Below are 57,578 nucleotides of genomic sequence, written 5' to 3' on the forward strand. Positions count from 1 at the left end.
ATTTGACTATTCACAACCTAAAACCTGCTGAATTACTGTATATTTTCAGAGAAAAAACTTGAATCGAGTTTGGTCGAATTTGAGTTTTCGAGTCAGTAAAATTTGCACGTCAGATTTTATTAATAACTAGTCGAATATTTGAATTTCAAGTCAAATTGGATTCATGTGAGTTATAAAAAAAATCACATGAATTCGTAATTCGACCTTTGATAAATGTACCTCCCCGTATTACACAAAACGGCTTGTGCACATACGAAAGTGCATTTTCAAGTGCAATTGCAATGGGGTTTTTTCCCACAATTCAGCGTTTTTTCCCAAGAAATCCAGTGTAATTGCGATCATGGGGGGGGCAATGTGCTTGCTGCAATTTGCATCCAATCTGCTACAATTAGCACATCTGAGCAGCAATTTTATTGCAATTGAAAACAATTTTGCAAAGGTCCAGCTGGCATCATTTCCAGTTTTTGGCAGGTGTCATTGATTCATTAGGTGCCTATTGATGCTGGACACAAAGGGAAACCCTGGAGCTACTGTCTGGGCAGTGGGAGGTGGTAGATCTAGAGTCCCCCATGCTTCACTTGGCACAGCAGCTCTCAATTTGGAAAAGAAGGACTGAGTGGCACCAAGTGCAACTATGGATAATTGCTAGGAACGAATTTTGACCAAACTACCTTTAATGAAAGTAGTTTTAAACACAACTAACAGTGGCGTTACTAACTAACTAACGTAACCACCAGAGGTGCGGCGGGTACAATCACACATGGATCTGCGCCCCCTTGGGGCAGTCGAAATAAGCTATATCTTGGTTGGCAGGGAAACACCAGGGAAACACCAGCAATGGTTTCCATGGGGGGGGCGTATCCTGCACCCATGTCCCGCCATAGTTAGTTACACCACTGGCAACTAGGGATGCACTGAATCCACTATGTGGGATTCTGCCGAATCCCCGAATCCTAGGTGAAAGATTCGGCCGAATACCGAACCAAATTAGGATTCGGATTCAGTTCGGCCAGGCACAAGGATTCAGTCGAATCCAAATCCTGCTGAAAAAAGCCGAGTCCTGGCCGAATCCTGAACCAAATCCTGGATTCAGTGCATCCTTGCTGGCAACTAACTGCAGGGAAATTGTGAGGAGTGCAACTGTAACTGCAGACGTACATGAGCCCTAAAGGCTCCACTTGAACATTCATAATTTAATATATGTATGTGTATATATATATATATATATATATATATATATATATATATATATATATATATATATATATATATATATATATATATATATATATACAGTAAATGATTATTCAAAATGGACCCGCACTCCAGTTTCTTCAAATGTGCAAAAAACTTTTATTGTTACAATATCACGGGTGCATCCAAATATATATATATATACGACATAATATAAGTTTTGGGCTTTTCCCCAAGGCAAATATCCCCATGGCAAATATCCATTTGCCTGGTGATCACAAGCTGCTGGTCCTGCCTCTAAGAATGGGAAATCTTAAATTAGGATTCTCTAAGCCTCAACATGTGTTCCCACAAGCCTGGTTTGTTCTCATTTACCAAGAATTAGATTCAGAGCCAAGGATTGTTTCTCAGGAGAGGAAATTAATTGCTGATAGATCACTTATTACCAGCCCCAAGGACATTCCATGCATCCAAATGACTGATGAATGTAAGGGGCAACCATGATACAGTAAATACAGTTGTGAAATACAGTAAATACAGTTGTGAAATGAATGTCCCATGAGTTCATAGCTGCACAATTTGGGATTTCCATTCAGTATCATTAGCATCATTATAGTCCCCAGCAGGTGATTTTTAGTGGGGACTGCTGAGAGTTTTAGTTGGGCAACAGGTTGTTGAGTGCCAGTTCTGGATGCAGATCTGCCCAGAGAGTGACTGGAAGGAGAGTGAACCATATATTTAGTAGGGATGCACCGAATCCAGGATTCGGTTCGGGATTCGGGCAGGATTCGGCCTTTTTCAGCAGGATTCAGCCTTCTGCCCGGCCGAATTGAAGCCGAATACTAATTAGCATATACAAATTAGGAACAGGGAGGGAAATCGCGTGACTTTTTGTCACAAAACAAGGAAGTAAAAAATGTTTTCCCCTTCCCACCCCTAATTTGTATATGCAAATTAGGATTCCGTTCGGTATTTGGCCGAATCTTTCGCGAAGGATTCGGGGGTTTGGTCAAATCCGAAATAGTGGATTTGGTGCATCCCTAATATGTAGGTCTGTGCAGTAATAGACTCAAATGCTTATTTGATAATTTGGTGGCAACTCAAGGCTCGAGTTATTCATTGGCCCAATTTACTATTCCTTTTCTACATAGAATGATATCAATATTCCCGTGCCCATAATGCAATTCCTCCCTTCGGGAGAAATAAATACTGTATATAAGGGATAAGTAACATGCACAGAATAGGAATTAGACATACCATGTATAGCGGCATGGTGCCCTGAGACACCTTTATCTGGGCCAGCAGCATCCTGGGATTATAATGATCAAATGTCACATCTCTGTTCCAGTCGAAATAATTCCCAAACGTTATCAAATCTTGGCCTAAACCTTTATATACATTTACTAACATACGTGGTAAATGGCACAAGGGCAGTTGCCAATAGCAACCAATCGGCAATTAGCTTGGGACAGTCTGCTACAAGTTAGAAAACGGAAGCAAAGATCTGAGTGATTGCTATGGGTAACTGCACTGATGCATATTCTGTAAAGCAAAAACAGGTGGTGCCTTGATGTTTTGCTAAAAATAAGCTATGGATGATTGTTATGTATTTCCCTTGAATCTATATATACAATTGCCAGACAAGCAATGCTAGAGCAAACCTCACATTCACACTACAATTGATTTTTGATTTGTTAAATGAGTAGTTTAACTTCAAATTGGATTATAATATGATGCAAATGCATTTTTTCTTTTTTGTAAAGCAGTTAGAATTTCAGCACCGATCTGGCTGCTAGAGTCCACTTTACTCTACCAACCAGGCATTGGTTTGAATAAGAGACTGAAAATAAATAGTAGAGGGCCAAAACAGAAATATAAATAAAAGAAAGAAACAATAAAACTACTATACCTGCTATCCTACACTCACACTCCCTTCCCAGAGACTATTATCCCACTGTTACTATAGACACCATCTCTCCCTACTATACCTGCTATCCCACAGCCACAGTCCCTTCCCAGAGACTATTATCCACTGTTACTATAGGCACCATCCCTCCCTACTATACCTGCTATCCACAGTCACACTCCCTTCCCAGAGACTATTATCCCACTGTTACTATAGGCACCATCCCTCCCTACTATACCTGCTATCCACAGTCACACTCCCTTCCCAGAGACTATTATCCCACTGTTACTATAGGCACCATCTCTCCCTACTATACCTGCTATCCCACAGTCCCTTCCCAGAGACTATTATCCCACTGTTACTATAGGCACCATCTCTCCCTACTATACCTGTTATCCCACAGTCACACTCCCTTCCCAGAGACTATTATCCCATTGTTACTATAGGCACCATCTCTCCCTACTATACCTGCTATCCCACAGTCACACTCCCTTCCCAGAGACTATTATCCCCACTGTTACTATAGGCACCATCTCTCCCTACTATACCTGCTATCCCACAGTCCCTTTCCAGAGACTATTATCCCACTGTTACTATAGGCACCATCTCTCCCTACTATACCTGCAATCCCACAGTCACAGTCCCTTCCCAGAGACTATTATCCCACTGTTACTATAGGCACCATCTCTCCCTACTATACCTGTTATCCCACAGTCACACTCCCTTCCCAGAGACTATTATCCCATTGTTACTATAGGCACCATCTCTCCCTACTATACCTGCTATCCCACAGTCACACTCCCTTCCCAGAGACTATTATCCCACTGTTACTATAGGCACCATCTCTCCCTACTATACCTGCTATCCCACAGTCCCTTCCCAGAGACTATTATCCCACTGTTACTATAGGCACCATCTCTCCCTACTATACCTGTTATCCCACAGTCACACTCCCTTCCCAGAGACTATTATCCCATTGTTACTATAGGCACCATCTCTCCCTACTATACCTGCTATCCCACAGTCACACTCCCTTCCCAGAGACTATTATCCCCACTGTTACTATAGGCACCATCTCTCCCTACTATACCTGCTATCCCACAGTCCCTTTCCAGAGACTATTATCCCACTGTTACTATAGGCACCATCTCTCCCTACTATACCTGCAATCCCACAGTCACAGTCCCTTCCCAGAGACTATTATCCCACTGTTACTATAGGCACCATCTCTCCCTGCTATACCTGCTATCCCACAGTCACACTCCCTTCCCAGAGACTATTATCCACTGTTACTATAGGCACCATCTCTCCCTACTATACCTGCTATCCCACAGTCATAGTCCCTTCCCAGAGACTATTATCCACTGTTACTATAGACATCATCTCTCCCTACTATACCTGCTATCCCACAGTCACACCCCCTTCCCAGAGACTATTATCCCACTGTTACTATAGGCACCATCTCTCCCTACTATACCTGCTATCCCACAGCCACAGTCCCTTCCCAGAGACTATTATCACACTGTTACTATAGGCACCATCTCTCCCTACTATACCTGCTATCCCACAGTCACAGTCCCTTCCCAGAGACTATTATCCCACTGTTACTATAGGCACCATCTCTCCCTACTATACCTGCTATCCCACAGTCACAGTCCTTTCCCAGAGACTATTATCCCATTGTTACTATAGGCACCATCTCTCCCTACTATACCTGCTATCCCACAGTCACACTCCCTTCCCAGAGACTATTATCCCACTGTTACTATAGGCACCATCTCTCCCTACTATACCTGCTATCCCACAGTCCCTTCCCAGAGACTATTATCCCACTGTTACTATAGGCACCATCTCTCCCTACTATACCTGTTATCCCACAGTCACACTCCCTTCCCAGAGACTATTATCCCATTGTTACTATAGGCACCATCTCTCCCTACTATACCTGCTATCCCACAGTCACACTCCCTTCCCAGAGACTATTATCCCCACTGTTACTATAGGCACCATCTCTCCCTACTATACCTGCTATCCCACAGTCCCTTTCCAGAGACTATTATCCCACTGTTACTATAGGCACCATCTCTCCCTACTATACCTGCAATCCCACAGTCACAGTCCCTTCCCAGAGACTATTATCCCACTGTTACTATAGGCACCATCTCTCCCTGCTATACCTGCTATCCCACAGTCACACTCCCTTCCCAGAGACTATTATCCACTGTTACTATAGGCACCATCTCTCCCTACTATACCTGCTATCCCACAGTCATAGTCCCTTCCCAGAGACTATTATCCACTGTTACTATAGACATCATCTCTCCCTACTATACCTGCTATCCCACAGTCACACCCCCTTCCCAGAGACTATTATCCCACTGTTACTATAGGCACCATCTCTCCCTACTATACCTGCTATCCCACAGCCACAGTCCCTTCCCAGAGACTATTATCACACTGTTACTATAGGCACCATCTCTCCCTACTATACCTGCTATCCCACAGTCACAGTCCCTTCCCAGAGACTATTATCCCACTGTTACTATAGGCACCATCTCTCCCTACTATACCTGCTATCCCACAGTCACAGTCCTGTCCAGTGGCTTTATGTTGTGTTACAGATAGCTCAGTAGATACAGGTGTTGCACACTCATATGTGCTTTAACCCAGCCAAACGTGTTCTGCCCTGTGCTGCTAAATGAGTATTTTCGGTTCCTTGTGAAAAAATAAAGTGCCATACTTTATCTTAAATGTTGCAGACGTTTCTTTATGCGTAATTTAATTAACAGGCAGTGAAAGTACTTCACTGGATAAAGGGCTTTTTTAATGGGTTTCCTTTAGATGTGCCATTATCTTATTGGCTATAAATACAATTTCTGCATATCTTAGTGCGGGAAAAGGCAACCTTTGGTGATACAGCTCTTATAAAACTGCAGTTCCCTGCATCTCATTACAAGCATGGAATGTTGGGAGTTATGGATATTTAGAGGTTGGCTTTCCCTTTCAAAGCGTATCTGTAAATTCTGCTCAAGTCGTTTGTTTTAATCATTCATTCTCTGCAGACATTCTATTAGAATATGTTACTGAGGGGAATATTCATCATTCAGTTTGTGTGTGAAAGCACTGGTGACATGCAATGTTTAACATTAGTATTCACCTCCTTGGATTTGTCTGCATTTTGTTGTCTTAATACCTGAAATTAAAATGTATTTAACTGAGAATTTACATTAACAATCCACACAATATAGCCATTAACATCAAAGTGTAAAACGAATCAATATAAATATCAAAATGATTTACAATTAAAAAAACAAACGTCATGTTGTAGTCACCCCTTTTGCTGTGAAACCCCTAAATAAGCTCTGGAGTAACCAACTTAGAAGCCTTCAGAAGGCACATTTGTAATTGAGAGTCCACCTGTCTGAAACCTTATGGGTCATATGAACTCAAAATAAATTCTGACTGGAAGCACTGGTCAGAGTTAGGTTAAAACCCCAATCCCCCAGAGCATTGTCAAAAATGGAAAGAATATGGCATAACCACCTAAAGAAGGCCACCCACCAAAAGTTGGTGACTGGGTAAGTAGGGTGTTAGAGACACCACTAAGAGGACAATTAATGGAGCTGATGAGATCCGCTGCTGAGAAGCCATTCATGGGACACCTATAACCTGGACGCTCAGGAAAGCTGTTCCATATTCCAAGTCTGTTGTTATTTTTTCTCTTTCTAATAGGGATAATATTTTGGTTTTGGATATCTTCTTTGAAGCCCTAAACTATGAAACCATCGAACAGAAGAAAGCATATGAGGTGGCTGGACTTCTGGGTGAGGCATCTTCCTAACCAAATATTGTAATTTCAGTTTTTCATGAATGACCTGGCACACTGTTGTCTTCACGTACCGTACCTCTACCTTGCCAAATCTCTCTGTTCTGCCAGAATAATATAAAGAGTATAGAGTGGATGCTAGGAGTTGTAGTTCCATATCTAGAGGGTAATAGGTTGGACTTCCCTGGCCTTATGATTCTTTACCTTTATTAATTCTTAACTGCACCTGACAGATTGGGAACGTTTCACCGCTGAGCATATTTGTAAAGGTGTTAATCTACAAGCGGCTGAAAAGGCACAAGTCAAAAAACAAGTTAAAACCCAAGCACTTCTACTACACTGGTTTGTATACAAGTTTATTAGCCATGTGTGGCTTGCTTCTCATACACATCAATGGACTACACCACGTTTACTCAAGTGCAGTGTTATTTTGGCATATAATTCTAGTGTAACCGCTATATTTAAAAACGGCATCCAGAGCTTTTACCTATGGAATTTGCACCAAAAAAAAGGAAATCTTGCCATTTGTTTGAAAAAAAGTTTTTTAATTAAATTTTACACATTTTTCACAAAATGACATAGACAGCTTTATTAATGTGCCCCTGTGTGTTTGTCTCATACATTTATATTATGCTTTGTTTTCCCCCACGTTTGCCGATCCATCAAAAACTGAACATTGTCCTTCTCTTCATGTGTTTCCACCTCCCTCCCCCCTGCTGTGCTGTCCCTCCCATGCTGCGCTTCAACATTCAATATTATCCATTTCCCCCCTGAGACATACTAGCAATGTTGCTATCTTTCTCCCCAACACGGGGGCTCTCATTTCTATTTCTTATTCCACCTGTACTCTACATATATATTCTGCGCTGATCCGATCTGTGCTCCTTACTCTGCATTTTTGCACTTTCCTCCCTCTGATCTTTTTTATATTACCGCTGTATTATCTCCAAAAAACACTTGCTCTGCCCTTTCTGCCTTTTCATTCTAGCTGCTTTTTCCTCTGATAGGTGACATTGGAGGACAGATGGGCCTGTTTATTGGAGCAAGTATTCTGACTGTTCTCGAACTCTTTGATTATGCCTACGAGGTAAGAATGCTGAGTTGTGCAGAAACTCTAATGAAAGATAACTAGCCACCTACTGACCTGAAAAAAAGGAAGCAGCTTCTACCAGTCCTTTTGATTTTACTTTGATGTTTCACAAGTTTGAGTCAAGGGCTTTCTTTTCTTTTAAGAAGAACATTAGACTATAATGTTGTTATATAATGTACAAGAACAGAATTGGAAATCGTGACACAGTTGTGATTTTACTTACATTCATCTGGGCTGGTTTTAAGGTGAGGCAGACAGGGCCTTTACCCATGCCCCAAGTATAAGAGTGGCCCCTTCAAGTAAAACAATGTTGAGACAAGCACAAAAGACATTATATTTATAACAACTGCATCAGTGCATTTGACCTGTGACTTTCCAGCTTTTATTGGACTACAGCTCACAACACCCCTTTAACAGCCGAGGGTTGGACAACCCTGTGTTAGTTTATTTTTAAGATTGGGGTCCAAATCTTCAGCCATGTGCACAATGCAAAGTCAAAATTCAAGTTATGGTGAGTTGAATAAAACTTTGATGCAACTTAAAAGTGTTAGTGCCTTCAAAGGGAGTTCATGAGTGAGTGTCTCTCTTGATTCTTACTTATATGGTGTAGGAACTATCTCAGGTTGAACATTTATAAGTTATGGGTTTTTTGTTTTTTTTTTACTAAGGTTGAGATCCAAGTGTGTAGCCATGAGCACACTGCAAGGTCAAAGATTCAAGTTATGTTAAGATGGATACATTTTTGAAGTAACACAAAAGTGTTGGTGAGATCCAAGCGAGCTCATGAGTGAATGACTCTCTTGATTCTTACTTATGCAGTGTAAGGACAGACAAAGATCTCAAGATGAGCTTGTATGAGTTATTTTTTTCTTTTTTACTAAGATTGAGGTACAAGCGTGTAGCCATGAGCACAAGGTCAAAGATTCAACCCAAGGCACATACTTTGATCTTATAAAACCATCTGCCTTTAGGTGTGGGTCCATGAGTTCCAAAACAAAATATGAAAACCCCCAAAAACTGAACAAGTTACTATAAAATAATATTTTTTTTTGACTATTGTCCATTCATACAGACTTTTTTTTTTAAGGTGCTGAGATACAAACTCTGCGGAGGAGCAAAATGCGGGAAGGACTCAAAACGCAACAATAACGATAAAGGAGTAACGCTGAGTTTGGATGATGTAAAGCGCCATGTAAGAAATAAACCCTCTTTATAATTACCCATAAGGGCCCCATGACCGACATTTTATTTGTCATTCTAATGCCATAAAACTACTTGCCAAAGCAGATAAAATTAGTAGCCTTTTGGGCAGAATTGCAACATATGTGTAGATATATTTTTTTCAATATTGTTGGTTTATCAAGTAGGAGAAATATTTACTATCTTGTCGCAATACTATAAGACTCTCATCTAATTTCAGGCTCCAATTGAAGGTGTAAGAGGTCACCCAGCAGGAATGAGTTACACAGCCAACATTCTGCCTCACCATGCAGTGCGTGGTGCCTTTGAGGACTTTACATGCTGAGATCACATCTGAGGACAGACGAGAGAGCAAAGTCTTCTTCTAAAATTGACCAAGAACATGAATCACAGATGAAAGAGAGAGAGAGAGAGCCCAAGAGTCTTTCTCACAGCTTACACAACACATATTGTCCATTGTAGAACAAAAAGAAGGAAACTGATCAGCCTGGAGAGTGTGAGACAACTTGACTCAAAGTAATACCTAACTGAACAAGATGCTTTCATGGGTGCTCATGATTACAACTTGAAAAAGAGTACCCTAAAGCAAGCCTTTTGGAATAACAGAGATCATGGTTTCAAAAAAATGCACAATTAAGCATACATACCTAAAGACAGCCCAAACTTCCAACAAATGTTGAGCTCAGAACATGATTGAAACCTAACTTCCGGCACAATAATAACCATACATTTATGGCATGGCTTACCAAACCCATTAATAAATTATTGCCAAAACCAAAATATCTATGTATTTAGTGAGGCATGATGATACAAAGGAAGATAATATGGGATGCCTTAGGCAAGCATAACCAAAAGCTGTAAAAGCACAAATGTAGTTGTGCCAAATCCACAAGGAATACTTAAAATTGTGTAGCTCAGTGAGGCTTGGGTAGTAGCTCTTGGGGAGTAAGAGTGTGCTCCATGAAACAGAAAAGAAGATTCAAGTAGGACTATGACTGTGCAAATAAGGAGATTAGGAAGGTCCATGTTAGGAGGTACATGATATGGGACGGATATAACATCATCTAGATAAACAATGTCTCTTTTACGAGGGAGGATATCCCACAACAGAACCTCAGAACATTTGGTATATTCACAAGTACAGCAAAATAAATTTTGAGGACTGCTTATACAGTACAAAGAAGCCAATGTTATTATGTACCAAGTTGATGATCCAACAGAAGGTAGCTAAAGAAGCTGATTTAGTAAGTTTACAAGGATCCTAACCCAAAAAAACATCCAAGGATTCTGCACTTTACATTGTGTTTAACCATGAACTTCAGATGGACGTCTGAGAAAGAGTAATGAAAATACAGCAAACAAAGGCATGAGAAAATTTGGGCAGTAAGTGTTAAGAGCTAACTCTGATGTTCAGGCTGCACATGGTATAAAACTGCACCATCTACTGCAACTAATTCCAAAATGAATGGTTTCCTCCCTCCTGAAATCTAAATTCCTTTAACCTATTCTTTCCCAACAATTTATTGGCCGTGGCTATGTTTGTCTCCTAGAAGCCTATAGTCTTCACTCTGATAGATTAAGAGCATTTCCTTCTGTCGTATCTGTGATCTCTAGTCAGATATACCTGGATGTGTGGCATGAGCTGTTCAGATTGAAACAATTTCCATATATTTCCAAGGATATGGCCAATGTCTTATTATGGAAATCCCTTTACTAATTAGGATGACTGTACTCTTTCTACTGAGTGCATGACAAGTTCGCTCTCTCTTCTTTTGACCTCAGAGTTGACCTCATTTTCTCAAATTCCTGGTATTTACCCTTCTGATCTTCTGGAACTGGAAACCTATTTCTCTTCAAGTCGTATCTTTGTGGCATTTTCAAATCCTATATCGACGTGAACCTAACACGTGAGCTTTCTGAGCTTGAGGGTTATTTGAATATTCCACACAAGTCCAACGCCTTTAATTGTCCAGTTCGAGAGCAAATGATTGTCCACAAAGTGGCCTTTGAGCCTGAAACGGGGTGCTAAAGAATTACCACTTAGTTGTTCAAATGAATGGAACTTAAAAGAGTTTTGTGGAACTTTATAAGAGTTTACAATCCATGGCCGCTTTGGTTATACTATTGAGAAGTCAGGGTGTGCCCGTTTGGGAGTTGGGGACTTCATGAACCAGGAACTCTTGTCTCTGATCCCAGGAGGTTTGATCACTGTGACCATAATGTGAAGAGACACTGAACTAACTGGTAACAGCCGCACACACACACATACTTGTGGCTGCAGCCTATGACTTCATTACACTCAGTGGACTCAAAAATACATTTATATTCCTGGGCTTAATTTAATCTCACCAGGAATTTACTTTGCCTTTCTTTTTACCATTATCATATCTGACATCTAATCACCCCACAACAAAAACTAAACCAAACATGCTGATATATATATATATATATAGATATTCAATACGGGTCTAATGTTTTCGTTCTTGTTGTTTTGGGTTATTTTATTGCTTAGTAGATATGTATCAGGACCATAAACACAATGTGCAATGACGTGTTTCTCTAAAAAAAAGTTATTTTTATAAAGTGCCAAACATTAATTTCAGTGCTGTTCATCTGATTATATACTCTCTTCTTTTAGGCCATGTGTCACAATCTGCAGGTCTTAATAGCAATGAACAAATTTGATATTGAAGGGCAAGTAAGTCATGCAAACCACTGGATTATTTGCCTACTTCTTCCACATGTGTAAGTAAAGCAGCCTCTGGCAGCAGCTTGCAGCCAAAACGATAATATAATTCCAATTAAATCACTGTCCCCTGGAGCAGTACTCAGTTCACAGTAGCAAAGATGAGTAAATGACACTGAGTAAAGTAGGAAGCAAGTCACCCATGTGCAGAAAGCAGAGCCTAACCCAGAAAGTACACCTCCTATCAGATGAGGCAAGAATGTTAAAACAAAAGGCACTATGACATTGGCACAGCCATGGAATACAACAAAGGTTTAAAAGAAATCTCGACCCTCAAAACAAATTGTTGTAAAATGTGTGCTCTTCTGAGCGTTATTATTTTTATTTAGTAATCAAGATATTAAAGGGGACCCGTCACCCAAACAAAATTATCCAAATCCTATTTTATCATGTTAGTCAAGCAAAATGAACTTTAATTATACTGTATAAATTATTTGAATATTGTTTCCATCAGTCTGGGAACTCATAATTATAGCAACCAGGAAGGAGCCATTTTGTGGACACTGTTATTAAGGCAAGCCTTGTATCATCTCAGAATCTTGTTTGTGTACCAGGGGACAGGGACCCAATGTCCATCCCCATGCACTGGTTACACAATTAAATCGTTAAGAGAGCTGGGGGAATGTGGGGAGAGCAGTGACATCTAGGAAGTGCTGAATGGAAAGTGATAGTAATTGCTTGCCCCACCTCTATGCCTAGGCATAGAGGCGGGGTAGGCAATACTTGATTGACAGCTGATATTTTTAAATGAGTTTACAACAGCTATGAATGCTTTAATAAAAAAAGAAATTAGATTTCATATTTAATTTAAGAAGAACTTTTATTATACAGATTTTTATGTCTGGGTGACGGGTCCACTTTAAAAAGGACCAGAGAAATGTCTGCGCAAGCAAAATCGCTAAATTAATTTTCAGCTGACTGTTGCTTTATTCATATATACTGTATATATATATATATACTGTATATATATATACACAGAGTAAAATTGCTAATAGCATGAAGACTAGCAAAACAAAAAATGTGTAAAAGTGCTAAGAACAGTGATCAATGTTACATTCATTTGTTTCGAGGTGTTGCGTTATATTGAAATAATAACTCAGTGGCGTAACTATCTATACAGCAGGCCCTGTAGTCACAGAGGGGCCCAGTCGACAGGCCTGGACTATGGGATCTGCTACACTGTAGTCCCCAGTCCTCCCCAAATCCCTCTCAAATATCAGCAAGTTGAAAGCTGGGGGGTGCAGAACGAGTGGGGCCTGGGGAGGAGGGACTGTTTGTTCATACCAGGCCCCCTCTGTAGATTTTTTTCACAGGGGGCCCCGAGGAGCCCAAGTTACATCACTGCACATTATATTATATAGTCTATGTAGCCTTCTAACACAAGAAAAACCTATAGGAACATGTCTATCCTATTGATAGTGTTTGCCACTGGAAAGTCCATGCGTTATTAGACTGATAGCAGAATTGATGGAGGAAGGTTCCACGCCGCTGGAATTGTGGGCTGCCCATCTCTATCATCAACCCCTTTCAATTAAAGGAACACTTTTAATTTTGATTTTTTTCTCCAACAGAATATTTGTCTTTATACTTATATACTTATATATACATTACTGTTTACTTACTGCCTAGTTATTTTAAATCAAACTGCAACGTACAATTATTAAGAGGGATGTTAAAACAAAACGTAAATCGAAGCAACTTTCCAAAATGGATTCAATAGAAATGTGCACCAGTATTGGTAAATATAAACTGTCTGTGTTTTTTCTCTGCACTGGTGGTTCTGACTTTTCAAACAATGTAGCAGAAGCCAGCCATTATCAGTACCGTGAAGAATTCTGATTTCTGCTACATTTATTTTACAAGGGGCAGAACCATGGAGTGCAGAAGGGGACAGATACTGCTTTCAATAGCAAGTACATTTATAACTTATCCAGTGGTGGGGGAGCCCAAACAGCTGAGAGTCTGTTGAATCAGTCGCCCTGAGCAGCCTCTTTTGCTGCTCTAATTTTATTCCTTTGCGGCAGGAAGGGGAACTGGGGGACCAAGGTTTTTGTATACAGGGGGCTCTTTAAAATAAAACTGCTAATAGCAGAATTGTTGTAATGCCAAATTTTGCCTTTAAAACTCTAAAAGGCCCAGACAGGACTGTTAAGGCAGATTCAGTTTAAACATTGTGCATTGATGGGAATTCATTGCAAAACCCAAGGCATCACCCACTATCATCGCACCTGAATTGCTGTAAAAAATCCGCCATGGCTTTCCTATATTATCCCTTTAACCCCTGTGTGCTGGAGCAAAATGTGTTCATGCATGTGAGAGAGTCTGTTTATAATCCATTATTTTATAATTCTTTTTATATTTGTTCCGTCACCTATAAATATATGAATAGATAAACCTCGCTGTATATACCTCTATATATAAATGTACTAATGTATAATATTTAGTGTATATATGCGTGGGATGGATATTACTCAAACAGGTTAATGTACATTTCATACAGAGCACAAAATGGCATTGACAATGTATACTCATAAGAAATGATATAAAGGAAGATATTACTATGGAAAGTGTGTTTTTATTTTTTTGTCTCAACTGTTTGGTAATAAAAGATCCCCTTGGCTGATCTCTGGATGGGAACATACACAGGCCCGGGCTGGCAATCTGTGGATTTTGAGGGGCTGCTGTAAGATGCCCCCCTTTTTTTTGATTGGCACTACTTGTAGCAAACAAAATGCACTGTGTGCCAGGAATTTATAGGTCATGGAGTGACTTTAGTATTGCCCAAAGTAGGGATGCACCGAGTTCCACTATTTGGATTCGGCTGAACCCCCGAATCCTTTGCAAGAGATTCGGCTGAATACCGAATCTGAATTTGCATATGCAAATTAGGGGTGGGAAGGGGAAAACATTTTTTACTTCCTTGTTTTGTGACAAAAAGTCAGACGATTTCCCTCTCCACGTCTTATTTGCATATGCAGATTAGGATTCGGATTCGGTTCAGCCAGGCGAATCCTGCTGAAAAAGCCCGAATCCCGAACCAAATCTTGGATTCAGTGCATCCCTAGCCCATAGTGAACATAAGTGACACATTACCCTTAAAAGAGTGGGTTTCCCTTAAGTTAACTTTTAATATGTTCTAGAATGGCTAATTCTAAGCAACTTTTCAATTGGCCTTCATTTTTTTCTTTTTTATAGTTTTTTTAATGCTTTGCCTTCTTTTTCTGACTCTTTGACTCTGTGATGTCGCTTAGTGATGTCATTTGTCACATGACTCACTGAAACTTGTGTCTTATAATAAATAAAGTACCCCCTGTTCTAAAATATGAGGATATTTGAAGTCACCTTGGAGTCCCATGACTTCCTTTGGCCTCGTGTTTTTATATGGTCATGGAACTCCTCTGTAAATGATAATAATACTATTAACATATTATATGTTAATTACTTTAAAGTTCTGTTTTGGTGTTGCTGTTCCTTTGAGAACAAGATGGGCTAATTTGTGTTATACCTTGATGTGTGGGAGAATGGGCAGCTATTTCCTGCACACTGAGAAGCTAATCACGACAATGAGCAACAAGGTTGCCAACAAGCTTGTGATTGTGCACAACAGGGGTCATTTACAATGACCAGGAGGAGAAGTGCACCCTTGGGAGCTCATTCAGGCAGCACCTCATTTTCCAGTCTTGTTGCATCCTGCACCTCTCGCTGGATAAAGAACACAAAGAATCCTCTCTTCTGCTGATCTTATTCTGCTGCTTTGCTGCACCCAGAAGCAAAAGAGCAAAATCCAGCTCTGGGTGAAGACCACAGTGTCAGGGGGCAGAAGTCAGCCGAGCAACGACCACCTTACATAGGGCAGGCAGTAAGGACAGGTTCCTCCTCCCCCCTCCCCCGGTGCTGTGACACTCCTACATGCCTCCCGCCCCTCATGAATACAACAATGCCCAATGGAGGGGCCCCAAAATGAATAAAGATTCTGCAAAAGGAAAATGCAGCTGTACCAATCAGTTTGCAAACATGTATGCAGCCAGTTCCATGTTACGCAGTGAAGAGGTTAAGGCTCTTACACCCAGTCAGCATAGTAAGCTGCATGGAGTAACTATTCATTACATAGAATTGGTCTCTTGGGGACACAAGTCAATGAGCATTCCATTAGGATGATGCAGAAGTGATAAGGTCTTGCAGAGCAAAAACGCAAAGCTTCTTTGTCAGTATATTAAGCTTTACATGTTGTGTAGCATCTCGGCTATTTAAGGAGAGAAAGCCTTAAGATGCACTCTGTAATGGATAAAAGGCAAATTAAATGCAAATGTAATTAATGGGGAAAGGGGTTATTAATGGAAATCTAATACCCAACTGGAATTTTGAAATTCTCTTAATTCTGTTGAAGGAAAGGTATCGATTAGGGTTTAAAAAAAACATGAATAAAAAAGGCCTGATATTTATTTATTGTTCTTGTTAAAAAATGTGCACATATGAAATTATTACACAACAGTTTCTCTGTTATTTTATACACACAGGGTTTTTTTTTTGTGCTTCTAAAAATGCACAGCGAGCTTGTCAAACATATATTGTATTTTTTAATGCAACTACTGTAAGTATATTTTGTGTGAGTTCAGCACATATCTCTATACGTTATTGTATTATGAAACCCCAAAAAAAAAACTGAAATGCAGATGCATACAAGCATGCAGAATATAATGGATTCAATTAGTGAATGGGTTTATGTGCACTTAAACCTGCATCTTACATTAGAACCCAAACACACAAGAAAGACCATGTTTTTTTTTTTTAGTTCAGGTAAGATTTATTTGAACAACAATAGCAGGTACAACAATGGAATCACAAACATACAGTTCAGCAGGACACAAGCTTGGTAATACAAACCAAGAAGATACATAAAGGAGATCAAGTACAGTGAAAAAACATATCATGTTATACACATGCTGAAGACTAGGCATTCTCAATAATCCACAATTGCCAGACAGAAAGATGTTGCTTGACTGTACCATTTTTCCTAGCAATCAAATGTTCTACGGCCTGAGTTTCTTGAATAGATTTTTCCCATTCAGGGTAGGTGGGAGGGCTCCTATCTTTCCAGTGTTGTGCAATAAGCCTACGGGCCTGGAACAATAACTTGAGTACAATTTTTTTGACTGGGCGGGTTAGCTGGACGGGAGGATCCATCCCCATAAGGTACCATTTCGGATCCAGCGGAACCTCAAACCCTAACAGTTTAGTAATTCTCTCTTGTATCGCTAGCCAGTACGGTTTTATTACCTGACATGACCAGAAGGTGTGTATGAACGTCCCCTCCTCCTGATTACACCTCAAACACATAGGGGAAATCTCTGGATTCAATTTGTGTAGAAGAGTTCTTGTATAGTAAGCCCTATGAATAAAATACAATTGAAGCAGTCTGTACTTATATATGGGAGAGATTAATAGAGGGGTCAGAAGCACCTGATCCCATTGATCATCAGTTATCTGCTCAACATCCAGTTCCTATCTATCTCTGACCTTCAAGGGCGACCTCTTAACTATGGGCGACAGGAGGGCTTTATAAAACCATGTTATTTTGTGACCAGGCTGTTCCTGCTGGAACACCTCAGCGACTGGAGACACAGACAACTGAGTGGACCTAAAGTTAAGGGAATGTTGAACTGCTCTCCGGATTTTATAATAGGTAAACCATTGCGAGTCAGGCAGTGAGAAGACCTCTTTTAGGTGGGCAAAGGAAGCTATACCCTGTTCAGTCCAGACCTGCCCCAAGGCATAAATGCCAGCTTCCAACCAGGATTTAGGTGGGGTTAGCATATCAAGAGGGGCAAGTTTTTTGTTATCATAGCGGTGACAGTGGGCCCAAAGAGTCTGCTTTAATAGTTTGATTCGCTAAGGTAAGAATATACCTCTGGGATATTAATATTGGGTTGATAATGGGCCTAAGGCCCCCCAGGCCCGTGGCTTCCAAAGCATGTATTGGGGGTAGTTCCGTTTGCAACACTTCTTGCCATAGCTGATACAGCGCCTCATTATTGCCTGAGTATCTAAGGGTCCAAACCTGAGACAATTGAGATGCCAGATAGTAAAGTTGCATGTCTGGTAGAGCCATTCCCCCCAAGTCTTTCGGCCTATGGAGGATTGCAGTGGAGAGTCTACTTCTAGAGTTACCCCAAATAAACAGCCTAAAAGTCTGGGCCAGTTCGTTAAAAAAGGCCTTGCGTATTTTAATTGGCGCCTGCCACAACACATACAATATTTTGGGTGCTATTACCATTTTAATGATTTGTATACGGCCTGTCGGTCCCAGTGGGAGTTGCTTCCAGACCTGAAATTTATCACGAGCCCACTGTAGCAGAGGGGCAATGTTGTACTCATAATAAGTCGATAATGGTAGGGCCACCTTGACACCGAGATACGTAAATTGAGAGGCTAGTTGTAGTGGTAATGGTGTAGGAAACGTATAGGCCTCCTCAGGATCAAAAAAGACCATGTTTTACAGCCCACGTGTTGTCATGTCCAACAAGGAAAATATAGAACTGTTGGGATGAAGGTCCCACTATCAGTTGAACATTGGTTCTAGATCCATGAAGCTTGTTAATAACAGATATAAATAGGGAAAGATACAGAAGATACTCCCATATTTACCAAACTTTAACTGAAAGTACTATAAGTTAAGATGACTGTGAACTTCCTTTTCATGTTTTTTCTAAGGGTTTCTATTTTACTTGACTTGTTAGGGGGAGAAAGTGGTTTCACCTAAGATTATTTTGGGGTAATTACCATTACCTGCCACTAGATGGTACAGCAGAGTTATGTTAAAAATATTTTAGTAGTAACTATAGTGTTTGGCCACTAGAAGGGAGTAGAGAAACACCTAGAACACAGGTCCCCAGGGGGATTTGCTCCTGGGGCCAGTGCCCGTGGAGGTATCGGAAAGGGCGGAGGCCTAGGGGGGGGTGCAGTCTGATACTGGTCCCCAATTTTTTCAACCAATGAGCCACATTAAAATTTAAAGGAAGTTGGAGAGCAACACAAGCATGAAAAAAGTTCCTGGCGTTGCCAAATATGGCCTGTGATTGGCTATTGGTAACTCCTATGTGGACTGGCAGCCCATAGGAGGTTTTGTTTGGCAGTACACCTGGTTTTTATGCAAGGAAAGCTTCCATTTAAACCAGGAATTCAAAAATAAGCATCTGCTTTGAGGCCACTGGGAGCAACATCTAATAGGTTGGTGACTAACATGAGCCATTGGGTGGGAATCATTGACCTAGAAAGTCAGGATATAAAATAAGTCAGGGTTGGGTGTCCATCAGGGCAGAAACATCTACCTGGAGAAGCCACCCGATAGAAGAGCTACAGCCAGTAAGACGTGAGAGGTATAGGTAGTATAGTATAGGATTAGCTTTGAGTCAGGTCATAATAGTGAGTATGGGCAGCCCAAACCAGGAGTATGTGGGGACAGCTTCCCGGCAGGTAACACGCCAGTTGAGTTCTAGTGAGTAGGACAGGGTAGTGGTTCTGGGGTGCTTCAGGCATGAGATCAGGGAAATTCTGGAGACCCATCAGAGAGTACCTGGCAAGACTTGTGTAGTGGGTTCAGCCCTGTAGATGGGAATGTGAAGACAAGTCCCCTGGAATGACACTGGAGGCTGATGGCAAATATGGGATAGAACGCTCATGAGTATGTGCTTAAATTGTGGAGAGTAGTGAAAGTCCTCAATGCATCTGTTGAGAATTGTTACTCCCAGCACCCTTGTACTCATTTCATTTGGTTTAGTGTGGGCCTGGTCATTGAGATTACTTATTGAGTTTCTTATATTTGCTATACGTATAGGGCTACGCAGTTGAGCTGAGGGGGCCCCACTTTTTTATTTTTTGGCTGGGTATGCAGAAAAGGTACAGTGTGCTAGTGGGACGTAATACTCATTTTCTAGGAACACCTGCAATAAAAAATGGCATTACATTAAAAGGGAGACAAGAGAATTCAGAAGAGAAGCAGTTTTCAGAAGGCAAGTGTCACAACTGAAAGATATTGTGCAGAACCAAAATAGGACCCTCCCTATATTTAAGGGGTGGCTCACCTTCAAGTTAACTTTTAGTGTGTTATAGAATGGTCAATTCTAAACATCTTTTCAATTGGTCTTCATTATTTATTTTTTATAGTTTTTGAATTATTTGCCTTCTTCTTCCAGATCTTTCCAGCTTTCAGATGTGGGTCACTGACCCCATCTAAGAACAAATGCTCTGTAAGGCTACACATTTATTGTTATTGGTACTTTTTACTACTCATCTTTCTATCTAGGCCCTCTCCTATTCATATTCCAGTCTCTTATTTAAATTAATGCATGGTTGCTAGGGTAATTTGAACCCCAGCAACCAGATTGCTGACATTGCAAACTGGAGAGCTGCTGAATAAAAAGCTAAATATCTCAAAAAACATAAATAATAAAAAATGAAAACCAGTGGCAAATTGTCTCAGAATATTATTCTCTACATCATACTAAAAGGTGACCAACCCCTTTAATGGTTTTCAGATAACTTTGAGGGCCCCCTTTAAGTTCATAACAAGGATACAAGGATACAACAATATTGCTTCATCAGTCATTCAGCAACAGTTCCAAGAATATCTAGTCCCGTGCATAAGTGTTATCCCCAAATCTGACTCTACCTGACCTTCAAACTGGCTTTCCAGGTCTAGAAAATGAGCATTCTTCCAAAATATCACCCTAACCAGCAGTCAGTATAGGCCCATAAGGCCCACAGTTTGGTTAATGCTGTATAATTCTAGTGAAAACAACCAGAGAGGTTCAGATTAGGAGGGATAAAAGAAGCAAAAAAGCTCCATGAACCTACCAATATCAGCTGGGTTCAATGGGTCCAGAAACGCACAGATAATCTTCTTTATCTTCATTCCATAAACTGTTACCATTTGTTGCACAGAGGGGTTTTTGGGCCATAATTCTCCCATGGGCTCAGTGACAGCTGAATTGAATTCCTGTCTCCAAGTCCGGGGAAACTATTCTGTGCGACAGCCTTAAACTCTGTCTCTGATTCACTATAAATGTTTATGGCCACCTTTAGGCCAGTTTATCAAAGGTCTCAAAAGAGTTTTTTAGACTATAAACATCTTCTGTTGATTCAGGTGAGGACACAACCAAGGACATTGTAAAGCCAAAGGGCATATTTATCATTAGGTGAAAACAGGATTAATTTGCAAGTTCATTCAAAAACTTTATTCATAACCCATGGCAAGCTACCTGAAACATCGACCAGTCACATCCCCATCTGCAATGGTACCAGGCAGGGATGCCTTTTACCAACTCTGTTATACACATTAAAGGGCACCTATCACAGCCAAAATCAAACACATATTAACAATCTGACCAGTACAAGCTAAACACGTTTAATCAAACTACATATATAGTTTTTCGAAAAAACTGCAGGTTTTAAAAAAATCCCTTACTTTGTCAAATGGGTTCTTTCACTGAGGGAGGCCATATTGAGACTCTAACAGAGACTCTAATGTGCAAATTTCAGGAGCATGCTCAGATTGTAACACTGCTTTGAGTATTCTACCCAGAATGCCTTGTTTTAGTAAACTCCTCCACTAGAAGTATCCACTAGAAGTGCTGCCACCTGCTAACTTCCAGGAGGTAGCAGCACTACTGTACAGCAGCTAACACACAGGTTTGGCTGATTTGAAAATAGCTTAGAAGGGTTGATAAGCAAGCAAGGAATTTGAACTGAGCATGTGCGAGATTTCAGAGCTACAGTTGGCTGGGAAGATATAGGTAGGAGGAGCCAGTGAAATCCAAGATGCCTGCCTCAGCTAGAACTGCAGGGGAGATAGGGGAGATCTTGCAGAAGGAATAGTGAGCTGATCATTTACATTATACAAAAAATTCTAACTGCTTTAAAAATCAGATTTCTTGAACTTTCACATAGTGTATTTACTTAGTAAATGATTTTGGTCATGATTGGTGCCCTTTAAGGGGCAGATTTATCAAGGGTCAAAGTGAATTTGAGGGAATGTTCAAAGTAAAAAAATTCAAAATATTTTTTTGGATACTTCGACCATCGAATAGGATACTAAGACTTCTAATTTACTTTGACTTCGATTTCAAGTAAAAATCGTTCAAATATTCGACCATTCGATAATCGAAGTACTGTCTCTTTAAAAAAAACTTCGACTTCAATACTACGCCAAATTAAACCTGGCGAAGTGCTATGTTAGCCGATGGGGACCTTCTACAACCATTTTCTAAGTCTTTAGAGGTCGAATAAAAATCAGTTGAACAATTTTTATTCGACCGCAGGATTGCCAAATTTGTTGAAAAAACGTTGAATTCGATATTCGAAGTTTTTTAATTCGATGGTCAAATTTCGAAGTTTTTTGTACTTCGAAATTCGACCCTTGATAAATCTGCCCCTGAGTATAAAGCCCTTAGCCTCAGTCATAAGAAAACATAAGGATATAATAAGCCATAAAATCAGAAATCAAGAATTTGTTGTTTCACTCTTTGCAGATGACATTCTCCTGACATTAAGAAACATAAAGAAAGTGGAAAACAATACCCCAAAATATCTTGAGATCAACTTAACCAAAAAGATATGACTTACTATTCCAACACAAATATCTTCAGCTATATTTTTGTCTATGTGGATAGAAATGACAATCCTTCCTAAACTGCTTTATATAGCTGAAACCCTCCCAACAGCAGTGCTTAAAGTCATTCTGAAAGACTTACAAGCAACTTTTGCTCAGTTATATTGGGGAGAACTTTAAATACAGAATCTCCAAAAACAGCTATGCTAGCTAGCAAAGCACAAGGATGTTCAGCTACATTCTTGATTATTTTAAGGCAGCCCAGTTACGCCAGATATTAGGATGCTACCTTTCAACCCAACACCAAATGGTGGTGGGTCGAAATAATTCACTCAACCATATAAAATTTTGTTCCTGAACCAATAAGTGTATTTTTTTATTTGTAATATTGATGTGAAGGCAGTTATCTTGGCTCATTGTGCCTGATCATGTGCTTTCAGAAGAATCCAGCATTTCACATGGAACTGCTTTCAGATAAGCTATTGTTTATCTGACTCAGTGTAAAGGAAGAAGTCGCAGTGGTACTTGGATTTTTACTACTGAGTGTCGTTCTCATATCTACCAGTGAGATGTTATTTTGTACCAGGGAGCTGTTATCTGGTTACATTCCCATAGTTCTGCTGATCGGCTGCTGGGGGTGGAGGATAATATCATTCCAACTTGCAGTGCCGCAGTAAGAATGACTGAGCACAAGTCACATGACTGGGGGCACCTGGGAAACTAACAACATGTCTAGCCCCATGTAAGATAAAAAAAATCTTTTTGCTCTTTTGAAGTGCAGAAAAGGTGCTAGTGGGACATAATAAACAATCACATTACATTAAGGGAGACAAGAGAATTCAGAAGAGAAGCAGTTTTCTAGTCTAGTAAAGTTGGAGTGAAATTTGAAAGGAAACATATGGCTATTGTGCGAAACCAAAACAGGACCCTCCCTAAATTCAAGGGGTGGCTCACCTTCAAGTTAACTTTTACTATGTTATAGAATGGCCAGTTCTAAGCTTCATTCAATTGGTCTTCATTATTTATTTATTTATTTATTTATAGTTTTTGAATTATTTGCATTCTTCTTCCATTTAAATCCCCTGCAAGCTGTCCGTAGGAGTGCACATGTGCAAACTAGCGGGGGAGGGAGCAGAGCTGTGAGCTGTGCAAGAGCGTGGGGGCAGACGGACCATTCAGGGGGACTTGGGGCCCCTGGCTTCCAAATCCAGGCCTGGTTATCTCTAAAATGAAGAACACAAGAAGAAAAATGGAATGTATGACAGTGAGGCTCCATGGCTTGATCCCACAATTTGAGAAAGTATAGCCTGGATGGAATTTATATAATTAAACCAGGGGTTGTGAACATTTATTTGCACAGACAGCCATTAGCCCCATCATTTCTTAAGATTTACGGGTATTTACTACCTGCCTGAATGCAATGAAGTTATATGTTTCCTTTATTTATATGGCTGACAGATTGTTGTTAAAGGAGCAGTAACACCAAAAAATGAAAGTGTTTTACAGTAATGAAAATATCATGTCTGAAAACTGACACTACTATAGTTCATATAAACAAGCTGCTGTGTAGCAATGGTGGAAATTGAAAAAGACTATATGGTACAGGTTAAATAGTGGATAACAGATAACACCATTATGTTCTACAGAGCTTATCTGCTGTGTAACCTGAGCCTTTTCTCCTTTGAATGGCTGCCCCCATTGCTACACAGCAGCTTATTTATATAAACAATAGTAGTGTTTCTGAAGCAAACACATCAGTTTTACCAGTGCAGGGTAACACTGCATTATATTTTTATTACTTTAAAGCACTTTCATTTTTGATGTTACTGTTCCTTTAATGGCATATCAGATGTGTGTATCTTCAGCCAAAGACTCTGTATACTTATTAATAATGTGTATATCATTGTACCTTGTATTGTATTTCAATGCCTTTTAACTTGAAAACCTAATAACGATTAAGTTCCAAAATAAAATTGTATTAACAACACTTTTCTCAAAGGGAACTCTCTCCACTTTATATTTACTGGCATATGATTTTTTGGGACCTATATACTGCATATATCAAATGGTGGAGCAATTGAAATATTTGTCTCTAAAAATCCCATGCAGGTACACAGAGAGCTGTGGGAGTTCTACGCTGGAGAACTTTGGCAAATGTAATTTGTTTATCTTGATAAATAAGCCACCTTAGGGGTTCACTGGTTCTTTTTCTGCTGCCAGAATCTATGTTCAATCACCATCCTTCACGTTTTTAATTGAAAGTGGCAATGCTTGCATGCTAATACATTTGCCTTCTTTCTTTGTTTAGAGAGGTTCCTCTCTCCGAACAATCCAATGATTACATTTATTATAGGCCGTTCTTCTTAAGCACTGTGCTAGCTTGAAAAACAAGAACCAACATTCCCCTGGGGGAAATGGATTCAAAGATGGATGGGAATTAGAAAGGAGTGCTCTGATACTGTGCAGAAAAGAACATGACCTTGCATTGTCTTAAGGATAATTTAAACACGGTTTAAGATAATTGAGGTCTGACTTCAATTCAATCCCCTTTTGGTCCAGTCTTTGGTAAGGGCCCCCTTACCGCATAACAAGGTTATCCCAGATCTCACTTGAATTAACCATAAAATTAGCATTTATGTGTATGTAAAAAAAATAAATAAATAAATATATCATTGTTTCCAAACCATCACCCCTCCTTCCTACTTCCCCCCCCCCCTCGGAGAAATACTGGTTTAAGGACTCCTGATCCAATTCCGAATGCTGTTGTTCACATTTATAGACTTCTCACATGTCCATCTCAGGAGGCAAATAGAAAGGTCCCTCAAACATTGACCCAATACACAGCACTATATCCATATGAATATTGCTTTCCCTTATGCTCAGTATATTGGAATATATTTTGGTTAATACAAAGACAATATGTGATTCCTCTGTGGGCTACATGATTATGAAGGGTGTAAAAGGTTTATATTTTCCAATGCTTTAAAAAAGAAAAAAAAAAAGGAAATACTGTATCTGGGAAGAAGCCTCGTCTGATAGAAAATTGCATATTTTCCCAACCCTTGATTGATTTCCCTAACCGTGTGAACCGAACAACCTCGCAGACACACAATTGTGTTCTCTTCTCTGCGGCTAATGATGGCTGCATCTCTGCCAAACACGTCTTGCCACTCTGCGACCTTGACGTTACCCTTAGTTGTATCTGAAAAAAATATCCTGGACATGTGGAATTCACTCAGATCTACTTTTTAGAAATAAACTCTATCCACTGTGTGTGCTTTACCTCTGCACCTTTCCTTCCATAAAAATGCTTTTATGGCTTTGGCTGCTTTTACTCTACACATTGCCTTTCATTAAAAGTCTCTAGCTGAACAAAAATACATCATCATTGATCCATTGTTGAACCCCCCAGATGCTGATTGGACAGATTGATCTGTGGTTTGATGATTGATTGGCAAAAAAATAATGTAACCGAATTGCAGTGTAAGTTCTATGGGGCCTTCCTCTTGGCTCATAATCCTTAAAGGCGAACTATCGAAGAAATGAAAATTTAATATAAGCTTCATTATACTGAAATAAGAAACTTTCTAAATATAATCAATTAAAAATTCTGTACCGTTTCTGAAATAATCAAGTTTATCTTCACTATCCCTCTCTCAGCATCCTCCTCTTTTCTCCTCATCTGTCTTCATTCAGGAGTTTGGTGTCAGATGAATGATCCAATATTTCTTATAGGGGGGCTCCTTTTGCCTAGAAGATGTATTAGAGCTCACTCTATTAAAATCACCAGAAATCATGTCTCTCTACATGTGGAATTTGTGCAAAAAGGCAGTTATTTTGTTAGATTTTGTTTGTACTGGAATCAGCTATTTGGGTGAGCTCTAATACATCTGCTAGTAAAAGAAGCCCCTCTATAAGATATATTGGATCTAACTGTCAATGATTATCTGACACCCAACTGCTGCATGGAGACAGAAGGAAGAGAAACAGATACTACGAGAGGAATATATTTCAGAAACAATGCAGAATTTTTAATTGACTGTATTTAGAAAGTTTCTAACTTCAGTATGAGGAATAGGGATGGCGAATTTGTCCCGTTTTGTTTCGCCAAAAATTTGCCGCCGGCAAATGTGGCCGATGCCCATTAAAGTCAATGGGGCAAATTTACTAAAGGGCAAAGTGACTAACGCTGGCGAAAATTAGCCAGTGTGAAGTCATTTTGCAAGTTCGCAAATTTACTATCAGTCACCCTGGCAAAAATTCGTCAGCGATGCTGATAGCCTAGCACAACTTCGCACCCTAACGCTGGCGGAATTACACTCTGGCGAATGGGGTGAAAATACGCAAATTGATTGATCTTTTTCTGAACGTGACCTCCTTCGCCAGAGTTTACTTCGCCAGGTTAGAGCAGGCGAAGTTCAATAGAGTAGATAGGAGTTTTAAAAAAAAAAGTTGAAAAATTTTCTAAGTCCCAAAATAGTTGAAATTTTTTCTAAGTCCGAAAAAACGCTGGCGTTTTTTGGGTGGTAGGCTGAAAAAGATCGAATTTTTTTTAGGGTGCCCACCTTCCCCCGTACATTTGTGGCACCTTAACTATACTGTGGGCACATGTGTAGGGCATTAGAACACCTAAATAAACTTTTGTTAAGTTTCCCTGGGCTTGTGTAGTGTTCTGTATGAGCTGCTGCATACACATCCATTGAAATTCAAATTTGGCGCCGTACGTAAATTAGCCTTCACTAGCGCAACTTCGGACCGCTTATCGTAACTTCGCTAGCGCAACTTCGGAAACGATCGGTAACTTGTGCGGAACTTTGGATCTTCGTGAATTTGCGATGTCCTGACGAATCTACGCCTGGCGAAGTTCGGCAAAGTGTGGCGAAGACAACGCTGGCGGATCTACGGAGGTAAGTAAATTTGCCCCTATGGGGGTCAAAAAAATTGTTGCGCGGCTAAACTCCAGAGGGTGCAAGTGCAAGAGCACTAAGGCATGCTCGTTTGCTAAGCACTTGCACCCCCTGCCTGCTGCACCTGCTTACTCGTATTTTTTTTCCCATCCTTGAACACCTGCCCCGCCTCCCTCGTACGCGTCAGGTAAGCTGAACGTGGCATCACGCAAACTGGAGTGACATCATATGACGACTGGTTTTACAGATGAAACTGTATATATATATATATATATATATATATATATATATATATATATATATATATATATATATATATATATATATATATATATAGTGAATAAAGTACCCCCTCTTGTAAAATATAAGGATATTATAAGTTACCGAGGAGTTTCATGACCATATAAAAACACGAGGCCGAAGGCCGAGTGTTTTTATACAGGTCATGGAACTCCGAGGTAACTTCTAATATCCTCATATTTTACAACTGGGGGTACTTTATTTATTATAATACACAAATTTTAGTAAGTCATGTGACAGAAATAACATCATTACTCACCGTTTATAACTGATGACATCACTACTCACCGTTTATAAGGATATAATTTACAGGATATTCATGGCTTTTGTGTATTATATATATATATATTCAGTTTTGTACCTGCCAAAATCTGCAGCTAAAGGGTGCCCATGGAATGCCCACAGACCACCTGCATGGTAGGGACATAAGGAATATTCAGTACTGACCGCTTTGCAGATATTCCTTGGGTACCCTACCAGCTGCAGGACTCTAGCACCAGTTCAGCCCTGTCCTTACCAACTGCCTTTTTATGATGCGCAAGATAGGGGTGAGTGGGGGACACCTCCTCCCTGTGCTGAGTAACAGTCAGTGCTATAGGTCGTGCCGTCAGTCAAAGCAGAGCACAGAGCCCTGCTGCCATTTGGAGACAGAGGAACGCAGGTTGCATAGTGCAAAAAATGCACACGACATGTTGCATTCTGCTTTTTAAATGAGCTCTTTAGTATAAAATGTAATTGTGTTTTTGTATTATATTATTGTAATGTTCCCCCTCTCTTCCATTAATCTATTCTTAAAATGTACAACATATACTTTGAGCTGTAGGAAGGGAAGAATAGATGCATACATATGCTACATCTGAATAAGCAATAAAGTTCATATATAAAACTTGCTTTTTGGAATTCAGCAGGATGTATAGAAGTGGTTGGACAGTTCTGATACAGATGCTTTAGTGCAGCTAAGAAGAAATGCATGCAGTCACAGCATCAGAAATCACTTAACAACAGAGATGCAACTGCTGCATGCAGAAAATGCAGAGGTGATCAAGGCCTATTGGATTGAAACTGTGACAGGCAATATCTGAAAAAGCAAGATTCTCTGATCCCATGCTCAGAGAATTTATTCCGGGTCGGAGATGTAAGCAGACATGGCCTCAGCGGGAAGTGATGTCACGTGCATGCCCACAAACCCCTCCTGAAGCCACAAAAACCACAACTTCCTGTTCAGATCATTATCATTGTATTCTTATTATGTCCACACTCCACATATACAGTATTAATGTACATACCACTAAGCATTTATTCCAGTTGCACTGCAATATGCTGCATTACCAATATGCTGCCGTGTATTAGTACTACAAAACAAGACAATTGAGCTGATTTTGTAAGACATGCTAAATTGCACCAGTACAGTTACCCATAGCAACCAATTGGATCGTTGCTGTTATTTTTCTAATTTGCAAAAGGTTGGTAAAAAAAGAAAACTGCAGTTTGCATGCTCTCGGTAGAAATTTAGCATTGAAGCCAATAAAATAAACCCGTAATTGTACAGATATCATACATTAAAATCGCAGAATTAGCACATTCATTCTGAATCAGGTGATTAAATGGGAGGTTCACCTTTAAGTTAACTTGTAGTATGTTACAGAATGGTCAATTCTAAACAACTCTTCAATATTTTTTAAAGACTATTCTACACACACATACAGTACATACACACACACACACACACACACACACACACACACAAAGCTTTACTAAATGCAATGATTAAATGTATGCAATGCATTGTTCTCATTTAATCTTTCTCTGTTTTGTATTTTGTCACTTCACACTTAATACCATTCTTTCCTGCACCCATCATCATACATTTGTAACATGTATTTAGAAAATGCCTAACTGGATTTTTTCTTTCATTATGTTACCTGGAAATGGCATGCTCTGTTGTTGACTCCATGTGTAAATATTGTGATAGAGGCAGACTGAAGGCAGATCTGAAACAGGGACACTAAATTGCAGTTTAAAGCTGTTTTCTGCCTGTACTTTGTTATCAGTAAAGACTTAAAAAGATAAATAACATTCACGTGGAAAAAAGCATGGGGTTTTTAAGCAAAATGGGCCAAAATTATGGCATAAAATGCAGCCAAACTGACTTACAATTCAGGAAATGTTCCCATTAAAATGCATTAGAACATGAAGAAAAGGTAAAAAAGAAAAACAGTAAATCTGGGAAAAACTTAAATAAAAGAAGTCTGCAGCAGAGAAGAAGTGAAGGTTGCAAGAACAGGTGTATGACAAAATGGATGAGCCAAATAATAGACAAGGCATTTTGTTAACTTCTAGAATGAATTCCTGACTAATGATATGCATCAGCATTGGCTTCCGTCCTTTAGATTGATCAGTTCTACACACAATTCCTCATCCTCTCTAGAGCCAAAGTGACTGTTTCCTCTCTCTCTCTCTCTCTCTCTCTCTCTCTGAGTCACTAATCTGTGTTCTCATCAGCCCACTGCTGAATTTAATGGATCTGGGACTGTACAAAGCATTTATTTTAAACACAGCAAGACTATTTCATAAATGTACTTACAATTTCGTACTTTATTTTAAGATATTCTGTAATCCTCTTTAGTGTGGTTCTATTATGTTGCTCAGCAAGTCTACATTCATTTATGAGGAATTAGTGTAGTATTTCCAGCGTGCCTGGTTAAAAACAATTCTAAGTGAACAGTGGGACGCAGGATGAACAATATGGTGTGTACTTATCTTCCCTCCTGTTGGTGCCACAATGTGCTCTAATGAACGGGGAATCCTTCAATCTCTTGCTCTTTGCTTTGGGTTGAGTTGTCAAGGCCATGAGCTTGTTGTTGTTTTTTGTGACATTGTTATTTTTCTGTGGTAGAAAGGTCTTGTTTAGAACAAAGTCTAACACCAACAGTCATATAAGTGAACAATTAGTGAAAATAACAAGGTATTGCCTGAGACTATAAGTACAAAGCCTCACAGCACTTTAAAAAGGGCAATTGTAAAAAACTGTAAAAAAAATATCTATCCATATTCTGTGTGTAGATAACATTATATATCTACAAATCTGACAAATGAAAGAGGTGGTTCACCTTTAAGTTTACGTTTAGTATGTTATAAAATGGACAATTCTAAGCAAATTTTCAATTGGTCTTCAGTTTGGTTTTTTTTACAGTTTTTTTTAATTATTTCACTCTTTGCAGCTTTCAAATGGGGGTCACTGGCCCCATCTAAAAAAAAAAACAAATGCTCTGTAAGGGCAGAGACAGACGAGAAGGTTCGTGGAGATTTAGTCGCCTGGCGACAAAACGCCTCTTCGTCCGGCGACTAATCTCCCCAAATTGCCTCCCCGCCAGCTACAATTTAAATCGCTGGCGGAATAGCACAAAATCAGACAATGTTCTGTTAATTGACATAAAGCAATCGTAGGAAAGTTATGTCTGACAAATAGTAGTGACAGTCTCCCACTGATATCATCAGATAGGCAATACATGTAGAAATCTTCTAACCTGTCTGATCGACTAAACGACTGATTGGCATAGTATGATTAATCTCAGGAAGAATATTCTGACTCTCCACACAGTCCGTAAATCTTACAAAACATTTTGTAACAATAGATCTTTGCGTCTATGGCCAGCTTAACACAAGGCTCCTCTCTGCATTTTGAATCTGGCTGATAATAATAAAGCCAATTTGCTGGTTTTGCCTCCAATAAGGATTAATTATATTTATAAGTGCAAGGTACTGTTTTATTATTACATATAAAGCGTCATTCTTTCTAAAAATTTTAATTATTTGCTTAGAATGGAGTCTATTGGAAATGACCTTCCTGTAATTCGGAGCTTTCTGGATAAGGGATAAAGGATCCCGTGGTACTGTTTTATTATTATAAATAATATATTAAATAAATATTGAAATGGATGGGAGATGGCCTTCCCTTAATTTGGAGCTTTCTGGATAATGAGTTTCCAGATAAGGGATCCCATATCTGTAATTCCTTGGTTCTGCTACGGACCCTTCCATATGTTGAAATATATGTAAATCTGCAGACAACTTGACTGAAAAAGACAAAAAGCAGGGTAGCATCACATTCAGGGGCACATTTACAAAGGGTCGAATTTCGAAGTGAAAAAAACTTCGAAATCCGACCATCTAATTGCAATAGTTCAATATTCAAAGTCGAAGTCAAACTTTTTTTTGATCCAATATGGCCATATTCGATCGAAGTATAATCGTTTGATCGATCGATTAAATCCTTCGATTCGAACGATTTAATCGATCGATCAAACTATTTTTTTTAGAAAAACTTTGACTTCTAAAAACTTAGCCAAATGTTGGCTATAGGTTAACATAGCAATTCGGCAGGTTTAAGGTGGTGAAGTGTCGAAGTTTTTTAAAGTGACAGTACATCGATTTTCGAATGGTCAAATATTCAAAGTTTTTCCAATTCGATTTGAAGTCGAATTTGGCCTATTCGATGGTCGAAGTACCAAAAAATTCGAAGTTTTTGAATTCGAAAAAACAGTTCGAATTCACTTCGAGCCTTAGTAAATGTGCGGGGAGATTGTAGCCCCGAGGAAGAGGTGATTTGTCGCCTGGGCCACTAATCTCGCGAATCTGCCCATGTGACCTTACCCTTAAGGTGAACTCTTTTGATATTTTAATTACCAACCACATAACATATTGGCCAAACGGACCATGCGCTGAATGAATAGGAGCTACACTCAGTATGGCTATCCTATTGTTCAGATCATTCATGTAGAGCAGCAACTGCAGGAGAAGAGCTGTGGCTCCTCTTTACTACATCATCTGCATCAGCAGATCAAATGTTCAAACCTGCCCAAATTCGGAGCCTATCAATGTACAGTATGGTCAGTTGTCAATGTATGATCCATTGCTGCAATTAATTCTAAATTGTCAGTATCTATTAAGCACAGATGTCCTCCTCTGTTTATTAGTGGGTTAAATAATGTCACTTTTGTGTGCATGTATAGATGGAGCACCTATGTTTGAAAGTGTTTTCATACTTTATGGTTTTTGTCTAATCAATAATAATTCATAGCTCAGCACAGCCATACTGAGTATTGTTTTACTGTTCATAGACATTTTTGGATTTCCTTAATCATGGATCTTAATGAGATATGGGACTTATGAGTCTATTTTAAACTCTGTCAATCATTTCATGTTTTCTTGTGAAGTCAATTCCATTGAATCAAATGCAAGGAATTACTAGCACCATGGAAATTCAAATAATATTATACCGTTGCCTGCAGGTTAGAAATGGAAGGTGAACATACCTCCCTCTACTGGCAAGCTTTGGGTTTTGGGACTTTTAACCAGTTTCTCACACTGCATTACTACTATTGATATGCTTACTTTGTATAGTGAGAAAATGTTCTGCAGCACTTTACTGAGATTATACTATTATGAATCACTTGCTGCCCCAGAGGTCTCTATTACATTGTAATCAGTTATTTCGAGCCAATTAAACAGCAGTATTATTGTTTCCTAGCCCATTAGTTTAGAGGAGAAGAGTCACTGGAGGGGTAGAACTATGTTTGACAAACCTTAGCAATTCCAGTTGCTTAGGTTTTTTTTCCCCCTGGGCCAGTACTACTTTTATGGTGGAAAAATGACTAGCGAGTCAGGACATGCCGCCATTTTACTTACCTTTCCCAGCTAGCAGAGCAGGACCAAGCCAGTCAGGCACCCAGTTGACCACCTCACGCCTCCCTTGTCCATAGGGTTGCCACTCGGCCGCTATTTTACCGGCCTAAACAGCAAAACACCTGCCGGGCTGGTATTACAAAGTTACAGGCAATGTAGTTGCTGTTATATTTGTAATACCCCAAAGTGCAGCCCATGGCCTGCCCCCGACCCATCCCCTTTAGCCACTTATCCAGTAAAAACATACCAATCTCTTACTCTTCATCCTTCCCAAAGACTCTCTCGGATGTCTGGTGATGTCATCACCCCGCCCCTTGCCATCATCATCCCGCAACTTTACACCATTGCCCCACCTCTTGGTTTGTCACCGCCACCACTGGCCAGTAAGAATATTTTAAAGAGGTGGCAACCCTACTTGTATATGCTCAGCGCCCCTTCAACTCTGCGCCCTAGGCATGTGCCTCTTCTGCCTACCTCTAGTTCTGGTCCTGCCAGCTAGTGTAAACTCTAAAAACATTCCTCTACTGAGCATGCACGAGTCTATGTTTGTTGAGAGACGACTGGGAACTTTGAGTAATATGGCTCTGTTAACCATAAGTTGTTTGTAAGGATGTCCGTTAATCAGAGATGTTAAGCAAACAATATTATTTTGTGGGTGCATTTTGGTCAATTCTGGTATGCCTTGCTAATGATCACAGTCACTACCCACCAGCACCTGGAAGTAACGCATGCCAACCAGGCCTGGATTTGGGGCGCCCTATGTATAAATCCGGCCCTGATGGAAACAAATCAAATTTGCTTTCATTTTCCAGAGATGTCACTGTCAACTTACCAATGGTGGGGGGACATATAAGTACAGAGCCTATTGGGAGCCCCAAATGTCACAGGCCCTTAATAGTAACTTAATACTCACTCCACATGCAGGCACAGGGAAATTGAAAAAAATCCTGGGAAACACCTTAGCATGACAGGAGTCCAGGTGAAGGGGGACGAAACCAGGGAACCCCCAGGAAAAATAGGACAAGATCACAGGTATGATGTTCAGAAAAAAAGCCAATTGCTAATTGGTTGTTATAGGTAATGCCCATGTCAAATTTGCCCAGTATTTATAAATAAGCCCCAGTGGCACATCTCTAATAATGACTTTATACATACAATGAATGAATTGATAGTTCTTACATAGAACTCATTAGGTTGGTGGCAAACCCGAAGATTCAGGGGAGATTAGTCACCCAGCGTCAAATGTCCTCTACTTCGCGCGACTAATCTCCCTAAAATGTTTTCCCACCGGCAAGAATGTTAATCGTCGACAGGGTGGCACTCGGATCGCTTTGTTTTCAGAAGTTGCCTCACGAGGAAATTTCAGAAAACCGAAGTGATCCGTATGCCATCTCGCTGGTGATTCACATTCTTGCCGGCGGGAAGGCATTTCGCCCGAAGAGGTGAAGGGGATTCTGTCATGATTTTTATGGTGTAGTTATGGTGTAGTTTTTATTTCTAAATTATCAGAGCACAAGTTACATGACTGGTTGCTCCTTGGAAACTGACAATATGTCTAGCCCCATGTCAGGTTTCAAAATTAAATATAAAAAAATCAGTTTGCTCTTTTGAAAAACAGATTTCAGCGCAGAAGTCTGCTGGAACAGCACTATTAGCTGATGCGTTTTGAAAAAAAATATGCTTTCCCATGACAGTATCCCTTTAATGTTGTCTTTTGCCATGGTCTCAAAAACAGAAAATTCTGGTGTATAGCAGACTACGAAGTTGACATAAACGGCTACTTTTTGGGCCTTTGACTGGATTGTACTTTGGAAACCAGCCAAAGTTTTTTCTTGCCCTAATGTGCCAAGCCTGTGTCTCCCAATACAGGTTGGGTAATGTAGTTTTTGTTTCACAATTCAAGTTTAATGTAAGACTACAAAACCCAGCATGCAATGGGACTGACTTTTTTAGAAGCCAGGAGTTTCCAGATTTCGTGCTCTGTACCCCAGTCTCCTGTCCCGTCACTCATAAGCATTCTCGCCCCTATACCCCTGAGCCTGGTGACAGGCGACTGTGTCCCATTTTGCTTCGTGGAAAATATGCGAAACAGTGAAAATGTTCACATATTTCGTTTATTTTTTAGCCTTTATTTCACTGTGCGTATTGTGCTATTTTTGGGCTACTTTTGAAGTGCTTCTGGGCTTGTTTTGGGCTTGTTTTGTAGCTGGTTTTGAAATTTAGACCTGGCAACCCTGATTACAAGGCAGATTTGGCGCTTTATTAAACATGGGAGTTTGAATACATTTTGTTACAAGTAGCTTGCAGTGTGATATGGAGGATGATGTTACAATGTTTAGAGCAGGGGTAGGCAACACGCAGCTCCAGAGCCTCATGTGGCTCTTCATCCTGCGGCTTGGTCATGCAGCTTTGCCTATCACATCGTCTATACAGCCCTCGCACCTGCTGGTGGCTTCTTGAGTCTGCGACCGCGATAAGCTAACGGTTAGCTTACCGTGGTTGCACACTCAGGAAGCCGCCAGCAGGTGCGAGGGCTGTATAGACGTCCCACGAGTGACAGGCAAGACCGAGCCACAGCAAGATGATTCATCATGGTCGTTAACGCGGTCACACACTCAAGACAAGAGAGGGAAGATCAACATGGAGCTTCAGAAACAGAAGTCACATTAAACAGATGAGAACACTAGCATTTAAAAGGGCTATTCAGTGTTTAATTTATTTCAAAGTAGGCCTACACATACACACGTATGTGTATAGGAAACGGATCCGGAATGTTTGGTGGCTAAATAAAAGGGGATAATCCCCGACTGCATTAACCAGCATGTGTGCGGATCCGTTTTCTATACACATACGTTGCTAAGGGACCCGGCCGGGTGAACGGAAGAAACGCACCACCAGTTGCAGGATTGGTGAACTACAGGTGTGCGGTAGGAGAAATGACATTGCTACACATACACACTGCACCTCTCTTTGTTGTTGTAACAGTTAAAATTAAAGAGAGGTTAAAACATTTTATATAAGCTGTGTTATGTTTTGCGGCTCCAGACTATTTTTATTCAGTGGAAGAGGGGGCAAAATGGCTTTTTTGTTAGTAAAGGTCGCTGACCCCTGCAGCTGCCCTGGTTTAGAGCCTCAGTAATGAAATAGCTATATCACAATACTTAAAGAAAGCAATTGTCCCACGCATTTCAATATATGTTTATGAAAAGGGTCTTTTATTCAGGGGTCTTGGATACACCACTGCCAACAACTACTGGAAGTTGCTCTGAAATGCAAATGGCAGCCACTAATTAGACTGCGCAGCTATAGCCTCAAAGCGTGTAAACTGTTCGGTTACAACATGAACCTCGCTCAAACGTATAGCAGCCTTGTATTTATTCTTCTTGTTTCATGCATATTAACCACGTCACGCCATTATAAAGCACCGCGAAACCTTATGATTTTTGTAAATATACGAGGCATCCCCATTGCCCGCCTTTTTTGTTAATTCAAAGCAAAACGACGCCATATTTGAGTGTGGAAAACTAATAGTTGACAGCTTCAGATGCCCATCAAGAATACGGCACGTGCATACCAAAGTATGTCCTGTCATATTGCTATGTACCATAATCTAAAATGGCCGCTTCAGGCACAGTGACCTTCCACCACCTCAAACACTATAGGAACAGAGTTGTTGCCACATCTAAAATGGCGGATAAGAGTTTCCGCTTTTTCACTGTTGCCGGCTTACCAATTCCACACTAGGCGCCTCTACCACCTTCTGTGACACGGTACTTCCGGTTCCGGCCCCATTGTTGCAAAGCGATGGCGGCGCGGGCTGGATTCCAATCATTGACCCCGGGGGGGTCCGGTTCAACGGCGGCTGCACTGGGTCCCGGGACCCCTGGCCCAGCAGTGAGAATGGGTCCCGCCCCCGGGCAGGGGATTTACCGTTCTCCAATGCCTGGAGCTGCTTACCCGGTAAGAGAAAGCGATGGGGGATGTAGCGTCTATGAAGGCCACCATAAAGGGGAGGGGAGATAACGGAGTGGGAACTAACTAGGGATGCGAGCGGCCGCCTTCCAGCTGTTGGATGTTCCCTGGCAGCATCTTATACCCATGTCTGTAGTTTATGGGCAGCCGGGGCCGCACGCTGGATGGACATCACTGGCTCATGTTCCCTGAAAGGATGGAATGGGGGAGGGGTGCGGATACTAACTGGCCGCTCACATTCACTTTATCATGTTCACTTCTATATCTCCCCTTCCTCCCCCCAAATACTGGGTTTTACTTATTAAAAAGAAACTTTAATGTTTAAAAAAAACTCCGTATGAAATGTATTTCCAGTTATTTGTTTGTCCGTATCTGATTACTTTCTCTGCACTCTGGGTTCTGACTCCTGAAACAATGGACTAGGAGCCGGCCCATTAGCAGCCCCCATCTTTGTGACATTGGTTCAAGAATCGGAACCTGAGAACAGAAAGGCAGAAATATTATTTTTTGTTAATCTTTTAAATATTCTCTCAATTCTGTGGACTACTGATGTTTTGTAGCCAAAGTGTCACTTATTTATTCTACTTAAAACAGTGAGAAAGCTACTCAGGTTATGTATAAAAGAGGTTTTGCTGTATCTTTTTATTTATTTATTTTTTTGTGCATGATGTCCACTTTGTATAAACCTGTATTTGAGAAGTGTTGAAATTTGGCCTACACTCTCTTATCCCTCTTTTAGGGCTTTAGCACACGGGCAGATTTGGGGAGATTGTCGCCTGATGACTAATTGCCTCTTCTGCGGTGCGTCAATCTCCTGAGCTGCCTTCCGCCTGCTATAATGAGAAAACGCCAGCGCCAATGCACTCGTAGCGCTTCGATTTCCGAAGTTTCCTAAAGTTTCCTCGTGAGGCAACTTCGGAAATCGAAGCGCCGCGGGTGCATTGGCGATGGAGTTTTCTCATTATAGCAGGCGGAAGGCAGTTTGGGGGGGGGGGGTTGACGCCCCTCAGAAGAGGAGAATAGTCTCCAGACGACTAAATCTGCCCATGTGCTATCTCTTTTATCCCTCCCGTGGCTGTCTCTTTTATCCCTCCCGTGGCTGTCTCTTTTATCCCTCCCGTGGCTGTCTCTTTTATCCCTCCCGTGGCTGTCTCTTTTATCCCTCCCGTGGCTGTCTCTTTTATCCCTCCCGTGGCTGTCTCTTTTATCCCTCCGTGCCGTGGCTGTCTCTTTTATCCCTCCCGTGGCTGTCTCTTTTATCCCTCCCGTGGCTGTCTCTTTTATCCCTCCCGTGGCTGTCTCTTATAGCTAAGATTTGGGAAAATTAAGTCTTGAGGCGACTTCGGGAAATTTAGATTCTAGCCAGCAGGATGGCTTTTCAGGGAGATAAGTCGCCCAAAGGAGAGATGATATCCATCCCCCCCAGGCTATCACTTTTATCTCTCCCACCCCAAACCCCCCCCCCCTGGTTATCCCTTTTATCCCACCCGTGAATGGAACTGCTTTCTTGGAGGCTGTTGTTTCTCCCACTCAATGTAACTGAATGTGTCGCAGTGGGACCTGGATTTTTACTATTGAGTGTTGTTCTTAGATCTACCAGGCAGCTGTCATCTTGTGTTAGGGAGCTGTTATCTGGTTACCTTCCCATTGTTCTGTTAGGCTGCTGGGGGGAGGGGTTACTTGCAGTACAGCAGTAAAAAGTGACTGAACTTTATCAGCTCAAGTCACATGACTGGGGCAGCTGGGAAATTGACAATATGTCTAGCCCCATGTCAGATTTCAAAATTAAATATAAAAAAATCTGAGAAATGGATTTCAGTGCAGAATTCTGCTGGATCAGCACTATTAACCGACGCATGTTTAAATTAACATTTTTCCCCATGACCGTATCCCTCTAATGATGTCAGTTGAACCTGATTTTATATGTCTTTTTTTAATTCTGTGCAGAGACCCGGTATGCTGCCTGGCAGTCGAATGACTCCTCAGGGACCAGCGATGGGCCCCCCTGGTTATGGTGGAAGTCCAGCTGCTCGGCCAGGCATAGCCCAGTCAGGCATGGACCAGTCTCGGAAACGTCCTGCGCCTCAGCAAATACAGCAGGTGCAACAGGCTGCTCAGAATAGGAACCATAGGTAATGTCTTGACTTAATTCATCTGCATGTTTGCACACTCAAAACAAAAACAATTTGGCAAAAAGGGTGGTTTAAAAATCAATTTTTACTCTTTGTTCAAGAAAAACATTTTACACAGATAACGCCTTACAAAACATGGCATAATTTTGACAATGTTAAAAAGTAGCATAGAATATCAACCACCCATTAGTTATATGCAGCAAGCAAGAAATCAGCAAGGGAGCGGATACACCTACCAGAAAAATGAGAGTGGCCCCAACGTTTCGGCACCAAGGCCTTTGTGTAATGTCTTGACTTAAACCATTTTTACCTCTGCAGTTCCTGTTTTAGAAGAACCTATAGTGTATACCACTGGTTTTAGAAAATACATGCTTCACCATTTTTCTTCATGTGAAATATTTAGTTTGAGGATACCTGGCTACTGTTTAGTGCAGGATTCTTTTTTTTTTTCCTGTCAGATGTGGGTTGTTTCTGGGAGTATAGAAGGTTCTAACAGGCCAATCTGTCATCTGTCAGTAACATTTTACAGTTTTGGATTATTAATCCCCACATGCGATTTGCGTCAGTGATTATTCCAGTGGGCATTAGTGCTCAGCACTGTTACTCCAGACTGAGTTTAATAGCCTGAAAATCAGGCATGTTCAAAAATCACAACATTTGTGCTTTTTTCCCTAGAGCAGTGATCCCCAACCAGTAGCTTTTGAGCAACATGTTGCTCTCCAACCCCCTTGCATGTTGCTCTCAGTGTCCTCAACACAGGTGCTTATTTTTGAATTCCAGGCTTGAAAGCAAGTTTTAATTGCATAAAAACTAAGTATATTGCCAAGTAGAGCCTCTTGTAGGCTGCCAGACCACATCGAGGCTACCAAATAGCCAATCACAGCCCTTTTTTGGCACCCAAGGGACTTTTTCATGCTTGTGTTGCTCCCCAACTCTTTTTACATTTGAATGTGGCTCACAGGTAAAAAAGGTTGGGGACCCCTGGTCTAAAGTTTTCCTTTGTGTATTCCATTTGTTGTTCCATTGACCAAACTTTCAGACCAGCTCATCGCCAAACAAGTGGATCTTCCCTGTGTAGTTGATCAAATGTGTGTATGCAATAGGCTTGGCTAGAATACTTCCAAGAAATCTTATTGGTTTGGAAAAGTAAATATGATCTTTCTCCCCTGTTTCTCAACTGTCCGTTTAGTTCAGCTTGAATTTAGCTTTTTATTCCAGAGTTTAGCAAAGGCTAAAGTGGTATAAGTGAATATTTTCTTTTTTTTGTACAGTGCTAAGAAGAAGAAAATGGCTGATAAGATACTACCTCAGAGGGTAAGTATGAGAAGTTGCCGTATTCTATTTTGCTAATAAGTGGAAAGCAAATTAATTGATATTGTAGAAATGATAGAAGTCTTTAGAATTCTTTTTATCCCCGCAGATTAGGGAACTGGTACCCGAATCCCAGGCTTACATGGATCTGCTAGCGTTTGAGAGAAAGCTGGATCAGACAATTATGAGGAAACGGCTTGATATTCAGGAAGCTTTGAAGAGACCAATAAAGGTATTCCTAACAAATGCTCTGTGTGTATAGGGGGTGTTTTATCATGCTTTTTTTTTCTTGACATCTGTTCTTATACAAATATCTGCATTTTTAGCAAAAGAGAAAACTTCGCATATTCATTTCCAATACTTTCAACCCTGCAAAATCAGACGCAGAAGATGGAGAGGGAACTGTTGCTTCATGGGAGCTGCGGGTGGAGGGCCGTCTCCTTGAGGACGTGAGTACTGAGCAACTATAATGTTTCCATTTGTGTAAAGCCGTCACAGGTGACTGTGTGTGATCTGTATCTGTGTATCGTTTCAGTGGTACAAGCACTTTTTTGTTTTAATTGTTTAAAGGAGAATCAAATGTGAGTTTGGGGGTGCCCACACCTTATCTACAAATTTCCATATCTTTGGTTATCATGTTTACAGGCAGTAACAGCTCCTCCTCATTATAGAGCAGCTGCTTTACTATTGGTCAGGATGGTGGTTCTGCTGCTATTTTCTAGCTAGGTAAATTAAATGTATTTCGACAAATCAGAAGAGTTGGTAATATTCCACAGATGCTGCTTAGAAATGTATCACTATGTAGCAAATTGTAACAGTTCAGAATCTGTACTTGGATCAATGAGCTGCCAGACTGAAAAACCAGACACACGAACTTTAAACTTAAATTTTGAAAACATTTTTTTTAAAAAAAAATAAATTTAATTGAGGCATGGACCAGTCTCAGAAACGTCCTGCGCCTCAGCAAATAGAGCAGGTGCAATAACATGCTGCTTCATCCGCAGCTACAAGGAAATCATATTCTTCCACTTCTTGGCTCTATAGGACCTTGACAACTTTTACCTGGTGAATTTTAGTATGAGTTTTTTTGTGTTTTTTACACTTAATGGGGTTGTTCACCTTCCAAATACCTGCCTTAAATGAAACTCATTGATTCTGCTCAGCAGGGACAAAGATAAGAAATGTATCAATTTAGAACAGTTTACTGAGTCGGCGAGCCCCCCTTCCAGAGCTGCTTTAGAAGGTGAAAAATTCGACTTTACACTTAAATATTAGAAAAATGGAGACAAATAGAAAGTATTGGAAAAAGTTATTTATGCTGATTTATCCGAAAAAAACTAGTTGTTTGAAGGTGAACAACCCCTTTAATGAAACTCAGGGATTTTGCTCAGCAGGGACAGATATGAAATGTATCGATTTAGAACAATTTACAGATTCAGTGACCCCCCTCCCAGAGCTGCTTTAGAAAGACATAAGGTGAAAAATGAAACTTTACACTTCAATATTCAAAAAAACAGTCACGAATAGAAAGTACTGGAAAAAGTCTTTATTTCTGGTGAACTATTTGAAAACAACTGAACTGAAAAGTGTTTGAAGGTGAACAGCCCCTCTAAGGCAACAACCTAAAATGACTGAATGGGGTTGGCAAATTGTTAGTTACTAGAACCAATCCCTTTTTCCCACTGGATGGTGCCCATCTGCTTTGAGGGGTTCTTGATGGTTGAATATGTTTTGGAACTTGCTAAAAAGACAACTGATATGGACTCTTAGCACAGATTTGTCCCAGGACTGATCCAATTGCCTGCTTAGAGTGAAGAAGAATGTTTTTCCCCCTCTTCAAAAGATAATTGTAGAGGCCTCTGCTGGTTTTATTCCCCTCTGGTTTCACTTGTACCAAATGGTAGAACTTTATGGACTTCAACCTTATCTACAATATTGCATGAATACATTAGACTTGTTAAAATAGTGCTCTGTGAAGACCTCGGCTGCAACATCTAGTCAGACAGTCTCACCAGGGTTTGGGGACTCTTTACTGACTGCATTAGGAATCCCTGGCCAATGGTTCTTGTGAACACAGAATAAAACCTGTACTTGTTCTTTTTCTTCTTAGGGTAATTATTTCCTTTTAAACGGGTGGTTCACCTTTAAGTTAACTTTTAGGGGCAGGTTTATCAAAACGTGAATGTAGAGCTTAAAGGAACAGTAACACCAAAAAAAAAAGAAAGTGATTTAAAGTAATGAAAATATCATGTAATGTTGCCCTGCACTGGTAAAACTGATCTGTTTGCTTCAGAAACACTACTATAGTTCATATAAACAAGCTGCTGTGCAGCAATGGTGGAAATTGAAAAAAGGCTATATGGCACAGGTTAAATAGTGGATAACAGATTACACCATTGTGTTCTACAGAGCTTATCTGCTGTGTAACCTGAGCCTTTTCTCCTTTGAATGGCTGCCCCCATTGCTACACAGCAGCTTGTTTATATGAACTATAGTAGTGTTTCTGAAGCAAACACATCAGTTTTACCAGTGCAGGGCTACACTGCATTATATTTTCATTACTTTAAAACACTTATTTTTTGATGTTACTGTTCCTTTAATAAATAAAAACATTTTTTGTTTATGCCTATGGGATTTTTAGAACTGTATTTATCAAATGGTGACTTCTAACTTTCATCCATTGATAAATACAATTCTAAAATCCCATAGGTATGAATAGAACATGGGTAAGTTTTTTTTATTAAGCTATAAACTCACATTTTGATAAATCTGCCCCTTAGTATGTTATAGAATGGCTAATTCTAAGCAACTTTTTCTTTTGGTCTTCAGATTTTATTTTGTGACGTTTTTGAATTATTTGCCGCCTTCTGACTCTTTCCAGTTTTCTAAAGGGGGTCAGTGACCCCATCTAAAAACAAATGCTCTGTAAGACTAAAAATGTATTATTACTCCTCTTTCTATTCACACCCTCTCCTATTTATATTCCAGTCTTATTCAAAGCAATGCATGGTTGCTAGAGTAATTTGGACCCTAGCAACAACATTGTTGAAATTGCATACTGGTGGACTGCTTAAAGTTATACTGTCATGGGGAAAAAAATGTTTTCAAAATGAATCCGTTAATAGTGCTGCTTCAGTAGAATTCTGCACTGAAATCCATTTCTCAAAAGAGCAAACAGATTTTTTTTAATTCAATTTTGAAATCTGACATGGGGCTAGACATATTGAAAAAAAATGTTTTCCCATGACAGTATCCCTTTAATAATTTAAATTATTCACAAATTCAAAATGAAAACCAGTTGCAATTTGTCTATCACTCCCTGCATTATAATTAATGTGTAAGACAAAAAAAGTTTTAATTGACAAGACCTCTAGAAGAAGAAAAAAACAAGGTATGCTTATTGGCTGTTTCATGCTGGGGTTTAAGGGGAACTGCGGTTAAAAAGAGTGATGATAATGACATCCCTAACATTTTCCATTTGAGAGCTAAATTTTATCAGCAAGATGTGGGCTCAGCTTAATAGAAGTTGACGAGAGGGAGAAGAGCCGAATCTAATTTAATTAAATTCTGTATGAGATGAAATATTTCCAATAGAAGCTGTCGGATCCTTTCTGTGGCATTTAATGAAGTTCAGGGAGAAAGGCCGTTCTGTTTCTGTTTTTATAAGAAGCCGAAAGGCCATTTAAAGCCGCTAATGTGGAGAAGGGGAACCGTTAAACTGCAGCCGCTGTTTCCTGCCTATATTTGTGCTTCTAACAAAGCCACCTCTGTTGAGGAATATGGATTGAGTGGACAAGGATAAGAAATAGATTTCCATGCTGTGGGTTTATTATGTTTTACTTTGAAATATTACTTCCTCTGCAAATAGGTCCTGCCAAGGCTTTATTTTAGTGTTGGGAACAATTTATCGGTGGCCAAGTGCCATAGTGGCTTTTGGAAATAATTGAGCTAAACTTTTTAAGGCTTGGGATGCTATAAACAAGGTTGTAGCTGGGGGAATTAAAGGGATAGCATAACATTTGCCTATAGCAAAGAGCCTAGCATTAAAGGACCAGTAACATAATTTTTTTTTTATTTGTTCATATAGAACGAAAAAAAACAGACAAATCTTTTAAATCGCGAAGTCTTTATTAAGAAATAACTTACCGATATTCAACTTGCACTCCTCTACAGAAAAGGCGATCCATCGTGCAGCGCTGTATTTTTCCTCCCTGCCCTCCTTATAGGAAATAGCCAGGGAGGAGAAATCGAGCGCCGCATGATGGATCGTTGCCGGATCGCCTTTTCTGAAGAGGAGCGCAAGCGGAGTTTCGATAAGTTATTGGTTAATAAAGACTTAGTGATTTAAAAGTTTAATTTGTCTTTGTGTTGTTGTTTTTTTTCTTTTTTTTTCGTTCTATACAAATGGTTCTAAAACAAAATTTTTTTTTTTTTTTTTTCATTTTTCTGGTCCGTAAGGGGGCCATACACGGGCTGATAAAGTCAGCAGCTTATTGGCCAGTGTAGTTGGGCACTCTGATGTGCTTCCTCGATCAATATCTGTCCGAATAGTGGTCATATTTAGAAATCTCCCCAAACACAAGGGGCTCTTTGCCTCCTACAACAACTTTCTTCTACCGTATATACTCGAGTATAAGCCGAGTTTTTCAGCCCCCAAAATATGCTGAAAAACTCTACCTCGGTTTATACTCGGGTCAAGCGCAAAAACGGTCGCCGGCGCCTAAGAATAGTAGCCGGCGCCTTAGAATAGTAGCCGGCGCCTTAGAATAGTAGCCGGCGCCTAAGAATATTCGCCGGCGCCTAAGAATATTCGCCGGCGCCTAAGAATATTCGCCGGCGCCTAAGAATATTCGCCGGCGCCTAAGAATATTCGCCGGCGCCTAAGAATATTCGCCGGCGCCTAAGAATATTCGCCGGCGCCTAAGAATATTCGCCGGCGCTTAGAATAGTAGCCGGCTCCTAAGAATAGTCATCCAAAAACGAGATTGAAACTTACCAGAAGCTGCTGCATTTCTCACCCTCGGCTTATACTCGAGTCAATAAGCTTTCCCAGTTTTTGGAGGTAAAATTAGGTACCTCGGCTTATACTCGGGACGGCTTATACTCGAGTATATACGGTACTTGTTTATGTCGAGTCCAAATGCAGCTTCTTGCATTGGGAAGTTGCAATTGACCTTAGGCTTGGGAGCAGGGCAAAGCTCTGATTGGCTCAAGGATAAATGTAAATGTCCTATCCTACCAGGACTTTGGCTTAGCTCCACCCCTCAAACGCAACATTAAAGGAACAGTAACACCAAAGTGAGTTTTTTTAAAGTAATGAAAATATCATGTACTGTTGACGTGCAATGATCTGTTTGCTTCAGAAACACAACTATAGCTCATATAAACAAGCTGCTGTGTAGCAATAGCGGAAATTGAAAGACTATATGGCACAGGTTAAATAGTGGATAACTTATACCATTATGTTCTACAGAGCTTATCTGCTTTGTAAACTGAGACTTGTCTCCTTTGAATGGCTGCCCCCATTGCTACACAGCAGTTTATTTATATAAACCGTAGTGTTTCTGTGGCAAGCACAGCAGTTTTAGTAGTGCAGGGCAACACTGCATTATATTTTTATTACTTTAAAACAGTTTAACAGTTTTTTTTGATGCTACTGTTCCTTTAATTACAACCTGCCTGTGCTTGATGTTGGGGGTACCTTTATATACCTTTATCTTGATCTTGGCAGAATAACTAACTAAGCTACAACAAATATTTTGAAGAATCAGAGGTTAAATGGGAAACTTATTGTCTCGCTATATACACATACGCTAATTATGTTTGGGCTACCGCAAAAAATCTTCCGAAGCCGCCAGTGTGAGGGCTGGGAGAGCGGAAGGGAGTGCTGGGCCCAAAGCCACCTGTGATCTCAAACGGCTGGCTTCAGTTCCCTGAATTTATAGACTTGTGCCTACCCCGCCCCTTTCGTGACGTCACCACGGGTCTATAAATGGAGGGACAGAGGGGGCAAGTTAGGGTCGGTTGAAGGAAACTCGCGCGCGCACACACTCTCTTGCTTACAGGGTCACACAAACAAACAAATAACAAATGTGTTTTTTTTTCCTTTTTAAAGGAACAGTTCAGTGTAAAAATAAAAACTGGGTAAATAGATGGTATGTGCAAAATAAAAAATGTATTCAAAATAGTTATTTAGCCTAAAATGTAATGTATAAAGGCTGGAGTGAACAGATGTCTAATAAAACAGCCAGAACACTACTTCCTATTTTTCAGCTCTTTAACTCTGAGTTAGTCAGTGACTTGAAGGGGGGCCACATGGGACATAACTGTTCAGTGAGTTTGTAATTGATCCTCCGTATTCAGCTCAGATTCAAAAGCAACATTTATGACCCATGTGCCCCCCCCCTCTCAAGTCACTGATTGGTTACTGCCTGGTAACCAATCAGTGGAAACCAAGAGAGCTGCAAAGCAGGAAGTAGTGTTCTAGCTATTATGTTACACATCCAGTCACTCCAGCCTTTATACATTACATTTTTTGCTAAATACCTATATTGAAAACATTTTTTATTTTGCACAGCCTATTTACCAAGTTTTTATTTTTACACTGAACAATCCCTTTAAGTGAAAGCTCAGTCAGAATAAATTTTTCACACAAACCTTATTTGTTATGCTCACAAACAAAGGACTACATGGGTGTCTACTGTCCCATTAAATTGAAATGTAATGGATCATTGAGTAATTGTAAAATAACCCACTGGCATCCAAGCTTTGGAATGAAGCAACGACCAGTCCAATATATGTTAAAAGTTGTTAAGGTCATGAATACCAGAAAGTGTAAATGCCCCAAAAGCATTTATATGCAATATTCACTTAATCTGTACTTTGTAAATGTGTCCTCATTTCTAGAAACCATGATGGTGGTTTTTGAAAATACCTGTATTTGTTCTGGCAGGGTCTTTGGGGCAGCCCATAAGTATTTATTATTTAAGTTTCCATTGAAATCTTTTGACCCGGCAGCACTTTGTTTAGAGAACAGATAAAAGATGTCTGAACACAGCAGTGCGGGCAAAAAACTGCTGAAATTAAAAAACAAAAAACAGGACTTGAAAATCAACCAGCTCTACATATACACGATAGGATACAAACACTTATGTTATGGTAATCTTTTTAATATTACCGGAATTTTTAATACAAATGTTTTATTTATAGTTAAAAAACACTTATAGTACAAACACAGGATAATGCCCATGTCTAGTAACCCATAGAAACCAATCCGATATGGTTTCAAAAAGCTACTCTAGCTACTGATTGGCTGTTATGGGTTACTAGACAAGTAGCCAGTTTAACAGTCTACACTACATTGTGTTGAGTGTTCTATAGTATACTTGCATATTTGGTACTTAAGTATTTTTTAGTTTGCAAGTATCGCATGTGTATATATATTTATTTTTTTATTATTTGCAGGCGGCACTATCTAAATATGATGCCACCAAACAGAAGAGGAAGTTCTCGTCCTTTTTTAAGTCGCTGGTCATTGAGTTGGATAAAGACCTGTATGGGCCGGATAATCACCTGGTGGAGGTGAGCACAGTGAATTTGCTGAGAGCCAACAAAACTAAGCCAACAAGATGCTCTGTCATTGAATAAGAGAGAGTATGTTGTAAAGCAGTGCTGTCCAACTGGAGGCCCGCGGGCCACTCCCTTCCTTGTGTGGCCCCCACATAAAAGTCTGCCTGCTTTGACTATTTACCTTGTGTAAGATTTAAAAATTATCACTACGGAGATTAACTGGCCCCTGTATTTAAACCTCTTCAAACTATAAACTCCTGCATTGTTCACACATGTAATCCCCCCTGTATTGTTCATACCTGTGATACCTCTATTGTTCATACCCCTTAAAGCCCTGTACTGTTCACAGTCCCAAACTATAAGTGCCCACATTTTTCACCTGTTCACACTTCAGACAAACTGCTAAAGGGGCACCAGATCCTGATAATTTTCTCTGTCTCCTGCTATATTCTGCCTGTCATATGCTGCCTGTGTGCCATACTCTGCCTGTCATATGCTGCCTGTGTGCGCCATACTCTGCCTGTCATATACTCCGTGTACCATACTCTGCCTCCCTATGCTCTCTGTGTGTGCGTCATACTCTGCCTGTCCTATGCTCTGTGTGCATGTCATACTCTGCCTGCCCTACGTTCCTTTTGTGTGCCATACTGTCTGCCCTATGCTCCCTGTGTGAGTCATACTCTATCTTTGTGTGCCTTGCTTTAATGTGTGGTTAGCCAGTACGATTGTTTGCAGGCTGCTGACATAATCTGCCAGTGTATGGCCATCTTAAGTCTTTTCCCAATTGGGCTACCCATGTGCTGAGATGATCCATTTCTTTGGACCCCAGGCTAACTAGCAGATCACAGTAGAGGCCTATGGAGACCAATTAAGAGAATATATTCTATAAATTGTGTTTGGTGTTAGCTTGCCCCTGTACACAGGCCAATAAACCAACTTGGTCTGGAAGGGGTGTGCTTGGAGCTGATGGAGGCCATCTTAATGTCCTAAGGTATTTTTCTGCCCCCGCTACCATCAGCAATCGATTGTAAACTAGTAATTTTTTGACTGACAGTATTTACATTTTTTCTTTGAAGTTGCACTAGCGTTACTGTAATATTTTTATTCCTAGTGGCACAGAACCCCTACCACACAGGAGACTGATGGGTTTCAGGTGAAGCGCCCAGGGGATTTGAACGTGCGCTGCACAGTGTTACTGATGCTTGACTATCAGGTGTGTTTTGTGTATTAAAGAATAGTTATGTGGCTAAAAAAGCCAATGCTGTATCCCAGAGCATGTGTTTCAGTCCTGTGTGTTTATCTGTAGCCACCACAGTTTAAACTTGATCCCCGACTGGCTCGGCTCCTTGGGATCCACACTCAGACTCGTCCAGTCATCATTCAAGCTCTGTGGCAGTACATCAAGACGCACAAACTTCAAGATCCTCATGAACGGGAATTTATAATATGTGACAAATATTTGCAGCAGGTAAGAGTCTATTCCCAATATCCTGCTATTGAACTTAAAAGTCTTGTTTCTTTGTTTTGTATACAGCAGAACCCCGATTTTACATTTCCCACGGGACTTCGTGAAAATGGGTTAAATGTTGGTAAACCATTAAATCTGAGAGGAAAATAACGCAGCTTGTCTGAATGGGACTGCAAAAAAAAGGGTGTCCATTACGGGAAACTGTTAAACCAGGGTTCAGCTGTATTAACACTTGCAGTTAATAGGTGTGTACACTGAACATACAGATAACCTACAAAAATACTATCATTACTAGAGGTAAAGATGTCCTCCTCAAAAGAGCTTACAATCTAAAAGCCTTATACCTAATTGTAACTGTAAGATTGTGTCCTACTTGCTTGTTTGTATTGTTGCCATTATCTACTCCAGGTTCAACAATGAATCCTGAATGTGAATCCTGAAATAATATGAAAGGTGGTAGGAAGTAGTGTTCTGGCTATTATGTTGCTTGTTGCAACTTCTCAAGTCACCGATTGGTTACTGCCTGGAAACCAAGAGAGCTGCAAAGCAGGAAGTCGTGTTCTGGCTATTATGTTGCTTGTTGCAACTTCTTAAAACACAGAAACCACTAATTCATAAAGGACTAGTGCAATTTGCAAACACTTGGTTTCATTCACACTCTTAAAGGGGTGGTTCACCTTTGAATTAACTTTTAGTATCTTATAGAGAGGCCAATTGTAGCCAACGTTTCATTTGGTCTTCATTACATTTTTAAATAGTTTTTGAATTATTTACCTTCTTCTGACTATCCAGCTTTCAAATGGGGGTCAATGACCCCATTTAAAAAAAACAAATCTTCTGTAAATCTACAAATGTATTGTTGTTGCTACTTTTATTACTCATCTTTCCATTCAGGCCTCTCCTATTCATATTCTGGTTTCTTATTTAAATCAATGCATGGTTGCTAGGACAGTATGGACCCTAGCAACCAGTTAGATGAAATTATTACATGATCCCCTTATATATTCATACATAGTTATCAAATCACCTCTTCTCCGCCGTGAACAACCCCAGTTTGGCCAGTCTTTCCTCATAGCTAAGATTTTCCATACCTTTTACCAGCTTAGTTGCCCTTCTCTGTACCCTCTCTAATACAATAATGTCCTGTTTGAGTGATGGAGACCAAAACTGTATGGCATATTCTAGATGGGGCCTTACAAGTGCTCTATACAGTGGAAGAATTACCCCTTCCTGCAGATTATATATTAAATATATTATAATTTGATCACACACCTATATAGCCACGTTTAGTTCTCTTTTTAGTTGCCCTTCCTGTAGCATAGCATTAAACCTGGAAATGTGTGTTCTCTGTCGATGGCAGGATATCAATTCCCCTTTCAGAAAAGTACATCATTGTTTTGGTTGTTTGGTCAAGGGCCCACTGGGGCTGCTATCTCTGGGCCATTTCCAGGCCCCCTATCATTTGTTGAGGTCCTCCATTGCAGCATCTGCCCCGGCACATACATTGACTTTCTCCTTTGCGGCTCCAATTTGGGGAAGCCATGGGGGGCAGTGCTGAGAGCCAGTCTGGGCCGGTGGGCCCACTGCCTTTTTTTTCCTGTGTAAAACAGATACTCCAGTGCACGTAAATGCCAAATGGATAATGTTTCCGGGTGCCTGCCCTTCGTCAGGTGTTCACTACAATCCACCACACCCCTTAAATGTGTTACAATCAATTCTCCACCCCCTCAACAATTGTGCAATAAAGTTATCAAAAGCCACCGGCCCAGTCCGTCCTTAATTGTAAACTCTGCAAGTTAAGGGCCTACTTGGTCTCTATATGTAACACTGTAACAAAGTGTGTGTCAACCCTGTTTGCACTATTATATTGCACAAATGTGGAGCACGGCATAGAAGCACTATATAAAACACTAGCGATAAATATACTTTAAGTGATATCCTTTATAATAGACAAAAGCAATGAATATCTTGTAAATTATATCTTTATAAACGGTGAGTACTGATGTCATCAGTTATAATCGGTGAGTAGTGATGTCATTTCTGTCACATGATTCACTGAAACTTGTGTATTATAATAAATAAAGTACCCCCTGTTGCAAAATATGATTATATTAGAAGTTACCTCGGATTTTCATGACCTGTATAAAAACATGGTCATGAAACTCCTCGGTAACTTATGATATCTTTATAATTTACAAGAGGGGGTACTTTATTCACTATATAATCAGTCCTTTGTGATGCAACTTCTGTAACATGGCTCACTGATACTTGTGTATTATAATAATGGCCCCAGTTGTAAAATATGAGGATATTGGTCACCTTGGAATTCCATGGCCTGTAGAAAAGCACTAGCCATCGACCTTTATTTGATCATAGAACTCCTCGGTGACTTCTTATATCCTTATTTTACAGTAGTGGGTACATTATTCACTATTTAAATTAGTTTCCATACACGTGTTCATCAACCCAAAAAAGGCACAATATGTCTCAATGTCCTTAATATATTGATAATGGGTTGATTGCCGAGGACTCTTGTATTTGTCCATATAAAAACACAGGGCTGAAGGCCGAGTATTTTTGGGTTTCCATGACCTGTATAAAAACAATGTAAACCCCTTTAATGCACCTCTATAAGACTTTTTTCCCTTTCCTTCCTGCCACCCTCAGATATTTGAGTCTCAAAGGATGAAGTTTTCAGAGATCCCTCAGAGATTGCATGCTCTCCTCATGCCTCCAGAACCAATCATAATCAATCATGTCATTAGGTAAGATGTTCTTTTGTTATATTTTATTTGTTGTAATATTCTTTATCTCAAAGTCCTAACATTGTTCTATTTTAATCAGTGTTGACCCCAATGATCAGAAGAAAACCGCTTGTTATGACATTGATGTAGAAGTTGATGATACTTTAAAAACTCAGATGAACTCCTTTCTGTTGTCCACCGCAAGTCAGCAGGAGATAGCTGCTCTAGATAACAAGGTGAGATTTTTATTTATTTTTTCCCCTGAAGGGACACGGTGAGATCTTAATGGTTTGAACTGGAAACAATACAAGAATTCCCTTATTCACTGGGTACAGTGGGCAGCATCTTGTTTGCTTGGTCAGGAGATTTGGCTGCTTCAGTTCCTCTTCTTTTGGCTCTCCAGCTGGAGCATGTGTAATTGAAGTTGGGGCCAGATTAGCTTCAACTGCCTGTGCTCCTGCAAGTTGGGGGCACATTGTAAAACAACTGTAAAATATATATATTTTTTCCTTTAACAGATACACGAGACAATTGAAACTATCAATCAATTAAAGATTCAGAGGGAATTTATGTTGAGCTTTGCCCGTGACCCTCAAGGATTTATTAATGACTGGTTACAGTCACAGTGCCGGGACCTCAAAGTGAGTTGTTATAGGATTAAACATTTGTCACGTGATTGAATAATCGAATTTTCCAACCATATTTTAATTCGTTTTGTTGCCTCTTATCCTTCAGGCAATGACTGATGTGGTGGGTAATCCTGAAGAAGAACGTCGAGCTGATTTTTACTTCCAACCATGGGCTCATGAGGCTGTATGCCGGTATTTCTACTCCAAGGTAGGAGCAGTGCTTCTCTTGGCTTCCACACTGCTCTCTCCCTCTAAAACACAAACTAACTTTTTTTACACCACTTATAATAAAGGTTATATGTGGGGCTTTTGTCCCAAGAGCAAATATTTTTATTTATTTAAAGATCAACCTTTTGGTTGAAATGTATATGGAGTTAATTCTAGATATGGATTCCAAATATTGTATGGCTGAGAAGGTTGCCATTCCCAGTGTGTTGGAATATTAAATAAATATATAGTGAATAAAGTACCCCCTCTTGTAAAATGTAAGGATATTATCCGTTACCGAGGAGTGATGTGGACATATAAAAATACAGACAAGGGAAAGTCGTGCTCAACACTAATTTAAAAAAATTAAAAAAAAAAAAAAAAATGAGGTTGTGACCACAAAAATCACATAGACAAAAAAGAGATCCTCTGCACTCGACCCATTATCAATATATTAAGGACATACAAACATTTTGTGCCTTAAGCTACTAAAAATGCCTTACCCTTTAAACAAAACAGGGATTGTTTGTTCATATATTGCAATATATTTAAGATGGCCAACTGCAATATATGGACAAACAATTCCGGTTTTGTTTAAAGGGTAAGGCATTTTTAGTAGCTTAAAGTGATACTGACACTAAAAATCTTCTTTTTAAAATATTAATGTACATAAAAGTTACCTATAGGTCATGTCATAGTTCTGATTTTGTAAGTAATTATTTGAAGTCCCTAAACCTGACTGTTTTGCCAACCTGACTGTCCCATCTCAGTCTGTCGGTTAGAGTTTCTAATGTTAATGGACTCCTGCTGCACAAATATGGCAGCCCCCTCACAGATGAACAGGGTAGTAAGAAAGGTCATGTAAAAGCATCAGGCAAATACTTTTATGGCAAAATTTATAAATCGCATTCAAAGACAATGTTATGATAGATGATAAAAAGGTTATTTTCTGATGTCCGTATCTCTTAAAGGCACAAAATGTTTCAATGTCCTTAAAGGGCACCTATCACAGCCAAAATCAAACACATTAACAATCTGACCAGTACAACCTAAACACGTTTAATCAAACTACATATATAGTTTAGCTGCAGGTTTTAAAAAATCCCTTACTTTGTCAAATGGGTTCTTTCACTGAGGGAGGCCATACTGAGACTATAACAGAGACTATAATATGCAAATTTCAGGCGCATGTTCAGATTGTAACACTGCTTTGAGTATTCTACCCAGAATGCCTTATTTAAGTAAACTCCTCCACTAGAATTATCAGGATATTTCCTTATCTTGTCCCCTGCTGGTGATGATGTTATGCAAATGAAGGGCACACACTAACTTCCAGAAGGTGGCCGCACTACTGAACAGCAACTAACTCAGAGGTTTGGCTGATTTGAAAATAGCTTATTTCAACTGAGCATGTGCGAGATTTCAGCGCTGTTGGCTGTGAAGATATAGGTAGGAGGAGCCAGTGAAATCTAAGATGCCTGCCTCAGCTAGAACTGCAGTGGAGATCTTGCAGAAGGTAGATTGCAGATTTCTTGAACTTTCACATAGTGTATTTACTTAGTAAATGATTTTAGTTATCATTGGTGCCCTTTAATATAAAAAGCACAGGGCTGAAGTTCCAGGTCATGGAAGTCCCAACACATTGCATGACGTTGTTTGGTAATACGTTCAGATAATTCATATTGTACGATCAGATACCAATTTTTTGTTTTTTCATCACATAGGTGCAGCAAAGACGTCAGGAGCTGGAACAGGCTCTCGGGATCCGAAATACATAAATATGGCGCCACCAAGCGAGACACAGCAGCTGCTCTCTCCACCCCAGCGTATTGAACACAAGCGGTCCTGTCCTAGCCAATAACGTTGTAGCATAAGGTTATAGGAAGCTGCTTTAGTGAGTTGAAGTGGGGGTTTGGAAGAGCAGCCTCGAGCCCTGCTGCCAGTGCTTCCTACGTTAGATGCTGTGGCATTGCCAGCAATGGGGTGAGGGCTGGACTTCAGTGTTGACACTGCAAGACACAATGTTTTAGCATCATTTTCATCAAGTGTAATTTTTCTTTGTAAATGTATTATTTTAGGACGTAGTATCGCCTCTCCTCTAGGCTTTTTTATGCTTATTCAGCCTTTCATTACCCTGGGCCTTATATTGCTTTGTTCCACAGAACAGTTTATTTAATAGTGCATTGGCTTCCTAACCCCCCCCCCCCCTTCACGGTCTTCTCCAGTACACTTTTTATTTACTGACACGGCCCATCACAGTGCACAAGGTGCTACACTTCGCTTCAGTTCACTGTAATGTTTAGAGCAACCTGCCACTGTTACAACTGCAATTCCCAATATTTCTCGACTGGGAGAATTGCAGTTCTGCAACAGGTAGCGAGTGCAGCTCAAACATTGTAATTTTTTTTTTTTAAGGGGAATCTTGGCCTGTTCTTCAGCAAGAACATGATTGCTTGGGGCAACTTCAGATGTTGAATTGCATTTCTCAATATCATGACGGTTAACAGCTGCTGTAAAATGATCTTTATTTGTTTAAAGCACCAGCACATCTGCTTGCAAGTGACGTGTTCCTTTGTGCAGGATTGAGGTCATTAGATTTCAATGATGAAGGAATCTCGTGAGGGCGGCAGGCATACTGCGCAGTGGAGTGTACAGTTATACTATATTATCACGGCATAATCATTCTAAGGAATGGTCTCTTAACTGACTGCTCGGGAAAACCGCCGGCGCCCCTCCAAACGCCCTCACTGAATGTGCTTTTAGCACCTCTATTCTCATAAAATGTAGCCTTTTTTTATTTTTAAAACTAATTATGGTTTTGATGGACCAAAATATTGTTTTGTATCTTGTAGCTGACAACAAGTTTTAATAAAAGCAACTTCTAAGTATCTCCATGTCTGTTCTAGTATTTACTGAGTTGTTGGTCATTTCTAAACTTAAAGGACAAGGAAAGTCTCTGCGGTGGTGCCAGTTTGCTAGGCTCCGTTTTTGTTTAAAATGGGCAGCATTATGAAGTAGTGGATTAAATCTGGCGGTTACTAAAAATTAAAAACACCCTTGACTTTAATTTTCCTATTCCTCTTAAAGCGATACTGACACATTCCTATAAAAATCATAGGAACATGTCAGTATCAAGTAGCACCCAGAATAGTTCCCCTCAAAGCCACCCCCAAGCCCGCTAGCCTTCATTGACCCGACCCTCCGACACTGCTAAAAGATCTTCTGTGTTGTTTCAGTGACGCTGCGCTGTGGGCAGCGTGATACTTCCATAGGCTAATTACGAATGAAAACAGGACTTCAGCCTATGGATGGATCGCTCCGCCCCCAGCGTCACAGAAGCAAGGCAGAAGATCAGTTAGCGGGTCGGCTGCGCAAAAGTTCGCGACTTTGAAGGGGATTATTGCAGGTGCAGCAACTACTTAATACCGACACGTTCTATGATTTTTATAGGAACGTGTAAGTAGCGCTTTGTAGGGGGATGTAAAGGCATAATATATAATCAGTTTTTTACTTTCTTTACTGAAAAAGAAATCTATCCCCAATATACTTGAATTAAAAAAAAGTGTACCGTTTTTATAAGAACCCTGACTGTATGCAGTGAAATTCCCCCTTCATTTACTTGCTCTGACTGCTGTGTATAGGAAACTTCAGACGGTCCCTATCTGCTCCGCAGAGAAACGATCATACTTTTAAACAGCATGGGGAGCCCCCTCGCCTTCCCAGAACTCCAGCAGCTTTGTTTGTTTCCCTGTAGAGCAGCTGGTGACTGTGTAGAGACCCAGTGCAGTCTGCATATTCTGATTATTAATCGCTTCTATGGCAGAAATTATTTGACTTGTGCTGTTTTGATAACTTATGACTATCCCTAAGTTTAACCCTTCCAACAGCAGCCCAGACCACACTGAGCATCGTCTTGGTCTTGCAAAGATGTTTAAGAAAGTTACAAGATGATCACCCCCTGTGGCCAACTTTGAAAACATAAATCATTTGTTTAATTAGGCTTCTGGTTCAGTAAGCTCATGTTTGTTTATTTATTATACAAAAAAACAGCATTTCTCGCATTATTACATTTTTAGACTTTAGTTC

At 40.1% G+C, this 57,578-nt stretch overlaps 2 protein-coding genes across 3 annotated transcripts in view; both read left to right on the forward strand.

The window, feature by feature from the left end:
- The window catches only part of LOC101027277 (acid-sensing ion channel 1), a 134,641-nt gene extending 122,279 nt beyond the window's left edge, over positions 1-12,362 (forward strand). For both annotated transcript variants that reach the window (XM_018247597.2, XM_041582600.1), the window contains 4 exons: positions 6,833-6,924; positions 7,934-8,013; positions 9,104-9,208; positions 9,437-12,362. In XM_018247597.2, coding sequence (XP_018103086.1) covers positions 6,833-6,924; positions 7,934-8,013; positions 9,104-9,208; positions 9,437-9,541 — 382 coding nt within the window. In that variant the 3' untranslated portion in view covers positions 9,542-12,362. The remainder of the gene's footprint in view (positions 1-6,832; positions 6,925-7,933; positions 8,014-9,103; positions 9,209-9,436) is intronic.
- A 24,837-nt stretch (positions 12,363-37,199) lies between these two features.
- smarcd1.L (SWI/SNF related, matrix associated, actin dependent regulator of chromatin, subfamily d, member 1 L homeolog) lies at positions 37,200-56,380 on the forward strand. The gene is given in 13 exon segments (NM_001142786.1): positions 37,200-37,420; positions 39,380-39,564; positions 40,836-40,878; positions 40,985-41,107; positions 41,202-41,324; positions 48,340-48,456; positions 49,556-49,657; positions 49,751-49,912; positions 52,580-52,677; positions 52,757-52,892; positions 53,175-53,297; positions 53,392-53,493; positions 55,217-56,380. Coding segments are annotated over 13 exon segments (1,524 nt in total). The 5' UTR covers positions 37,200-37,264; the 3' UTR covers positions 55,271-56,380.
- The last annotated feature ends 1,198 nt before the right edge of the window (positions 56,381-57,578 follow it).

Source organism: Xenopus laevis, chromosome 2L, assembly GCF_017654675.1.
Source record: "Xenopus laevis strain J_2021 chromosome 2L, Xenopus_laevis_v10.1, whole genome shotgun sequence".
In the NCBI taxonomy this organism is placed as follows: Eukaryota; Metazoa; Chordata; class Amphibia; order Anura; family Pipidae; genus Xenopus; species Xenopus laevis.